We start from the raw sequence: 72,089 nt of genomic DNA, 5'->3' as shown, positions 1-72,089 counted from the left end.
AGAGTGGAGAAAGCTGGTGCAAATTACTATCCATAATAGAAACAGTAGGATGAGAAGGGAGCACTACCAAATGCGCCCAAGACTCACCCTTTTTTAGCTGCATGGGCAAATGGCTCCAAAGTTGAACCATGATTGTGCCCACATAGTCAGGATCTAGGACTCCCGGAATAACCATGATTCCTTCTTTGGCCACAGAAAATTTGGGTAAAATTAAACCTGCGACCTTAGGTGGTAAGGGGCCCGCCAATTGGGTGGGCATGAACACAATTTCACCAGGTAAAACAGCGTCTTTGGTTTCCTGATTAATTAAATCAATGGTGAAATCAGAGGGTGTATCCTTAGAAGAATTAGCAATGGTGGAGACTGGCGGCGGAGGACTCCCTATTTGTCCTGGCCCGAGAGTGGGGCCTTCATGGAGTTTCCCGAACTCCTGCACTGATTTGCCCAATGATAGCCTTTTCCACACTTTGGGCATTTTTTGGAAGGCTTAGCCTTATTGGCATCACCATTCCTGTTTGCTCCCCCGCCAGGGGCTCTGCATTCTTTTGCAAAATGACCTGGGCGCTTGCAGTTGAAGCAATTGCCAGTTGGCTTATTGCCAGCCTGGATGGCACCGGCAAGCAAAGACATTGCGTGGCTCTGGCTTCCAATTTCAGCACAGGTTTGAATCATATCGGCCAGGTCGTATTTAGGGCGGTTTATGATTGACTGCAAAGCCTTCTTACAATCAGTGTTTGCATTTTCAAAAGCTAACTTTTTCATCAATTCATTCTGGGCTGTAATGTTATCAACTTGCCTAGTGACTGATTCTTTCAATCTATCTATAAATTGATGGTAGGGCTCTGAATGCTGTTGCTTAATATTAACAAAGGAGCTCAATGGTTGCCCTGAGACAGGGACCTTCCGAAAGGCGCGCTGTACACAGGTCGCAGTGCGACTGAAATGCAAAGGTGTCAACGTTGCCTGGGCTGGTATGTTATCATACGGACCAGCACCAAAGAGTTGGTTGGCTGAATGCTGTGGATCAGCCAGGGCTACTGCGCTATGCTTAAATTCACTTTCAAAAACTACATATTGAGCAGGAGATAAAAGCATATGCATCAAATCTTTCCAATCTTGGGGTAGCATCGTATAACCGCTTGCTATCCCCTCCAGCATCCCTATCACATAGGAGGATTTTAAGCCAGAATCAGTAATGGCTCTCCTTAGTTCCCTCATAACAGGATAAGGAAGCGTCTCGTAAAACACCTGTTGTTGAGCAGTTCCTGGGTTTGCATAGGTGATAGGGAAAGCAGATGGCATCTCACCAGCCCATTCAGACTCCTCCTCTAAGGACAGGAGCCCTTTTTGCCTAGCTAGAGAAAGCGTGGCGCGCACAGCTCCTGTAGCAGAGCACGCAGGGGCTGGGGCAGGCAGAGGAGGGATGGGCGGGGTGGATGGGGATGTGGGCTGAGGTGTAGGGAGGGGCTGGCAAGGCTGCGATGGAGGCAAAAGCTTTGGATAAGGAGGGAGATTGTCTGCTGCGGCTAGAAGAATGGGCGCCGGGGGGGATTGTCTGCTGTTGGGAGATTGTCTGTTGCAGCTGGGAAATTGGGCACCGTTGAGGATGCCTGAGGTCCTAATCTAGCGATGGCATCGGCACACTTCTGCCAAGTGAGCAGACAATGAATCGGTGCCCTCGGTTCTGCAAAGAGGGTTTTACCGATCTTTTGCCAAGTCTCTGACCCTAAAGACCCTGTTTCCGGGTACCAGGGGCACTGGCAAGAAATCTCACATAACAATTGTTCAATTTCTTTCAAAGAGATATGAGCACCCACCACCCGCTGTCTAACGAGATGGAGCAATTCTTTAGCATGCTCCTGCTGGAATGTTGGGTTGGAATAAACAACAGACGAGGGGTGGTGTCATCTGGGAGGCATCCTCTCGAGCATGTCTCGGAGTCCCTTTTATTGAATAATACAGCATTGCCACCTATGTGCTTGCTGTTGATTGGTTAACACAAATACAAGGCAAAGGATACATGCCACATATGTGCTTGGTACTGATTGGTTAATACAGGTACAAAGCAAAGGATACATATAGGTATTAATCACTAATAGATTAAAGGCTGAGAAAGGGAACACAGAACTAGACAAGCATGAAAACCTCCTAATTAAATTATAACTGGTGATTAATAGAACAAGACCTAAAACAATTACTTAATGATTGATAATGTAAAACTTAAAAGGACATATCAATCATGTTCCATAGATGTGATCAACTATGCATTAAGAACAGGTCAAAATGCCATGTTTGTATGAACTAAGTGTGAACCTGAACATTCTGGGGTGATGAGAAAATGTCTCAACCTAGAACGGTTTGTACAGAAGCAGAAACATTCCTACAATGATCCTTTGGACTGGACCGCCCAGTGAATGTGACACCAACACCACCAACAGAAGAAGAGCAAGCATTGGGTGCAGTTGGAGGAAAATCAGAGTAATTACATCATGGCACTGCAAGTATTAAGCTGGAATGTTAATGGACTGAACTCCCCGGAAAAAAGGCGGAAAGACTTTCATTTATTGAAAAAAGAACAATTCAATTTGATTTGTTTACAAGAAACACGTGATAAGGCTACACAGGAAGATATTGAGTAATAAAAGATTGGGCCAAGAATTTATTTCATCAGATAAAGTTAAAAAAAGAGGAGTAGTCCTTTATGCAAAGGAGAGCCTATCACCGAAATTTATATTTAAAGATGACCAAGGAAGACTTGTTGCAATCGAAATTCAATCACAAGGAGAGAAATTTCTGATAGTAGGCATTTATGCACCAAATGAAGGAAAATCAGAATTTTTAAAGAAGCTACACGAGACTCTGATGGACTATATGGATTACAATATGATTTTGATGGGAGACATGAATGGAGTGGTGTCTACAAACATGGACAAGGCACAGAGACAGGTAGTCACCAAAGATGGTAGACTACCAAAAACCTTTTTTGATATGACGGAAAATATGGATCTAGCTGACATCTGGAGAATGAAGAACCCTCTGGGAAGAGAGGGAACTTTCTTCTCTGAGGCCAAAATGACATGGACAAGAATTGACCAAATTTGGGCAACTAGAGGACTGGTTCCGAAGATCAGTAAAGTCAAAATCTGTCCCAAAACTTGCTCCGACCACAATGCTGTGAAGATGGAAATGAAATTGACGCCAATTGGTTCCTTTAGATGGAGGATGAATGATACTTTGTTTAGGAACGAAGAAGTGACTAAGAAGGCCCAAAAAACTTTGAGAGACTATTTTGAGATAAATATGAATACTACTGTGGAAAAAAGAGTAATCTGGGATGCAAGTAAAGCGGTTATGAGAGGATTTCTGATACAACAGAATGCAAGCAAGAAGAGAGCTTAAAATGAAAAAAAAGATAAAATCCTGGAGAAAATAAAGGAAGGAGAGAAGAAATTGAGAGCGAAACCAAAGTCGCAGGAGATCCTGAAAGAGATAAAGTTATATCAAGTACAATATATGAAAATGATGAATCAGGAAATAGAATGGAAGATTAAACAGATGAGACAAAAGACATTTGAATCGGCAAATAAGTGCGGGAAACTGTTGGCTTGGCAAATGAAAAAAAGACAAAAACTTAACACTATTACGAATTTGGAAGTGGAAGGAAAGAACATACAGAATCCAGTGGAGATCAGGAAGTGCTTCCAGAGGTACTTTAAACAACTATATACACAGGAGACGCAGAAAGAAATGGACATTGATCGATTTTTGAAAACAAATGGACTACAAAAAATCTCTCAGGAAAATAAGCTAAAGCTGAACTATAAAATAACAGAGCAGGAAATAGAAGGGGCCATTCAGAACATGCAATTGGGTAAATCTCCAGGACCGGATGGTTTGACTTCAAGATATTACAGATCTCTGAAAGAATGGTTAATACAACCTTTAAAGGAAGTCTGTAATGAAATATTGGAAGGGAATAGGGCACCAGAGTCATGGAAGGAAGCTTATATTACACTTATACCGAAAATAGAAACTGAAAAGACACAGCTTAAGAACTACCGCCCCATATCGTTGCTTAATGTGGATTATAAAATTTTTGCAGATATTTTGGCTAAAAGATTAAAAAAGGTGTTAGCAGAAGAAATTCATAAAGACCAAGCGGGCTTTCTCCCGGGCAGACATTTGTCTGACAATAGGAGGAACATAATTAATATCTTAGAAAAACTACAAGTGAATATTAATACTAAAGCAGTTCTGATATTTGTGGACGCGGAGAAAGCCTTTGACAATATTTCTTGGAGTTTTATGAAGAAGAATTTACAGGGGATGGGGGTAGGTCAAGGTTTTGGAAATGGTATAGGTGCAATTTACTCAGAACAAAAAGCTAAATTAATTGTGAATAATGTAGTGACAGAAGAATTTAAGATTGAGAAAGGAACACGACAAGGTTGCCCAATCTCTCCATTGCTTTTTATATCGGTCCTGGAGGTTTTGCTAAATATGATTAGAAGGGACCAATTGGTTAAAGGTATACAAGTGGGAGCTAAACAGTAGAAAAAAAGCATTTGCTGATGATTTGGTATTGACTTTACAGGAGCCAGAATCTAGTACTAAAAGAGTACTGGAACTGATTCAAGAATTTGGTCAGGTAGCAGGCTTTAAGTTGAATAAGATGAAAACTAAGGTTTTAGAGAAAAATCTAACTGTGATTGAGAGAGATAAGTTTCAGAAGGAGACAGGATTGATACTGGTTAAGAAAGTGAAATATTTAGGGGTTAACATGACTGCTAAGAATGTGAATTTATTTAAGGATAACTATGAAAAATGTAGGAGTGAAGTGAAAAAGGACTTAGAAATATGGTCAAATCTGAAATTATCACTGTTAGGCCGAATTGCTGTGATAAAAATGAACGTATTGCCAAGGATGTTGTTTTTGTTTCAAACATTGCAAATCTTGGACAAAATGGACTGTTTCAAGAAGTGGCAGAGAGATATCTCCAGATTTGTCTGGCAGGGCAAGAAGCCTTGAATAAAATTTAAGATATTAACTGATGCTAAAGAAAGAGGTGGATTTGCCCTGCCAGACCTTAAACTTTATTATGAATCAGCCGCTTTCTGCTGGCTGAGAGAATGGCTGCTTCTTGAAAATACTGATGTGTTGGACTTAGAAGGTTTCAACAATGTATTTGGTTGGCATGCATATCTGTGGTATGATAAGGTTAAAGCACATAAAGCGTTTAAAAACCATATTGTCAGAAAAGCACTGTTTAATGTCTGGATAAGATATAAGGACTTGCTAGAAAATAAAACCCCAAGATGGTTGTCACCAATGGAAGCGAAGGCACAGAAAAAACTCGATATGGAGGCCAAATGGCCGAAATATTGGGAAATTCTGGAACAAGAGGGAGACAGATTAAAACTGCAGAGTTTTGAAAAATTAAAAAATACAGTGCGAGACTGGCTCCATTATTACCAAATAATGGAGGCATATAATTTGGACAAAAAACTTGGCTTCCAGGTGGAAAAATCAAAATTGGAAACAGAATTGTTAGACCCCAAAGTTAAAAATTTGTCTAGAATGTATAACTTGCTGTTGAAATGGAACACTCAGTATGAAACGGTGAAATCTGCTATGATTAAATGGGCACAAGATGTTGGACACAACATTATGATGGCTGACTGGGAACAGTTATGGACCACAGGTATGAAGTTTACGGCATGTAATGCCTTAAGAGAGAATCTAATGAAAATGATCTACAGGTGGTACATGACACCAGTCAAGCTTGCAAAAATTTACCATTTGCCTGATAATAAATGTTGGAAATGTAATGAGATTGAAGGTACATTCTTTCACCTTTGGTGGACATGCCCAAGGATTAAGACATTCTGGGAGATGATTTATAATGAAATGAAAAAGGTATTTAAATATACCTTCCTGAAGAAACCAGAGGCCTTTCTCCTGGGCATGGTCGGCCAATTGGTGCCAAAGAAGGATAGAACTTTCTTTATGTATACTACAACAGCAGCAAGAATACTTAGAATCATAGAATAGAATCATAGAATCATAGTGTTGGAATAGACCACAAGGGCCATCGAGTCCAACCCCCTGCCAAGCAGGAAACACCATCAGAGCACTCCTGACATATGGTTGTCAAGCCTCTGCTTAAAGACCTCCAAAGAAGGAGACTCCACCACACTCCTTGGCAGCAAATTCCACTGTCGAACAGCTCTTACTGTCAGGAAGTTCTTCCTAATGTTTAGGTGGAATCTTTTTTCTTGTAGTTTGGATCCATTGCTCCGTGTCCGCTTCTCTGGAGCAGCAGAAAACAACCTTTCTCCCTCCTCTATGTGACATCCTTTTATATATTTGAACATGGCTATCATATCACCCTTTAACCTCCTCTTCTCCAGGCTAAACATGCCCAGCTCCCTTGGCCGTTCCTCATAAGGCATCGTTTCCAGGCCTTTGACCATTTTGGTTGCCCTCCTCTGGACACGTTCCAGTTTGTCAGTGTCCTTCTTGAACTGTGGTGCCCAGAACTGGACACAGTACTCCAGGTGAGGTCTGACTAGAACAGAATACAGTGGCACTATTACTTCCCTTGATCTAGATGCTATACGCCTATTGAAGCAGCCCAGAATTGCATTGGCTTTTTTAGCTGCCGCGTCACACTGTTGGCTCATGTCAAGTTTGTGGTCAACCAAGACTCCTAGATCCTTTTCACATGTACTGCACTCCAGCCAGGTGTCACCCATCTTGTATTTGTGCCTCTCATTTTTTTTGCCCAAGTGCAATACTTGACATTTCTCCCTGTTAAAATTCATCTTGTTTGTTTTGGCCCAGTTCTCTAATCTGTCAAGGTCGTTTTGAAGTGTGATCCTGTCCTCTGGGGTGTTAGCCACCCCTCCCAGTTTGGTGTCATCTGCAAATTTGATCAGGATGCCCTTGAGTCCATCATCCAAGTCGTTGATAAAGATGTTGAATAAGACTGGGCCCAAGACAGAACCCTGTGGCACCCCACTGGTCACTCTTCTCCAGGATGAAGAGGAACCATTGATGAGCACCCTTTGGGTTCGGTCAGTCAGCCAGTTACAAATCCACTGAGTGGTAGCATAGTCAAGTCCGCATTTAGCATAGTCAAGTCCGCACTTATAGCAAAGCATTGGAAGACACAAGATTTACCCACTCGGGAAGAATGGCAGATGAAGTTGATGGACTACATGGAATTGGCGGAAATGACCAGCAGAATCCGAGACCAGGGAGAAGAGTCGGTGGAAGAAGACTGGAAAAAATTTAAAGACTATTTACAGCAATACTGTAAAATTAATGAATGTTAGAAAAATGCTGGAATGAAGTTATTCAGCTTTAGCAGAAATGTTATAAGGAATTAGGTACGGATAGATTGTTAATGTATTAAAGGGGAAAAAAGGAAAAAAGGTTAGAATATGTTAAGAATTACAGGACAGAAAACAGGAAGATGGAAAGGATTTGCTGAAACAGTTAAATTGAAGTGGAATACAAAAATGGAGGTGTGAGGAAGTCCATGAAACAAGCGAATGAAAGATAAGATATGGAAATTACTGGATGTGTTTTTAATTGTTTTTGTTTTGATTTGTTAATTCAATGTTTTATGTAGTGTTTTTGTTTTTGTATTGTTTTGTTTAATTCTTTTTGTAATTTTTAAACAGCTAATAAATATTATTTAAAAAAAAGGATACTGTATGCCCCTTTCAGCAATTTTACTTTCCTTTCTACCACTTCTTTTTGAAATCTGGATGTCGTATAGCTAAACCCTTTCTTATTGTCTTCTTTATATGTTTCATATAATTGTCGGTAATGTAACCAACTCTGAAAATGGTCCTTTATTTCTTCATAATCTCTTAATTTCCATTTCCCATCTTGATCCATAACAAATCAGTAAATGTGAGCTACTTTCCTTTCTTTCCGAGTGGTTTGAGCAGCAAAGCTTCATGTGGTGAAAGCCACCAAGGGGTCTTTTGTTCCAATAAATCTTTATATCTCTCCCATATTCTCATTAATGATTTCCTAATTATATGATTGTAAAAGCCTCTGTGTATCTTCGCTTTCCCATACCATAAATATGCGTGCCAACCAAATCTATTATCGTGTCCTTCCAATTACAATGCTTCCTGTTTCTCTAACTTCATCCAATCTCTGATCCATACAAGAGAAGCAGCTTCATAATATAATTTAAGGTCTGGGAGCGCAAACCCACCCCTGTCCCTTACATCTGTCATTATCTTATATTTTATTCTTGGCCTCCCTCCCCCCCCCCCGATAAATTTAGAGATCTCCTTCTGCCATTTTTTGAAGCATTCATCTTTTAGAATTATTGGAATTGACTGGAATAGAAATAACATTTTTGGTAGCACATTCATTTTTATCGCTGCTATTTTCCCTAACAATGAGAGATTCATTCTGCTCCATATATCCATATATCTAAATTTCCTGGCCTATAGAGTGAGATGAGCGCACAACCCTAGAGTCTGGCAAGACTGGCCCGTACGGGCAGGGGTACCTTTACCTTTACCTTTAATCTCTTTGTCTACTCTTATGTTTTTGGCAAGCACTTCTAATACAAGAATGAACAGCAATGGTCATAATGGACAGCCTTGTCTAGGTCCTTTTCGGATCTTGCATTCATCCGTTATTGCCTGATTTATTATTAATTTTGCTTTTTGCTCTGAGTAAATTGCTGATATTCCTTTTAAAAATTTAGGCCCACATTTAATTTCCTCTAATAACTTTGTCATGAATTTCCAAAAAACATTGTCAAAAGCTTTTTCAGCGTCAATGAACATCATTGCAGCTTTCTTTTCATTTTTAACCTTCAGGTACTCTATTATATTCAAAATGTTCCTTATATTTTCCTTCATTTGCCTACCTGGGAGGAATCCTGTCTGATCTTGATGTATATACTCATTCAGTATATTGTTAGCTAATATATTTGCAAACAATTTGTAATCATTGTTTAGAAGAGAGATAGGCCTATAATTTTTAATTTGCAGCAAATCTGTATCTTGTTTTGGGATTACTGTAATATAAGCCAATTTCCATGTTTCTGGAATTTCGCCTGTGTTCAATATTTCATTCATGAACTCTTTCAGAGGGTTAATTAATTGTTCATTCAATTTTTTATAATATTTTGCCATGAGTCCATCCGGACCTGGTGACTTGCCATTCGTAGAGCTTTTTATTGCCTCTAAGAGTTCTTGACCTGTTATCTGGGTGTTAAGAATCATCCTTTGTTCATCTCCTATATGTGATATATTACTACTTCTAATATATTCTTCCATTTTAGAGAGATTTTCTTTCCCTTTCCTATATAAATCTAAAAAATATTTTATGAATCCTACCCTTATTTCTTTCGACTTATCTGTGATCTTTCCATTTAGATTAATTTTATTTATGGAGTTCCTTGTTTTTTTTAACTGCCAAGCTAGCAATTTTCCTGGTTTGTTTGCGTGCTCAAAATATTTTTGTTTCACTCTTTTTATTTTCCAACTAATTTCCTCATTAACTATCATTGAGTATTGAGTTTGTAAGGTTTTAATTGCCTGTTTCACTGCCTCTTTGTTTGCTTTTTTTTGACAGCTGCTTCTCCTTTTCTGTAATTTCTGCTAATATCTCTTTTTACTTTTTCTCTCTTAATTTCCTTTTATATGAATTTTGTTGTATAAAGAGTCCTCTTATAACTGCCTTACATGCGTCCCAGACCATTTGTAATTTTGTCTGTCCTTGACTGTTTATTTCAAAATAATCAGTCAGGGCCTTTTTTGTTTTCTCCAAAAAAAATTGATCATCTAGTAAATCATCATTTAATCTCCATCTAAAAGAAATTTGGCTTTCCTTTTGTAATTCCATAATCAAGGAATTATGATCTGAAAAGGTTCTGGGATTAATTTCAATTTTTTTGACTCTTGTCTCCAATTCTTTGGAAATCCATAAAGAGTCTATTCTCGAACTGCTGTCATGTACATGACTGTAATAAGTGAACTCTTTCTCAAACAGATGTTTTGTACTCCATATATCTATCAAATTTAAATTTTGTGGGGTTTTTTAAAAGATTTTTATTAAAATTTTAAAGGATACATAAGTAATAAAAAAATAACAACAGAAAAACACCCAATTAAACCAAAAAAGAAAGCAATACATAAAAACAAGTCACATCAAAGAATAAAGATAAAAAATGGAAAACAGACAAAAAAAAAAAAGATGCATAGAATCAAGAGGGGAAAAAAGAACAAATCAAACCTTTACATGACTTTCCTTCTTTAAACTTATTTCCTTGACCTCCTCACACCTCCCCTCTTTGTATTCTGGTTCAGTTAGATATTTCAGCAAATCCTTCATCTTTGTTTTTATCCTAATAATTTATCTTAATATACTGTAATTTAACATTCTCTTCTTTCACCAATTAATCATCCATTTTTACCTTATTTAATCTTGTTTCTCATTAAAACTAATATATTGAACTTAATCTCTTAAGACATTTCCCCTAGGGTCATAAAAATTTCATTCCATGATTTTTCCATTTCTCATTAATTTTTTTTTTTAAAAAAATCTCCTTATATACACTTTAAATTCCCAATTTTTTCCCTCCATCTCCCCTCCCCGGTCCCGGCCCCTGCTGTCAGTTCCATCAACCTCCCAGCGTCCATCAACCTGGAGATCTGATATCCGAGGCTCTTAACTCTTCTTCATTTCCCTTCTGCCGATCTTCTTGATAATCTTTGGTGCTAAAAAGCACATCTCGGGGTAGCCATGTCAAAAAAAGTTTTGGGTAGCTTACCTTCTTTTGTCTCTTTTTTCCTTGCAGCTCTATCTTTCTCTAACGAACGAACTCCATTTAAGTCTCCCATTAAGATCATTTTTTGGTCTGCAAATTCAAGTAATTCTGTTTCTAATTTTTTTTAAAAAATTGCTTTTTTATCATTGGGTGCATAAATGCCAACCAGTATCACTTTCTCTCCTTGAATTTTAGTTTGTATTATTAAGATTCTACCTTTCTCATCCTTTTGAATCAGTTTGGGTTCAAGTGCAGGATTAATGTAGAAAACTACTGTTGAATAACTGCCTGGGTCCGGCATGTTTCCCCTGTGCCAGAATTCCCAGGGTCAGCAGCAGAGCGGCAGCGTGTGCTTGATGTGTGAGTGAAGAGAAAAGTCCATACACTGTTTCTTGCTAACTAAACAGCTTTTATTTACATCGGACAGAAAAAACAAACAATTCCGTCAGAGACCGGTGCCATAGCGTGCATCTCTGACTCTTCTCCGGTCAGAAGTGAAAGTATCACACAGACAAAGAACTCAGCTCCCGGATGTGGGAAGCTCCTCCCCAGATGCAGGACACATAGAGGTTAACCCTATAACCACCAAACCTCACACCCCCTCTTGCCCTGTCTCTGGGGGAATGTATGCATAACCACTTACCCCAAAAACAGACCTTCACAGAACTCCCCATGATGCTGGAAGGTCAACGGTTTCGTGAAACCATCAGCGAGGTTCTTTGCACTGGGACAGTATTTCAGTTGTACTAATCCCGACCGAACACTCTGGCACCCACTCTGGAACCGAATGTCTAGGTGTTTGGTCCTGGCCTTAAACTGCCCAGACTCTGCCAACTTCAGACAGGGTTGGTTGTCTTCCCAAACAGTGACGGGCAAACAACCCTCTCTGCAGATCTCTTGAACCAAGCACACACAGAACTCCAATTCCCTACAAATCTCAGACAGGGCACTGAACTCAGCCTCAGTAGAGGACAGCGCTATGAGACTTTGCTTCTGGGACTGCCACTCAACCAAAGTGTGATGGCCTGGGAATCTGATTCAGAGGCTGAACCGGAGGAATCCCAGACTGCACAGGAGTCCCCGCCTCCAGGGCCAGCTGAGCCGGGGCAGGGGCTTGAATCTGAAGGGCCTGCATCTGTGCCGGATCCTCAGGAGCAGACACCAGATGAATCCACTCTGGCTCCGGGGGTGATTGAGGACCCATTGCCTGCAGGTGCACCTCTCCCAGCTCTGTCAGGAGAAGGTGAGGCTGCCTCTGGGTCCAGTAACCCTCCAGCCTCTCCTGAGCTGCAGAGGCTCAGGGCAGAGAGGCAGAGAGAACTAGGTTCTCTCAGGAGGAGTGCTCGCCTTAAGGCCAGGAGAGGCAGGTCACCTGTGGTCCGGGACCACCCTAGGCCCCAGAGGAGATAAAGGCCAGTCAGCCCAGTCCCAGGTTGCGGGAGCAACGACGTTGGAAACCTGTTTCTGCCAGCACCCAGACCTGTTTTTCCGGAGTTCCCGACCACGCCTGGCTTCTTGCTTTGGACCCCGCTTCCCCCTTGGTGGACAGTCTCCAGACCCTCTGCCCAGGACCAGACTCTGACCACGCCTCACGGTAACCCCCCCCCCGGGACCAGCACACAGAGTCCCCAAACTTCACCACTAGGCCGGATACAGACTTCCGATCTCCAAGATTGGCACGGGCTTCCTGTCTGCCAGATTCGCCCAATCGCTGTCTACCCAGCACGTCAACTTGACGTCGCCCTTGGCTGACAGCTTGAGGCAAAAATCTTTGGTATCTTGCAGGTAACACAGCATACGTTTGAGACCATTCCAGGCTTGTATGCTAGGGTTTGCAGCTTCCCAGCTGAGCAGATTGGTAGCAAACACTATGTCAGGTCTGCTCCACTGGGATAGATACAACAGATTACCCAGAGCTGACTGAAAGAGCTCAGCATTTTCGAACACTGCGCGTTCTACTTGCTGACTGTCTTTCACGTAGCTGGTCTCCATGGGTGTCCTGACCCCTGCACATTCAGACATTCTGAACTTCTCAAGCAGTTGCTCAAGCTTGCCTTTCTGACTGAGCAAGAAACTACCATCCTCAGTTCTAGCTATCTCCACGCCCAGGTATATCTTTACTGCACCCAGGTTCTTGAGCTTGAACTGTTTACCAAGCTCTTTGGCAAACTTCTCCACCTGTGTACATGTCTTTGAGACAAGGACTATATCATCAACAAAGATCAAAAGCATCTCCTGTGACTCACCTGACCCTTTAAGGTACAGGCAGCTATCAGCAAGACTTCTCTTGAAACCTAGCTTCTCTAAGGCTTCATTCAGACACATGTTCCAATTTCTGGCTGATTGCTTCAACCCATAGATCGATTTATGCAATTGTCAAACGATGCCTTGCCCCTTGACCTCAAACCCTGGAGGAGGAAGCATGTATAACTCTTCCTGGAGGTCCGAGTTCAAGTAGGCTACATCCACATCAAAGTGATGCACCTTCCAACCCCTTTGTGCAGCAATGGCTAAGAGCATGCGCAGAGTTTCACTTCTGGAAGTAGGAGCATACACCTCTGTGTAATGCAGCCCCTTCCGCTGTGTGAACCCTCTGGCTACTAACCTAGCCTTGTATTGTGGTTCTCCAGATTCTGTGGGTTTAAGGCGATAAACCCACCTGCTGCTCACAGCCTGTTTGCCAGCCGGCAACGTTGTGAGGGAGAACACACCTAGAGACTCCATTGAGCTCATCTCCTTCTGCATTGCCTCTTGCAATTTGCTGGCTTCTTCTTGAGGCAATTTCTGAACATCCTCAAAACTTTCAGGTTCACACTGAGCCACCCCAAAACACACACCTGTGGCCTCAAACCTGTCAGGCGGTTTACCCTGTTTCTGTTTTGCCACTGAGCAGCTGCTTAGAGGCACAGGACTCTGTTTACGGCAGAAGTTCAGCATAATGCAGAGACCTCAAGAAGGGTGCTTTTGGAACGCAGCTGCCTGTAAACAGACAGAGTCTGTTTTAAAGACACAAGATACCTAGTGCAAGAGTAACAGAACGTCTTTGTGATGGCCTGGGATTCCGATTCAGAGGCTGAACCAGAGGAATCCCAGCCTGCACAGGAGTCCCCGCCTCCAGGGCCGGCTGAACTGGGGCAAGGCCTAGATTCTGAGGAGCCTGCACCTGTGTCAGATCCTCAGGAGCAGGCACCAGGTGAAACCCTTCTGGCCCCAGAGGTGCTTGAGGACTCAGTGGCTACAGGTGAGCCTCCTCCGGGGCCCAGTAACCCTTCGGCCTCTCCTGAACTACAGAGGCTTAGGGCAGAGAGGCGAAGGGAACTGGTTGCTCCCAGGAGGAGTGCTCACTTTAAGGCCAGAGGAGGCGGGGCTCCTGGGGACCGGGACCGCCCCTGGCCTTAGAAGAAGATAAAGGTCAGTCAGCCCGGTCCCAGGTTGCGGTAGCAAAGTTGTTGTTGGCTTCAGATCTTCCAGTGTTCCTGTTCCCTGCCCGGCCTCCTGCTCCTGACCTTCCAGCATTCCTGTTCCCTGCCCGGCCTCCTGCTTCTGACCTTCCAGCGTTCCTGTTCCCGCCCGGCTCCCAGTTTCGGACCTCGCCTCTCATCTTGTGAACTCTGACTACGATCATGGTACCTTCCCGCCGGGGCCAGCACAGTTTGCTCCCGCCACACCCGCACTCCCCCTTCGTTGGGGTGCGTTCGGGAAGAGCCAGAGGCCATGGCTGACCAGGCAGCTGCGCTGGTGGCATTGGCCCAGGAAAACCAGGCCTTGACCCACACTGTTCAGCAGCTAAGCGATGTGGTTGCGGCGCTTCAGCAGCGGTTGGAAGCCTTTCCAGATCCTGGGGCCGACGCCCTAGCTCCAGGCAAGTACCCAGTGGCCTTGCCAGAGAAATTTGATGGGACCCAGGCCAGTTTTCCCATGTTCCTCGCCCAGGCCAAGTTGTACATTCAGGGGCGAGCCCGGAACTTCCCTGACGACCGCACCAAGGTGCATTTTTTAATCAGTTTGTTAAAGGACCAGGCGGCCAAGTGGGCTTTGCCACTGCTCCGGCAAGACTCTCCTTTGCTAACGGACTATGTGGGGTTTTGTAACCACTTAGAGACTGTGTTTGGTAACCCTCTGAAGGAGAGCCAAGCCAATTGGGCGATTCGTCGGTTGAGACAGGACAAGTCCACAGCCGCCGCCTACGCCACAGAATTTCGGCTGTTGGCACAAGACTTGTCTTGGAATGACTCTGCACTACGGGACCAGTATCTTGAGGGACTGTCGGACGAGATACTGGACCAGTTGGCCATGATGGATCATCCCACCACACTGGATACCCTCATTCAGCGGAGCCTGCAGATAGACGATCGGTTGGAGGACCATCGCCAGGCCCGGGACCGCCAGCACTCCCGGCTCCTAGCGCCAGTCCTTCCCAGCAGGTCCACGCCCACAGCCGAGTTGCCAGTCGAGCCAACGCCGCTCGGGGCTGCGCGACCTCGGCTCTTCCCCTCGGAGAAGTCGCGGCGTCAGGAGGGGAACCTGTGTCTTTACTGCGGTGGGGGTGGACATTACGCCCGTTCCTGTCCCGTGAAGCTACCAGTCGCAGGGAGACCGCCAACCTCGGTAGCCGAAGGCCCTAGCAACGTGGGGTCCCAAACCATGCAAGAAGGGCCCTCACCAGTGGAATTGCGACATCTCATGGTACCGGTGCGTCTCTACCCTCCAGGTGGGCTCTGGATTCTTACCCACGCTTTGGTAGATTCGGGGGCAACCCGCTCCTATATGGACGCTGCCTTTGCCGCTCATCATCAGGTGCCACTTCAGAACAAGCCAGAACCGGTACAGGTGGAGGCAATTGATGGACGGCTCCTGCGTTCGGGTGCCGTCACTCGGGAGACCCAGCCCTTGGTCCTGTGTCTCCAGCAGCACCGGGAGGTGCGAACCTTGGACATTGCCTTCATGCCCCGGTTCCCCCTGGTGCTCGGAATGGACTGGCTGGAGGCTCACAACGTTCAGATTGACTGGGTCAAACGGACCGTGCACTTCCCAGACCCATGTTCCCATGCTCAGTCCGAGATGCTAGCGGCCGCACCCACGGAGGAGGCAGCACCCACGCTCCCAGCCGTGTACCGGGACTACCAAGACGTGTTCGAGGAACGGGGGGGCAGACCAGCTGCCACCGCATCGGTCTTTTGACTGCGGCATAGACCTCCAGCCCGGAGCGCCCCTACCGGTGAGTCGCTTATACTCTCTAACAGAGCCAGAGCGCGAGGCTTTGCAGGACTTCTTGCGTAAGAACCTGGAGCGTGGTTTCATTAGACCTTCTACCTCGCCCACCGCTGCACCAGTGCTCTTTGTTAAGAAGAAATGTGGGGAGCTCCGCCTTTGCCATGATTACCGGGCCCTGAACAAAATTACCATCCCAGACCGGTACCCCTTGCCCCTTATCTCGGAGTTGTTGGAGCGGGTGCAAGGGGCACAGGTGTTCACCAAGCTAGACCTCCGGGGGGCCTACAACTTGATTCGGATCCGAGCCGGGGATGAGTGGAAGACAGCATTCGGGACCCGGTACGGGCAGTTCGAATACCTGGTTATGCCTTTCGGTTTGTGCAACGCGCCTGCTGTGTTCCAACGGTACATCAACCACGTGTTCCAGGACTTGCTAGACAAGTACGTAGTGGTGTACTTGGATGACATTCTGGTTTACTCCCGTGACCCGGCTCGCCATGAGGGACATGTCCGGACCATGCTGCAGCGCTTGCGCGAGCACCGTTTGTATGCAAAGCTCAGCAAGTGCGAGTTCCATCAGTGGTCTGTGGACTTCCTTGGTCACCGGCTCTCTCCAGATGGGGTCAGATGGATCCTGGGAAGGTGGCAGCGGTTCGAGAATGGGCGGCACCTCGGAACCGCAAGGACCTACAGCGTTTCCTGGGGTTCGCCAACTATTACCGGACCTTCATTGCAGATTATGCTCATCGCACCACCCCGTTGACCCGGCTACTGCGCCCGAAGACGCCGTTTTCCTGGGACAAGGAGGCAGAGGAGGCGTTTCAGGGGTTGAAGGCCTGTTTCCAGAGAGCGCCGATCTTGCAACATCCTGACCCCTCTCGACCCTTTGTGGTGGAGACCGACGCCTCCAGTATGGCTCTCGGTGCCGTTTTGTCTCAGCAGTATGGGCCTGAAGCGCCACTCCTACCCTGTGCCTTCTATTCCCGCCAGCTCCTTCCAGCGGAGCGTAACTATACCGTGTGGGAGCGGGAACTACTGGCCATCAAGGTGGCCTTTGAGGTCTGGCGCCACCATCTTGAGGGGGCACGACATCCGGTGGAGGTGAGAACCGACCACCGGAACCTGGAGTACCTCCAGACCACCCGCAAGCTGAACCAAAGGCAGATCCGGTGGGCGTTGTTCTTTTCCCGGTTCCAGTTCCGGATCCGCTACATCCCTAGCTCCCAAAACCAGAAGGCGGATGCCCTGTCCCGGAAACCTGAAGACAACGCAGACACGGTACAGCAAGCAGTACCCACCACGATTCTACCACCAGCTGCATTCCTGGCCACCCAGGAGGCGGAGCCACTGCAGGCTCGGGTGCGGGAACAGCAGCGGGTCGACGCTTGGGCCCAGGAACGACTCCGGGAGCTGGCTGAAGGGTCCAGCCCTCAGTATCCGGGGCTGGTCCTGCATCAGGGCCTTCTGCTGCACCACGGTCGCCTGTACATCCCGCCAGGGCCACTGCGGCTGGAGGTTCTCCGGATGACCCATGATGCCCCAGCAGCGGGGCACTTTGTTTTGTTTTTTTTAATAATTTTTATTCATTTTCCAAACGCATAATAAAGACAAACGAAAAACAAAACAAAAACATACAAAACATTTAAACATGTATAACTTCATAATCTTATTTTCATGCACCTTCTTTCCTTCGACTTCCCCATACCTCCCCATCACTGCATCCTTGTTTTACGATTCTTTAGCAACCCTTTAGTCAATTTATCTATAATTCCCTTTCGTTAAGTTTTCTTTAATTTGTTAATTACAGCTGTAATTCTCTGCTTCTTACCCCTTGACATCTTAACACTCCTCAATTTTACAACAGTTTTTAAGATATATTTTAAATTTCTTCCAGTCCTCTTCCACTGTCTCCTTCCCCTGGTCGCGGATTCTGCCAGTCATCTCAGCCAGTCCCATAAAGTCCGTCACCTTTGTTTGCCATTCTTCCAGAGTAGGTAGTTCTTGCATCTTCCAATACTTTGCCAAAAGAATTCTTGCTGCTGTGGTAGCATACATAAAAAAATTCCTGTCCCTCTTTAACACCAATTGGCCAACCATGCCCAAGAGAAAAGCCTCAGGTTTCTTAGGAAAGGTCCACTTAAGGACTTTCTTAATTTCATTATAGATCATTTCCCAAAAAGCTTTAATCTTCGGGCAGGTCCACCAAAGGTGGTAAAAGGTACCTTCAGTCTCATTACATTTCCAACATTTATTATTGGGCAAATGATAGATTTTTGCAAGCTTGACTGGGGTCATGTACCACCTATAGATCATTTTCATTATATTTTCTTTCAAGGCATTACATGCAGTAAATCTAACACCAGTGGTCCATAACTGTTCCCAGTCAGCAAACATAATGTCATGACCGATGTCTTGTGCCCATTTAATCATAGCTGATTTCACCGTTTCATCCTGTGTATTCCATTTCAACAGCAAATTATACATTCTTGACAAGTTCTTAGTATTGGGTTCTAGCAGTTCTGTTTCTAATTTTGACCTCTCTTTCTGAAATCCTATTTTCCTGTCCTGTTTAAATGTCTCATTTATCTGATGATAGTGCAACCAATCTCGAACTTTGGACTTTAGTTTCTCATAACTCTGAAGTTTAACTCTTTCACCATCATGTTCTAAGATTTCACAATATTTTGGCCATTTAGAATCCATATTGAGTTTTTTCACCTCCTTGGCTTCCATTGGTGACAGCCACCTGGGAGTTTTACTTTCCAACAGATCTTTATATCGGATCCAAACATTATATAATGCTTTCCTAACAATATGATTTTTGAAACCTTTATACACCTTTGCCTTATCATACCATAAGTATGCATGCCAGCCAAAGTTATTATCGTACCCTTCCAGGTCCAAAATGTCTGTGTTCTCAAGAAGCAGCCAGTGTTTCAACCAGCAGAAAGCTGCCGATTCATAATAAAGTCTTAAGTCCGGCAGGGCAAACCCCCCTCTATCTTTTGCATCAGTTAAGATCTTAAATTTTATTCTGGGCTTTTTGCCCTGCCAGACAAATTTTGATATATCTTTCTGCCACTTCTTGAAACAGTCCATCTTGTCCAAGATCTGCAACGTCTGAAATAAAAATAACATTCTAGGCAATACATTCATCTTAATAGTAGCAATTCGGCCTAACAAGGAAAGTCTCAACCTTGACCATATTTCTAGGTCTTTCTTTACTTCTAACCAACATTTTTCATAATTGTCCTTAAATAAGTTCACATTCTTAGATGTTAAGTTTATCCCCAGGTATTTCACTTTTTTCGTTATTTCCAAACCTGTTTCATTCTGAAATCTCTCTCTTTCCTCCATTGTTAAATTTTTTTCCAGCACTTTCGTTTTTTGTTTGTTCAATTTAAATCCTGCTACTTGACCAAATATCTCAATTAATTCTAATACTCTTTTGGTACTAGTGTCTGGCTGTTGCAGGGTCAATACTAGGTCATCTGCAAATGCTCTTAGTTTGTAATGTCTAACTCCGACCTGAACTCCTTTAACCAACTGGTCCTTTCTAATCATGTTTAACAAAACCTCCAGGACTGATATGAAAAGCAAAGGGGATATTGGGCATCCCTGCCGTGTACCTTTTTCTATGGATATTTCTTCCGTTACCACATTATTTACAATTAGCTTTGCTTTTTGCTTAGAGTATATTGCACCTATACCGTTTTCAAAACCTTGGCCTACCCCCATCCCTTGGAGATTCTTCTTCATAAAACTCCAACAAATATTGTCAAAGGCTTTCTCTTCGTCCACAAAGATCAAAACAGCCTTCCTGTTAATGTCGACTTCTAACAACTCCAAAATGTCTATAATATTCCTCACATTGTCTGACATATGTCTCCCTGGGAGAAAGCCAGTTTGGTCCTTATGAATCTCCCCTAACAACACTCTCTTCAGTCTTTTTGCCAAAATGTCTGCAAAAATTTTGTAATCCACATTAAGTAAAGATATAGGGCGGTAGTTTCTGACCTGGTTCTTTTCAGTCTCTGTTTTCGGTATAAGTGAGATAAAAGCCTCTTTCCACGATTCAGGTGCCTTTTTCCCCTCCAAAATTTCATTACAGACTTCCTTCAGTGGGGCACTTTGGACGGTATCGGACCACCCATCTGGTAAGCCGTGAGTTTTGGTGGCCCCGCCAGAAGGCTGACGTGGCTCGCTACGTTGCTGGTTGTGATGTCTGCCGGCGGGCCAAGGGCCCTACCAGGCGACCCCCCGGCCTACTTCAGCCATTGCCAGTTCCACCACGTCCTTGGCACACGGTTTCGCTGGACTTTGTAGTGGACTTACCCCCGTCTTGTGGCTGTACCTGCCTTCTAGTTTTCTCCGACCATTTCACTAACATGGTGCACTGTGCCCCCTGCCCATCTGTGCCCACAGCCAAGGAAACCGCTCAGCTGTACCTTCAGCATGTCTTCCGCCTGCATGGCCTACCTGAGCGTGTGGTGTCCGACCGGGGCGTTCAGTTCACATCCCGGTTCTGGCGAGCATTGCACCAGACCCTCGGGACAGAGGTCTGTCTCTCGTCAGCCTACCACCCACAGACCAATGGCCAGACGGAACGGGCGAACGCGGTGCTGGAGCAGTATCTCCGGTGTTACTGCAGCTACCAGCAGGATGACTGGGTCGACCACCTAGCATTGGCGGAGTTCGCCTACAACAACGCGGTGAATACGTCCACCCAGCAGACCCCGTTCCAGGCCAGTTACGGTTATCATCCACGGCTGTTTCCAGATGTGCTGCCGGCATCCACTGTCCCTGCGGTGACGGAGTGGCTTCAAGAGCTCCAGTCCCAGCAACAGCTTTTGGTGGAGCAACTGCACCAGGCCAAGGAGGCGTACAAGGCCCAGGCCGACCGTCACCGCCAGGTGGGGCTGGAACTTCGCGTCGGTGACCTGGTATGGCTCTGCACTCGCCACCTCCACCCCTCTCGACCTTCGCAGAAGTTGGACGCCCATTTCACCGGCCCGTTTCCTATTGTGGACCAAGTCTCACCTGTGGCATTCCGTCTCCGGTTGCCCGCAACCCTGAAGGTTCACCCGGTCTTCCACAGGTCCCTTCTGAGTCCGGTGGCCCCACCCGACGAGTTCCACCCGAACCGTCCCCGACCGCAGCCAGTTTTGGTTCAGGGAGAGCCTGAGTACGAGGTGGAACGCATTCTGGACTCCCGATACCGCAGGGGAAAGCTGCAGTATCTCATTGACTGGAAGGTGTATGGACCGGAAGACCGTTCCTGGGAACCAGCGGCCAACGTCCACGCGCCTGCCTGCCTCCGAGAGTTCCATGCGGCGTACCCCGGCAAGCCGGGTCCGGACCCTCGATTGAGGGGGGGGCCTGGGAGGGGGGATGGTGTGATGGCCTGGGATTCCGATTCAGAGGCTGAACCAGAGGAATCCCAGCCTGCACAGGAGTCCCCGCCTCCAGGGCCGGCTGAACTGGGGCAAGGCCTAGATTCTGAGGAGCCTGCACCTGTGTCAGATCCTCAGGAGCAGGCACCAGGTGAAACCCTTCTGGCCCCAGAGGTGCTTGAGGACTCAGTGGCTACAGGTGAGCCTCCTCCGGGGCCCAGTAACCCTTCGGCCTCTCCTGAACTACAGAGGCTTAGGGCAGAGAGGCGAAGGGAACTGGTTGCTCCCAGGAGGAGTGCTCGCTTTAAGGCCAGAGGAGGCGGGGCTCCTGGGGACTGGGACCGCCCCTGGCCTTAGAAGAAGATAAAGGTCAGTCAGCCTGGTCCCAGGTTGCGGGAGCAACGTCGTTGTTGGCTTCAGATCTTCCAGTGTTCCTGTTCCCTGCCCGGCCTCCTGCTCCTGACCTTCCAGCGTTCCTGTTCCCTGCCCGGCCTCCTGCTCCTGACCTTCCAGCATTCCTGTTCCTGCCTGGCTCCCAGTTTCGGACCTCGCCTCTCATCTTGTGAACTCTGACTACGATCACGGTACCTTCCCCCCGGGGCCAGCACACTCTTGAATTCGCAATGGGAATTCCAAAGCTCACAAAAGGGAAGTATTTGGACTGGGTGCAGTATGCAGAAGCTGTGCTAAGAAAAGAGGGTCTGTTTAATGTGATATCAGACGCGCGCCCCCAGCTCCAGTTACCCAAGAATGGGAGGCTAAGGATTCCAAAGCAAGGGGAACCCTGATGCTTATTGTGTCCCCTGAAGAGTTATGTCTTTTGCGTGACAAGGCCTCAGCCAGACAGATGTGGGACAGTCTCCAACAGTCACATTTAAGAACGGAGGCAGGTGCTTCTTTGCTCTTTTAAGCCAAGTTGCATGATATGGCACTTGTTGATGGAGCAGATGTATGTGCTCACCTCATGGAAACGCAGAATCTCAGGCATGAGTTGCAACAGCGTGGAATCACCTTTCCAGAGGCTGTGTATTCCTTCATGATTCTACATTCTTTGGGTTCAAGTTGGAAAGCGATTGCCAGCCAGCTTGCTGTTACGCTTACTGCTCAGCTAACAGTAGTGCATGTTACTGCTGTGGTGTTAAATGAAGTGGATCGGTGTAATGCCAACTGCATCACTAAGTGGGAATCCTCACATACGTCATCCCAGAATGCAGTGCAACCACTAGATGGCGCCAAAGCTTTGAAGACAGTGAAACACTACTCGTGTGGACGTCTAGGCCACGTAAAGAGGGATTGCAAACATGCCAAAGCAGCAGAGCAGTGCAGCGCAAGCTCAAAGCATGGAAAAGGCAAAGGCAAAGGTCAGAAGTCCAGGACAACGCAATACAAGGCAATGGTCTCACGCTACACTCCAAAGGTCCAGAAGACGTCTAGATCTTTCTTCATTGTCAACTCGGGAGCGACCCGGCACATCTGCCGAGACAAACACCTGTTCGTGTCCTTTAATCCGCAGGAAGGTGCAATTCACCAAGCGGATGACCACACAATCTCCAGTCAAGGCTATGGAACGGTTGTTCTTCACAGCTTGGATGCATCGATACGTAATGTTCTTTTTGTTCCAGATGATGCACACAACCTACTGAGCGTCTCGCAGCTGACTAACAGGACATAGACGTTTCCTTCAAGAAGAGGAAGTGCACCATCACCAAGAAATATGACTATGTATTGCACACTGATTATGTTGATCGTTTGTTTGTATTGCATTATGATGATTCTGTTGATGTTGTGCAGGATGAAACTTGTTGTATTGCAGATACTAACAAGGTTTTGCATGCAGGATGTATTCATGATTATCAAAGGAACCTGGTCACTTAAACTTCGATGCAGTTTCCAAAATGCCTGCCTTAGTTGAAGGTATGACTATTAAATCCTGCAGGTACCACATGAAGTGTAAGGCATGCGCAGCAAACAAGGTCAAAATGGCTGCAAAAGGTAAGGTGTCTAGTAGACAAGCTACAGAACCATACCAGGTAGTGCATGCTGATCTTGTTGGTCCTCTAACACCTTCTTTGGGTGGAGCCAAATACTTCATGGTTCTCATTGATTCATTTTCCAGGTATATTCATGTGTTCAATCTCAAGCAGAAATCAGAAGCATTTCCTAGGTTCAAGGAATTCTGTGCTTGGTTGAAAAATGTGCATGGTAAGCAAGTGAAATATTTGTTTACAGATCGAGGGGGAGACTTCACTTCTCAGCAGTTTGAAGCTTTTCTGACTGAGACAAGAATTCAACATGACCTTTCAAGTCCACAGTCTCCTTGGATGAATGGACTTTGTGAAAGGGCAAGCCAAACATTGCTTCAAGGCTTGAAAACCTTGCTGCATGATGCTAATCTTCCAGAGAGTTATTGGGCAGAAGCGCTCGGCTGTTTTGTTTATACTTATAATCGCAGATTATCATCACCTATTGGTTGTACCCTCTAGGAAAAGATGTTTGGCAAGAAACCATTCATCAAGCACATGAGAATTTTTGGTTCTGACATGTGGGTTCACACACGACAAAGCTCCAAGTTAGGCAAACGTAGTTTGTATGGTATCTTTCTAGGATATCAGAAAGGTTCTTACAGAGTAATGATGACTGACACTAACACAGTTAGACTCACTAGAAGTGTTGAGTACAATGCCAAGTGGGGGGAGAATGTGGGAATTTTCCAATGTTATCCTGATGACAGTGAAGAGTCTGAGGATAAACAGCAACAAAACCCCACACCCACTGATGAAGGTTCTGATTCTGAATCTGAATCTGAATCAGATGGTTCAGAGGATTTCAAGAGTGCTAAGGCCTCTCTCTGACCCTCTGAAGGCTCTGACAGAGAATTGGAGGAACCACTGTTCATTGTAGGTCACCTTTCTCCTAAGAAAGAAGAGGAGAGCGTTGAAGACTTACGTCTAATTCACAGGTCTGAAAGCGCCACGAAAGGTAGACCTCCAAAGAGATTTGCTGATGAATTTGCTAAAGCAGCTAAAACTGTAACTGCTGTTAATAGCGCCAAGAAGGTATTTGAACCTTCAAACTTCCAAGAGATCCAGGCTTTGGACTCAAAGGATGTTGAGCCATGGTTAACTGCCATGAAGGCTGAGCTTGATTCCTTAGAGAGGAACAAAACATGGGAGCTAGTTCCAACAGTTCCAGGGATGAAACTGCTTGACAGCAAATGGGTATTCAAAGCAAAGACAGATCAAAATGGCAGGGTAGTCAGACACAAAGCCAGATTGGTAGCCAGAGGTTTTTCACAGGTACCAGGAGACGACTATCACGAGACCTACTCACCCACCGTGAGATATGAGAGCATTAGGCTTATGCTCAAATTTGCTGCAGAAGAGAATCTACATGTCTCTCATCACGATGTGAATACAGCATTTTTGTACGGAACCTTAGGTGAATCACTTTATATGCTTCCACCTGATGGCGTACAGGTAAAACAGGGATTTGTTTGTTCTCTGAAGAAGTCCCTATATGGTCTCAAGCAAAGTGCATGATGCTGGCACTCTAAACTCACTAAAGTGTTGTTTTCTCTAGGTTTTCAGCAATGTAAAACTGATCCATGTTTATTTGTCAAAGAGGAAGGGCAAAAGAAGCTGTATTGCTTATTTTATGTTGATGATATTCTTTTCTTTTGGAAGGATGTCAAGATGTACAATAGCGCCCTAGCTCAACTGAAGGAGCACTTTCGTATGAGAGATCTTGGTGAGGTAACCAACTACCTATCTCTGGAAATAGAGAGAGACCAAGATGGTAATATTTTAGTACACCAGTCACAGAAAATTGCTGATGTCTTAACCAAACTAAACCTGATGGATGCTAACCCTGTAGACACACCGATGACAACAGGTTATCAGGTAGATGACACTGAAGGAGCATTTTCTGACACTACACTGTACAGAAGTGTGCTAGGCAAACTAAACTTCATTGTCAGATGTTCAAGACCTGACATTGCAGTTAGCCGTAACTTGCTAAGCAGACAAGTCAACAATCCTACTGTTAAGGATTGGAAAGCTCTGAAACACATAGCATGCTATTTGAAAGACACTATGCATTACAGACTGAAATTTATCAATCAGAAGTCTGGTGGCCTTGAGATATTTGCTGATGCGAGTTTTGGAAGTGACACTACAGACAGGAAAAGCACGTCTGGAGTTTGCTATATGTACAACCAGGGTCTATTTGGTTATGCAAGAAGCAAACAACAGTAAGCTTAAGTTCTTGTGAAGCTGAACTGAATGCACTGTCTTATTCACTTGTGGATTGTGAATGGTTGTTACAATTGTGTAAAGACATGAGAATTCCTGTAAAGTGTCCAATCCAGGTTTATCAGGACAACAAAGCATGTTTGGTTTTGCTGACTTCTGAAGGTTGTAAGCAAAGCACGAAACACTTGCAATTGAAGCTGCAACATGCTAGAGAATGTGTTCAGAAATTCCTGCTGATTTATTGTCCAAGGTTGTTCCAAAGGATCAACACTGTACCTATGCACAGAAATTGGGTTTGTACTGAGATTGTACTGACACACTGCCCAGTGGTGTTCACAGAAATGGGGAGAATGTTAGTTTCTGTTTTGCCACTGAGCAGCTGCTTAGAGTCACAGGACTCTGTTTACATTCCAGAGACAGTCCAGGCTATTGGAAGTCTCACGGGAGACGGGATGTGACGTTAATGGTTTCCTGTTCCTTTGTTCCAGTTGCTCTCTGCTTTCATAGAGAGAGGGTGTATATTTCTTTGCTGTCTATGTAGCTTAGAAATAAAGCATAGCAATGTAGCCATAAATCTCATCACTTCTGCTGCTTTGATTCTCTGCTGAACGGGAATGTGCCTGAGGCCTCATCAAAGGCTCAGGTCGTTAATTATTCATTGGGAGGCGATTCTGAAGGCTCGGCCAGAGGAAGATGAGCTTTATCAGCCTGGCCAAGTGGAGATCCCGACATACCCTTCATGGTTCGGGTTGATCTCCTCAGTGTGAGCTCCGGTACCCCCTCTGACCCACTAGGGCCAGCTAGACCATCCCCAGCATCAGAGAGCTCCCCCTCTGACCTGTTGCGCCTTTTGAACCTTACAGCTGGACCTGTGGGTGAGGATGGTTTGCTCTTTGGCTCTGTCTTGACAGCCTTTGGAGAGGTTCTGGGCTGCTCCTGCTCTGGACTCTGTTCCTCAGCAGCAGATTCAGTCTCCACCTCCTCCTCATCATCTGAGTCAAGAAACCTCTCTGAAAGAACATCTGGGTTACCATGTATGCGTGTCCACCCACTTTGCTCACAGAACTCACCACTGCTGCGTATAAGCAGCCGGGACTGGTTGCCATCAGGATAGGCAAATCTCCACCCCTTGGTCCCTGGTTCATACCCAATGAAGATCATCTTCCTGGACCTTGGGCCACCCTTTCTGCGTTTGGCCTTTGGTATAAGAACCCAAGCCTCACAGCCAAAAACATGGAAGAAATGCACTTTGGGCTTCTTACCGTGAAGCAGAAAATAGGGTGTGTCCCCTACAACAGAATTGTACACACGATTCTGCACAAATGAAGCTGAGCACCAGGCTTCAGCCCCAAAGCGTTGTGGGAGCCCAGAATCAAACAGCATAGCAGCCACAGCCTCTTGCAGTGTTCTGTTCTTGCATTCAGCAACACCATTCTGCTGAGGACTGTGTGGTGCTGTCAGCCTGTGACTTATCCCCTTCTGGCGGAAGAAATTCTGCAGCACAGACCCAGTAAACTCCACCCCTCTATCACTCTGAAAGTTTCTGACTTTTGCAAAGACTTTCAATTCTACAGCTGTGATCCAGTCTTTTATCAATGCAGCAGCTTCCCCTTTGTGTTTAATCGAGAAGACCCAAGAGTTCTTAGAAAAATCATCCAAAAGAAGCAAAATATATTTAGCCCCACCCAGACTGGCTACTGGCATAGAGCCACACAAGTCTGCATGCACCAGCTCAAAGGGCCTGGTTGTTTCTCTGCTAGACTTGGGGTATGTGCACGTTTTCACCTTGGATTGCTTACAGGCTCTGCAATCTAAAAACTTATCACATCCCTTCATTTTACACCCCTCTGTGCACCCCGGGACCTTCTTGACATAATTCCAATTCAGATGTGCCAATCGTCTGTGCCATAAGTGGGCACACCCATCATGTGGTGGGACATTTGCTTCAAATATACTTCCTGCAGCAAGCTCTGCTTTCACCAGCGAAATCATGACTGCCTCTGCCCCTTCACAACAGCAGGCAGGATCTCAGAGCTGGACTCTTCTTTGTTCCCTTCTCACACTCAGCACCAACGTGGCCTGGGCCTTCCATAACCTGTTGAATAACTGCCCAGGTCCTGCACGTTTCCCCTGCACCAAAATTCCCAGGGTCAGCAGCAGAGCGGCCCCGTGTGCTTGATGTGCAAGTGAAGAGAAAAGTCCATATGCTGTTTCTTGCTAACTAAACAGCCTTTATTTACATCAGACAGATAAAACAAGCAATTCCGTCAGAGACTGGTACCATAGTGTGCATCTCTGACTCTTCTCTGGTCAGAAGTGAAAGTATCACACAGACAAAGAACTCAGCTCCCGGATGTGGGAAGCTCCTCTCCAGATGCAGGACACATAGAGGTTAACCCTATAACCACCAAACCTCACAACTATTCCTCTCTTTTTTGTTTTATCTGATGAGATGAAGTCCATACCTAGTTTTTTGTTAATTAAGACCCTCTTGTGTTTTTTTGCAATGTGTGTCTCTTGAAGACAAACTTTTGTTTGGCTATTACGTGTCCAATTCGATTGCATTTACCTTTCAAACCATTCATGTTCCAGCTCAAAATTTTAAGATTGGCCATTGTCAGAGTCAGTTACAATATCTGTTTTGGGTGTTGCCCCTTCCAGTGACAGCCGCTCCAAAGCAGCTCTCTGTTCTGCTACTGGGTCTGCTCTGTCCTGTTTTGGGTCTAATTCTCTTCTGTGTTTCTGAAAGAACTCTCTTGCTTGGAATTCTGATGTTAATCTATATCTCTTTTTCATGAATGTGAAGGATATACCTTCTGGGAATTCCCATTTATATCTGATGTCTACTCTCCTAAGTGTTGTTGTTAAAAACCTGTATCTGGTCCTTCTAAGCCTCAATTTTAGTGGATTTTCTCGAAAAATGTCCACCTTCTGTCCGGCAACCAAGAGATTGTCTTCAAAGCTCTTTTGAAGAATTGCATCTGTCAGAGCCGCCCCTAGGTCCCAGCTCACAAAGGACCAACGCCCGGCTGTGGTTAAGTACAAAAGTCTTTATTGACGTTCCATTGCCATTTCAAAGCTGCAGCGTGCAACTCTACGTCTTAGAGCCTAGACCGGCGAAGTCCCGTCTGAGTCTCCACCCCTTCCACACCAGTTTAAGACTCTAGCCTTGCTCCACCTCTTCCTTAGCTCCTTCCTCCTCTGGGCCCTCCTGCCCGCTGGGGTTTCATCCTTTCTGGACTCTTCTGACGCTGACCCCCCTGATTCTTGCCCCTCCTTCCGGCGGGCTTTAGGACCTGGTTCCCTATCCGGGCTACCTGCTGTGCCGCTCGCCTGTACATTTGAACTTGGCGCGCGCGCCCAGCCGGCAACCTTCCTCTTGACCGTTCCCTCGCTCTCCGATGGAGGCGTGGCCAACCCTGACTCATCTTCTCTCGCTGGTGGTGAATACGTTGGCCCTGATACCTGGGACTCCTCCCCCCACTACGCTCTGGTGGGGAAGCTGGTCCTGATTTCCAACTGCTGCTCTGGGAGTCCCCGCTGGCCCCTTGCTTCTGGGGTGTCCCCCTTGGGGCCCCCCTTGCCCTGGCCATCGGCGCCCCCTTCTGTGAATCTTCCGATTCGCTGGAGAGGCTCATGGAATCTCTCGGGCTGCTGTCATCTTCTCCTACGCTGCCCTCGGATTGCTCCCCCTCGCTCTCCATCTCCTCCCCTCCCTGCGCTCCCGCTGCGTCCCTGACAGCATCCTTCATTTTTTTTGATACTAATGTTAGTAAGACATCTCCTGGCCGCCCTTTCTCTTTACCTTTGTGTGTCCAAAGTCTGAAACAGCTCTCTGAAAGTCCCTCCAACCAATCTTTCCTTTCCCCCATCCACTCCGAAATTGTCTCTAAAATGTATGTTTCCAAGTTAGCCTGTGTGTCGGATTCTGGCAATCCCCTTATGCGTAATGTCCTGTCTTTTTCTTTTAGCTGCAAAAGGAGGATCTGGTCCTCCAGTTCTTCCTGTTTCCCTTGAACCCCTTCCACAATTCCCTTCATCCCTTTTTGTTCCTCTCTCATTTCAACCACCTCCTCTTTGACCTTTTCCAGTTTGTCCACCTTGGTTTTCAATTTATTAACTTTGTCTCCCAGCATCCCAAATTGCTCTTTCAGAACTCTGTTTGAATTTTCTATATCCTTACGTACTTGTTCAATCAGTGTTTGGTTAGATTTATTAAAATCCTGCATTGACTGAACCATTTCTCTCCTAAATTCAGAAGGTTGCAGTGCCAGAAGATCTGTCTGCTCTTTCTCCCCTTTGTCTCCTATCTCTGCTTGTCCTAGTGGACTAGTGGCCTTCTAACAGCTGCTGCGGCTGTGGCTACTCCCCTCCTTGTTGTTACTGTTCCCTCCTTGCCCGCCATGTCTTATCAGTTGGTTCCCAGTATTATTTGAAGTGTTCAAGGTCACTCCTGTGAATCCAATTCTCTCCAAGCATAAGAGTCCCCCCCCCCCAGAGTTCCTACTGTTTCACTTTCCCTCTTGTCTGCTTCCTCCCTCCCAACAACAACAAATCATACACTCATATTACAGAAAGAAAGGCAGAAATAAAAAAGGAAAAATAAAAGAATAATAATACAAAATAAAAAAATTAAAAATTCCAGTAAGAGAGGGGACATAAAATATACAGTTAAAAGGGCAAAAAGTAAAGGGGGGCAGAAGAAGGTAAAAAATAATTTAAAATATACAGTTTGAGGATTGGGAGAAACTTTGGAAGGAGGGGGTAAACTTTACGGCGTGTACTTCGATAAGGGAAAACGTTATGAAGATGTTTTATAGGTGGTACTTGACACCCATGAAATTATCAAAAATGTATAAGGTGGATAATAAGTGCTGGAGATGTAAAGACATAGAGGGCTCCTTCTACCATATGTGGTGGGAGTGCAGAAGGGTGAAACAATTTTGGGAGAAAGTACACACTGAATTGAAGAAGATATTAAAGTACACGTTCATAAAGAAACCAGAAATCTTTCTTCTAGGGATATTAGGACAAGAGATAAAAAAGGAAGATCGCAGATTGGTATACTATGCGGTTACGGCAGCAAGGGTAGTATTAGCCCAGAAGTGGAAACTACGGGAAACCCCAACGGTGGAGGAGTGGAGATCTAAGTTGTCGGATTACGCAGAGTTGGATAGATTAACAGGAAAAGTTAGATACATAAGAGACCAAGTGTTCACCAAAGATTGGGAAAAGTATGTAGATTATCTGGAATGTATTAGTGAAGGGCAAATAACGCTAAAGGGATTTAGAGACGCACTGTGAAAGACTAAGAGTTATTGTGCAAAGCAAACAGGAATTAGGAATCGGTATAATGACAATATAAGTAATGAAACGTGTAATTTTATTTATTGCTTCGAATGATTTACGGACAGGCTGAAGGAAGTCCCGTAAGAGACGACTATGTTATATGGATGATATGGAAATGATAATTGCTGTTTATTATTTTTAATTTTTCTTTTCTGTGTATTTTCTTTGTATTTGTGTGTTACCTTGTGTGTTTTTTTGGAAATAACTAATAAAAAAGAATAAGAGGAAAAAAATAAAAATAAAAAATAATTTAAAAATCCAGGATGCAGAAGAAAGGAAAAGTTAGGTCCGTTTGGCTCCAAATTGATGTCTTTAAGAGGCTAAGATGCTCTTCAGTTTGTACTTACCTGCTTGGTTTTTTTGCCTTTGTGGATGTCACAAAAAGTATTGGCTTGCAGTAGTTCTAAAGTTTATATCTCCATGTTATTCCCTGTTTGTAATTCCATGGCAAGTTATCTTATTGTTTAATTCCCCAAAGTGCTGGAGTTTCAACCAACAATTCTTTCTAGGCAGGCTCTTTCAGTCACTGGGGTCTTGAAATCAATTTGGAAGCTGTTCCAGGCTCTTTCCCACTTTTTTGGGGGGGGGTTCCCCAGATGTGCTAAGAGTTCCCTGCTAGCTTCCTTTGTTTCCTTTGTTTCCCCTTTTCCTTTTCAGCTCTGCCTCTTTTTAAATGTCTGCTCCAGTGTTAGTGGTTTCAGAACTCATAGTGTTAAGGAGTTCTGGATGACGTCTGTCCTTCCTGAGGCGTGACTTGAGGGAGTGGTCTGTTTCTCACTGTCTCTTTGTCTCTGAAGGAGACGGCAGCCATGAATGCTAGCAGCCCAGGGAGAATCTGAGAAATGTTGTTTTATTGTTTTATAGCTTGAATAAACACTGTTAAACAAACACACTAATGCCTGGGTGTGTTTGAATCTACTACACCAGGAAGCAATAGCTCCGCTGTGTTTTCTCTGCACTTCGTGGCGAACGAGGGATCGGAACAGCAGGAGGCACAGCTAGTGGAAACGTGCCGGGCTGAGATCGCTTAAAGCTGCTGCTAATTGGGGTCGTAAACCAATTAGCCACGCCACGCCCACAGGTTATGGGGTCGCTATTTGCTGCTTAGAAGCTGTTGCGATGTGTGCCGGTGTGTGATTGAAGCCAGGAGGCCAAGACGCTACCGAAAGCGGAGGTCTGCGTTCTGAGGCAGAGCAGGCTGGAAGGAGCTGAACAGGAGCTGAGAGCTGAGAGCAGCTGAACACCGGGTGCTGGAGAGCTGACTGGTTACGTGAGTACAGCTGGGGCCCCGGGAAGAAAATGGCAGACAGCCACGAGTCATACTCCGTCCCATTTTAAAAACTGGACGGAAAAAATTGGGCAGAATGGAGCAGAAAGCTGAAGGCATGGCTGGTAGCCAAGGGGCTGTGGGAGGCTGTTCAGGGACCTCTACTACCCCCACCGGCGGCAGGTGCTTCAGCGGCGGACATTGCAAATGCCCACGCTTCACAGAGGAAAATCACAAAGCTCTAGGAGCTATTGTGCTTAGCTTGGATGGATCACAGCTGCCTTTGGTAGAGGGGCTGGAGACTGCTTTTGAGGCCTATCAAGCGTTGGAAAAGGTGCACCACAGAACCACGGCTGGGGCAAAGATCCACACCACCAGACGCTTGTTTGAGATGAAGTTACGTCCTGGGGATAGCATCAGGAAGCATGTAACTGAGATGCTGTCTGTGTTTAACCAGCTGAGGCTGTTACAAGTGAACTTTACTGAGGAGCTGAAAGTGTACATTTTGCTCAGCTCTCTGGACAAAAGTTATGACAATTTGTGTCTAACTTTGGAATCTATGGACCCCCAAGCGTTGACGCTTGCTTACGTCACGGGACGCTTATCTGATGAAGAGGAACGGCGTATCAGAGAGGGCAGAGCTGGCACCGGGAGCTCTGGTTGTAAGGGCAGAGCCAAGCCAGCGGAATGCACGGTTCAGGCTTTTTCCACTATTCGTCGTTGTTTTATTTGCAATTCAACTGAACATCTGCGTCGCTCCTGCCCCCACCGAAGCAGGGAGATGAGGCAGGATGTTGTCAAGGTCGCTTCTCATGGGAGCCAGCCAGGTTTCCGTGGCAACCAGCCCGGCAAGGGAGCCAGGCGTGGGAACGCGCAAGGCGGACGTGCTGGAGACAGTGAGGATGCTTATCAACTGACAGCCAGTCTTGCAATGTTTGAGAACAGCTCTAAGAGAGACAATGAACTGTGTTTTGTAATTGACTCTGGAGCAAACAGAAATCTGATTCCAGAGACCCCTGCTGTCGAGATGTGGAATTGCAAGGCAGTTCCAGCTGGAAAAACTGTTCAGTTTGCAAATGGGGAAAAGAAAACTGTATCTAATGTTGCAAATGTTTATTGTTCTGTTTTGCAGGAGCAGATGGAAGTTTGCATTGTACCTGGGATGAAACACTGTCTTTTATCTGTCCCTTATTTGTTGCAGAAGGGGTTTAAGGTTTGCTTCGAACATGATATATGTACAATCTTCAAAGGAGGGAAGCAACTGGTCAGAGTTGAAAAGGGGCAGAATGATCTCTTCATTCTTAAAACGCCTCTGAGGGGTGAGGGGAAGGCTGAGAGGGCACAAGCTATGCGTGCTACAGTTCCCACTCATGTTTCATGTGCGTGTGCATGGCACAAGAAGACAGCCCATAGTTCTCTTGAAGAAATTCAGATGTTACAGGAGTGCACCAAAGGTTGTAAAATTCAAGAATGTGGAAAAACCCTAGATTGTAAGGCTTGCAGAAGGGCAAAGGTAAAAGGGTGCAGTTACCCCAGGGTGGACAGGGTAACCACAAAACCTTTTGAGCTTGTGCACATAGATCTGTTTGGCCCCATGGCAAAGCCAAGTCTGGGAGGGGCCAGGTTTCTGCTGACGATTCAGGATGATTTTAGCCAGGTTTCCTGGTGTTATGCTCTCAAATTGAAAGAAGATGCAGCACAACTGATTAAAAATTGGGTTGAGGAGGTGGAACTAAGGTTCTCCACCAAGGTACAGGGAGTCCGTAGTGACCGTTGTGCAGAGTTTACTGGGTCTGCTCTGCAGAAGTTCTTTCACCGGAAAGGGATACATCACAAGGTGACTTCTCCTCAAGAGAGGGGGGTGGCAGAGCTCAGAAGTGAAGCTCTGGTTAAGGCTACACAGGTCTTGCTGTCAGACTCTGGTTTGCCTTCAAGCTTTTGGGGGGAGGCTGTTCGGACCGTGGCCTTTACGGCTAATAGGTCCTACAATGCAGTGGTAGGTGACACCCCGTTCTTCATGCTTCAGGGAAGGAAACCTCAGATTCATTTCCTCCGTTCGTTTGGGTCGCCGGCCTCAGTGCCAGTGCCAAAGGCTTTGCAGAAGCCAGGTGGACCCAAGTTCCAGAAAATGATCTTCTGTGGGTATGAGCCAGCCACTAAAGGTTGGAGGTTTGCATGTCCAGCAGGTGATCAGACCAAGCTTCTGGTCAGTAAACATGCTGAGTTCTATGAGCAGGATGGTTGGTCAAAGACTCCTGCAAGGCGTGACGTTCTCTCATAATGCCTGTCTGATTCAGAGCAGGAAGATTCAGAGGAGGAAGGAGAGCCAGAGGCTGTACCTGTTGATGAAGTCCAGGTCACTGACCAGGGTCAAGAACAGGATGGGGCATCTCCACAGGTTGTTAAAAGAGAGCCCAAGAGTGAGCCTGCGTCTCCTGTTAGCGTGATGCAGAGAATTCGAAGACGCTTCAAGTCAGAGGGGGAATCCCGTGAGGCAGAGGACACACCTGCTGACCACAGTGAGTCAGAGGAAGTACCTGAGTTTGGGCTTCCGGTTTCCGTCGCGAACAGAAAGGGAGCGCGGAAAAACTCCGGAGAGTTTTTCCGAGTAATACAGCGATCAGGGGGGGTTGCAAAGGCACTGCACCCCTCCAGAAATCTCAAGGGGGGAATCCCTTGAGGGAGAGAGCCCCAGCCGTGTGGACGTGGCTCGCCGTTTTTCGGGATTTTTTTTTTAAAAGCCTGAAGTGGCGGACCGCTAGCACCAAAGGGGAAACAACGATCCTGTGTTACGATGCCTCTGGCTCCCACTGAAGAAGGCGACGGACCTCCAAATTTATAAGTGCGGGACCCTTAGTGTGAGTAGATGTTTTTTATACCAAAAGATTTGAATTTACACTAAGAGAACGTCGGATGTTGGAAGATTTAACTTAAAGGGTTTATCCCGATTGAGGCTTAAAATGGCGCTGGCTACAAAGTAGCAAGGAGATAACAGGAAGTCTCTTCGCCGCTTGACTGTGTGAGTTACAAAGTAATTTATCTTGGGCTTTTGGAGTCACAAAGTAAAGATTATGGACTTTTAAAGTAGCAACTTAAAAAAACAAAAAAAACGAAACATTCCACTACCACGAACCACGGATTGTTAGCGTCTATATAGACTTTGGACTGCAGACTCTGAAGTGCTTTGAACTGCCTTGAACTGCCTCCTCAATGGTCCTCCTCAAGCCTCCCCAAGTTAGGATCTTTGCGGGTTTGACTGTTTCTACAAACTGCCTGTAAAGGTTCCCGGGGGAGAAAAGTAAAAGTATCCGGGGAAAAGATTTGCAAGACACGGGAGAGAAGCGCCTTTAAGACTCTTATTGCTAAGATAAAACTTTACGAAACAAAAGCATAACTACCCGCTTTATACACATTATCTAGTGTTTTCTTCCCTCCCCCTTTGTGTTCCCCAGTTGCCCCCCCTTACTTCCTCCTCCCTCTGCTTCCCCCCTTTCTCCCCCCCGTTCTTTCTCCTGAACACTTATCCCCCTTATCTTCTTTCCTTCTCTCCCCCCTCTAATGCAATAATTTAACCCAACTAAAAACTTATTTAACTCATTCTTAACCTCATTTTTTACATTTTTGGCTACGGAAAGATTCTGAACTTTTTGAACCACCTGAAAAACATTTGAATTGGATGCTTGGTTAGTTGTTAGATAAATCCCACCACGTTAGAGGATAAGAAACTGTGGATAGAAAGTCATTGGAATTTGGACCCAGAGTCACCAGAGTGTAAAACCCAACACAGCCTCTGAAAAGTGGATTAAGCCAATCAAGTGGCTGAAATCTCTGGAGCACAGAAAAACTACTCAATCCCCCTGGATTACAAAAGAAGGACATTATATTTGACTTTTGCCTACACCCTTCTAATTTGGTTAACCCTCTCTGTCTCTAAAACAATTATACTAACATACTAACTTAATTTTGAGTATCTAACAACAAAAGGTTCTTGAAAACGTAATTGAAGTGAATAGGGGAAATAGGTAGATTGAATTAAGAAAACGAAAGGTATTGAAAGGGGGGAATTGAAAGAGGTTCAAAGACAAAAAACAAAAAACAAAAAATAAAAAACAAAAAACAAACAAACAAACAACAAGATAAATAAGACTGTGAGCCCCTTTGGGGAGAGAGAAATAACCCATAGGATGTCGGGGAAAGATGCAAAAAACCCCGGAGGGACCCCGGGGGAAAGGAAGGTATCCAGGCAGGAGGAGGTCAAAGATCTAGACATTCTATGGTTAAAAATCAAAGAAGAATTCAAGCAAAGGGAAATACATATGGAAAGTAAATTAGGAGAACTACAGGAGCAAATAGATAACAAAATAGAAAGTGCTGTAGGGGAACTTACTAAAAAGATACAAGACTTGACAGTCAAATCAAAAATATTTGAAGAATCAAATAAAAGAACACAGAAAGACTTGAGGGACCAAAAGAAAGAAACTGAAAGGTTAAAGGATGAAATAAAAAAATTAAATAAAACACAAGATCAACTGTGGGACAACTTAGCTATGACAGAACTGCGCCAAAAAAAATCTTAATTTAAAATTCAGAGGGATAGTAGAAGAAGCAAATGAGAATATAAGGGAAAGAATAGTCAAAGAACTTGCAAAATGGTTACAGATGGGAGAAGAACAAGTAGCATATACTATAGAGAATGCGTTTAGAATAAGAGGGAAACCACAACAAAACAAATTAAAAAAAAACCCTGGAGATTGCTTAGTAATTTTCAATACTATGGAAATGAAGAATACAATACTAAGAACGAGCTTTAAAAGAAAGTTAGTGATTGGAGACCGCCCAATCATTATTTTCAAAGAAATTCCAGTTAGGATTCTCCGCAAAAGGGAAGGATATACTCAGTTGACAAGAGTGTTGAAAAGAAACGCAATCCAATACAGATGGGAATTTCCAGAAGGGGTTTCTTTCTATTACAAGAACAAAAAATTCAAGTTGACAGATACACTTGAAGCAGAAAAGTTCCTGAGAAGATACGAAAAAGATTTAGGTAGAGAGGAGGCAGGACAGCGAGCAGGTGACTTGGTTGCGGGGGGGGGCGGGGGGACACGGGGCCGGGGGTGAGGGGTCGGGGGGGGAGACGGAGGACTCAGGGTCGGAGGAAGAAGAAGAAGGAGAAAGCAGAGAATCCAAAAGAAAGAATAATACCAGATTATAAAGCAGAAATAAGGATAAAGTGAATTCAGTAATAACCCAAAATGTCTCTTAAGTTTTTTTCGTGGAATGTGAACGGCTTTAACGACAAGTCCAAGAGAAATAAATTTGAAAAGATTATAAAGAAAAAAAACATTGATGTCATTTGTTGCCAAGAAACCCATGTTGCTAAAAAACACAAGCATATTTTAATAAATAAAAGGTTGGGAATAGAATTCATCAATTCAGACTCTAAGAAAAAGAGAGGAGTAGTAATCTATGCGAAAGAGAAATTGGAACCCAAACAAATATGCAAGGATGAGGAAGGAAGAATCCTAGGTATCCAAATTAATTACCAGGGAGAGAGAATAAATGTGGTAAAAGTTTACGCCCCAAACTCAAATAGAATGGAGTTTTTTAAAAAATTGGAACAACTTCTATTAGATCTAGATAACAATAAACTAGTCCTACTTGGAGATTTAAACGCGGTACCGACACCAGAACTAGATAGAAACACAAGGGAAAAAAATCTAAACCAAGGGAAATTACCAAAATCGTTCAATGATCTGGAAGAAAACCTGGACTTAATAGATATATGGAGATACAGAAACCCCACAACGAAACAATTTACTCATTTCTCTGAACCACACCAGAGTTGGAGCAGACTGGATCAAATATGGATCTCGAGAGAATTAATAATAAGAACGGAGAGATGTGAAATTTTACCCAGAACCTTATCGGATCACAGCCCAATAACATTACAATTAAAATGGAAGACCCAAGGTCTATACAGATGGAGAATGAATGATTACTTATTTGAAAAAGAAGAAGTGATCGAAAAAGCAAAAACCACTATAAAAGATTATTTTGCCTTAAATATCACTAAAGAGATTGGAATAGATACAGTATGGGATGCTAGTAAGGCTGTGTTAAGAGGTCTCCTGATACAACAAAACTCTCAAAGAAAGAAGGCTAAGGAAAGGAAGAAAGAAGAATTAATCCTTCAACTGAAAGAATGTGAAAAAAATATGATAAAAAATCCAAAAGATGACGGCCATAAGCAACAATATAAAATGCTCCAAACACAATATTCAACATTAATAAGCCAAGAGGTTGAATGGGGAATAAAGTTAATGAAACAAAAGTTTTTCGAATCGGCAAATAAAATTGGAAAACTTTTGGCGTGGCAACTGAGAAAAAGAAGAAAAAGTAGCATCATAAACAAAATAAAAGTAGAAGAGCAAGTTCTGGAAGATCCTATTGTAATAAAAAAGAACTTCCTTAAATTTTATGAGAACCTATACAAAAGAGAAGAAGAAGATTTAACGAACATTATAAAATACCTAGAAGAAAATAGTCCCAAAAAAATAACAGAAGAAGAAAGAACCGCCTTAAACAGACCCATAAAAATAGAGGAAATTCGAGAAGCGATCAAGAGAATGAAACTAGGAAAAGCCCCAGGACCAGATGGGTTATCAGCTAAATATTACAAGGTCCTAGAGGAATATATAACACCAGTGCTATGTGATGTTATGAATGAGATATTAAGAGGAGGAAAAATGCCAACATCTTGGAAAGAAGCCTACATCACGCTGATCCCGAAACCAGATTCAGATAAACTTAACATTAAGAATTACAGACCGATTTCTCTACTGAATAATGATTATAAAATTTTTGCAGACATAATGGCCCATAGACTTAAAAAGTGTTTAATTAACCTTATTCATAGTGATCAGGCCGGCTTTCTTCCTAATAGACAAATAAAAGACAACATCAGACACACAATAGACATTATTGAATATCTAGAATGTCATAATGAAATTCCTGCCGCTTTACTGTTCGTTGATGCCGAGAAGGCTTTCGATAATGTTTCTTGGGGTTTCCTAATAAAATGCCTGGAAAAAACAGGGATAGAGGGCACATTCCTAGAAGGAGTTAGAGCAATATACACACAACAAAGAGCCAGATTAATAATAAACAATAACCTGACAGAACAGTTTGAAATAGCAAAAGGTACCCGACAGGGGTGCCCTCTATCACCGCTGTTGTTTATCACGGTTTTAGAGACAATTACAAATAAGATAAGGAAAACCCCAGAGATCCGTGGCATAAAAATCGGCGTGCAAGAATACAAATTGAAAACATATGCAGACGATCTTATGCTGTCATTGGAAGAACCAAAGGAGAGCATCGGCAAAGCTATAAAATTACTGGAAGAATTTGGAAAACTATCGGGATTTAAATTGAACAAAGAAAAAACAAAAATAATGACTAAAAATATGAAAGAAGATACCAAAAATGAGCTTGAAAGACAAACTGGAATTAAAATAGCTAAAAAAGTTAAATACCTTGGAATTTGGATAACTATGAAAAATATAAATTTGATGGAAAATAATTATAAGAAAACATGGAAAGAAATAATGAAGGACTTAGATACATGGAACAGATTACATCTTTCGTGGATGGGTAGAATGGCGGCGATTAAAATGAGTTTATTACCCAAATTACTCTTCTTATTCCAGAACATTCCAATAATTAGGGGAATTGCAATATTTAAAGAATGGCAGAGATTACTTTCCAAATTTATTTGGCGGGGGAAAAGACCCAGAATCAAATTTAAATTGCTTACAGATCAAAGAGATAGGGGGGGTTTTGCGGTTCCAAATCTGAGGCTATATTATGAGGCCGCATGCCTTTGTTGGGTAAAAGATTGGATCATTATCAAAAATAAAGAGATGTTAGACCTAGAGGGGTTTAATTTAAGATTTGGTTGGCACGCCTATCTATGGCGAGACAAGGGAAGGGTCCATAAAGGTTTTTCTAACCATATCTTCAGAGGGCCACTACTGGAAGTCTGGGAAAGGAATAAAAAATTGCTGGAGCAGAAAACACCCTGGTGGCTATCACCAATTGATATTTTAACAATTAAAAAATCAAACCTTGAGGGGGAACGATGGACATATGAGGACCTACTAACCAAAACAGAATCCGGGTGGAGGATTAGACCATATGAAGAAATAAAAAATAAGTTGACTGGTTGGATTCAATATCATCAAATAAATTCAATGTGGACGGAAGATAAAAAGATTGGAATAAGTGAGAAAAAATCCAGATTCCAGATTGAAATAATAGAAAGTAAAACAAAATTACTATCAAAAATGTACAACCAGTTGCTTGAGTGGGACACCAAGGACGAGGAAGTAAAGGAGGTGATGGTGAAGTGGGCGGTAGATCTAGGGTACAATATAGAATTTGATAAATGGAAGGCTTTATGGCGTAAAGATATGAATTATTCAGCATGCACGACACTCAAGGAAAATATGTACAAGATGATGTACAGATGGTACATAACGCCGATAAAATTGCATAAAATTTATAGAACAGGTGATAAATTGTGTTGGAAATGTAAGAACAAGGAGGGCGAATTCTTCCACATGTGGTGGACGTGCGAGATTCTCAAGAAATTCTGGGAATCTATTTATAATGAATTAAAAAAAATTCTTAAATATACGTTCGTCAAAAAGCCTGAAGCCTTCCTGCTGGGGATAATTGGCAAGGATATTAAAGAAGAAGATAGGACCTTTCTTCAATATGCAACAGCGGCCGCTAGAACCCTCATAGCACAGTACTGGAAAACACCAAAAATCCCAACATTAAAGGAGTGGCAATTTAAATTATTGGACTATTTAGAATTGGCAAAATTGACACAGAAAATAAGAAATCAAAAACGTACAAAATTTAGTAATGAATGGGATAAATTTAGAACATATATGGAAATAGAGACAAGGGGAAAATCAAAATGTTAATCAGAAATATATATGTATCAAAAAAAAAAAAATCACAGTAGGCATGAGATAACGCTTACTACGTTATAAATTTCATTTTGGAATAGATACAGCAGATAGATAACTAAGATAACATTATCCGAAATTGAGATAAAGGGAAGTCGATCAATGTTGTTGTAAAATTAATGTTAAGTTGTGTTGTTTATGTAGTATGTATTGTATGTTTTTCTTTTTCTTTTTTTTTCTTTTTTATGTTTGTTTTATTTATTTTTGTCTTTTGTATGTCTGCGAAATATATTTATGCAAAACTTAATAAAAATATATTTAAAAAAAAAAAAAGGAAGTACCTGAGTTTGTGCCCAGGCGGTCCAGTCGCACAACGAAGGGAATTCCACCTGAGAGGTATCAGGCCACAGGTGTGTGGGTTGGTTTCGCACAGTGTGAACCTGGGAGTTGTGAGGAGGTTCCACTGGTGCCTGACAAGGATGCCAGGAAGGGGCACAAGAGGTCTGTAAAGGTAAACACCCAAGTCACCTCAGGACTGGACAGAAGAGGGGGTGTTAGTGGTTTCAGAACTCATAGGGTTAAGGAGTTCTGGATGACGTCTGTCCTTCCTGAGGCGTGACTTGAGGGAGTGGTCTGTTTCTCACTGTCTCTTTGTCTCTGAAGGAGACGGCAGCCATGAATGCTAGCAGCCCAGGGAGAATCTGAGAAATGTTGTTTTATTGTTTTATAGCTTGAATAAACACTGTTAAACAAACACACTAATGCCTGGGTGTGTTTGAATCTACTACACCAGGAAGCAATAGCTCCGCTGTGTTTTCTCTGCACTTCGTGGCGAACGAGGGATCGGAACAGCAGGAGGCACAGCTAGTGGAAACGTGCCGGGCTGAGATCGCTTAAACCTGCTGCTAATTGGGGTCGTAAACCAATTAGCCACGCCACGCCCACATCCAGTCCCTCCAGCTTGTCAGTAGGATTTTCTACTTTGTAATCCAGCAGATAACTTGATGTGGTTACTGTATATTTCCCTCTGAATATAACCATTCAGCTAGTGAAAGTTAAATGTATCAATTCTCCATTGCTGTAGTCAGTCTCTGTATCCCATTCACAAAAACATTCCTTTGCAGAGCTCACCTGCAGAAATCGGAAACTGACTTCCTGTTTTGCTTCTGTTTCACCAAATTGAGATTTTAGACTCTAATTTAAAGTTCAAAATGTTTTATTTGACTTTTACCTCTGATTGGAAGATCTACTGCTTCAGGAGGCAGTTCGTGGCTTCGGCAATAGGGTACGGTGAAGCCGAGAGTGAACTCAAGCCTCTTCCTCTTCCCCTCCCCCCCCCCCTGCGCACATCAGCAGCTGGGAAAAGTGGAGGGGGGAGTTTTCTCTGCTCTGCTGGAGCCTTAGGGTCCCCACTCTTCCATGGGGGGGGGGGTTCAGAGGGCGCCGAGCCCTGGCTGCATCCTCAACCCCTAAATTGCCGGACTTGTGTCGTCCTTTATTCCGACGACACAAAGCTCTCCACCATTGCCTCCGCAGTAAACTGGAAGTCCTTCTCCTCTCAGTCTCTTCCAGGCTAAATGTACCCAGCTCCCTCAACCATACCTCATTCAGGACTTCCGGGTTGGCGCCTCCGGTAATGGCGGAATTCCTCTGATCGGGAGGAATTTGCTTCGTGGAAATCCGGGTCTGGCCGCCACGGCGAAGGCGGAGACCCACTAAAAATCACAGGCGGGTGAAGCCTGTGAACGTGGGATTCGGTTGGCACCTTTTGTGCCTCCCCTACTCGCGGGGAAACCTGGTTTCGGGGATCCGGAGCGACGTGGGGTGAGCAGTGCGGTGCTTCGAATTGATTGCTTTTTCCACGGAGCAAAGCCGCATAGCTGTTGCCGGAGAGCGCTGACTTTTTCCTGTGGACAATTTGATCTTAAAGCAACTACCCGTGAGTAGAGTGAAGAATTGGATTTTTAAACGTCTTAATTTGGCACCGAAACGGGGAGGTTCAAAACAGGAAGTCCACCTTCCCCTTTTGTAAATAGACTGAAGCAAAGAGGCTGCAAGCTAAAGTCTTGGAAAGCCTACTGTAAAGGACTAAATTTCCATCAGTAAAAAATATTAAATCCCCCTTGGAAGCAGGAGAAGAGGAGGGAAGTTTTGGATTGTATATGCTTGCAGGAGAGAGTGAAGGAAGTTAAAATACCACCACTCCGAACCTGGAAACGGGCTGCTAGTAAGACTGACGTCTTTTGGAATGCTCATTGACCGTGACTAGAACGTTCACTGACAGTTAGTTAAATAAGAGAAATACATTGTTTCCAATGTCTCCGTCCAAGTTTAAAAAGGAGTAAAAGTAACTGAAAATTGAAACTAACTTTATTGTTTGAACTGTGTCTAAAAGGACTAATACAAATAGAAACTGTTTCCCTCTAGAGGAAGCTTTTGAAACTGTTACCAGAGCTGATCTGGGGGAATTTCCAGCTGCAAGATAAAAAGCTGTGAGACTCTGGGACTGACCTTGAATCGGTTAAGAATGTCGATAGAAGAGGCCTTAGCGGTCGCATTAAGTAAGATAAGTAACTCACTAGAAAAGCTTAACAAGAAGGTGGATGTGGTAACTACCAAAATTGATAATTTGGGACAAAAAGTGAACATCAATACAGAAACTATTCAGAAATTGATACAGGAATCTACTTTGACATGGCAAACTGCGGAGAAGGCTAGGGAGAAAGTAGTTGCTGTTGAACCTAAAGTAACACAGTTGGAGAGAGAGAGAGTCCCAGCCTTACAGATGCAATTTGATGACCATAAGTCGATGCCTTCTACGACTGAATTTAAAGAAAATCAGATTTTGAGGATTAGATCCCTACTTGAACTGGAGAAGGAGAGTTTGATGGATTTCATCACGCAGGAATTTACTGGTTTTTGGGACCTGGACTTGGGTCAAGAAGAGATTAAAATTGTGAGGGCCTTCAGACTTGGAAGAGGAGGGAAAAAAGAGAAGAAAAAAATAAGAGACTGTTGGAACTACCAGAAGAACCTAGAAGAACAACAGTCAATAGTGGAAATTTTGAAAGATGTCCCGAAATATCTTTTGGATTTTGGGTTTAACTACGGAGATTTGGTTGCCCTGTTGAGAAGGAAGAAAATCATCTCTAGGTGGGAGTTTCACCGAGATCTACTCTTCAGCCTCAAAGGAAGGAAAATAAAAATAAGATCAGTAGAAGACAAAGTAAAGTGCATGTATAAATACGAAGAAGACTTGCAGAAGGGACTTGGAAAAGAGTTAAGAGCATCGGACAGAAGATTACAAGGTTGATGAACTATATGGAATTGGCGGAAATGACTGGCAGAATCCGAGACCAGGGAGAAGAGATGGTGGAAGAAGATTGGAAAAAGACTTCCGGAGGCGGCGCCATCGGCAATGGCGGATTCCCTCTAGCTTAGAGGGAGAAAGCCCCGCAGAAATCGGGTCCTGCCGCTACAGCAAAGCGGGGACCCTTTCGAAAACCACAGGCAGGTGAAGCCTGTGACTGTGGGACTCGGTGGGCACCTTTAGCGGCCCCCCCCCCGATTTGCAAAGGAACCCCGCAAAGGGCTCCGGAGCGGGACGGGGAGTTTGGCACGGTGCTGAGAGTCAATCGCTACTTCTGCGGAGCGAAGCTGCACAGCTGCTGTCGGAGAGCGCTGTCCTCTTTCCTGTGACAATTCGACTTTTAAACAACAACCCGTGAGTAGGTCAAGTGAAAGATCGGGGGATCAAAGGAACCGCTCCTTTGATCAAAGGAACAAACTTGAATTTGGCACTGAAGCGGGAAGGTGTAAACAGGAAGTCCGCCTTCCGCTTTTTGTAAATAGACTAAAGCAAAGACTTTCTAAGCTAAGAACTGGAAAATCGTGTTAAAAGGATCTAATTCCTAACGTCAAAATAAAAGGACTCCCTCCCTGAGCTGCAGGAGAGGGGAAGGAGGGAAGCAAAGAAACTTCTTTTTTTCGCCTGCAAAAAAAAAGGAAAAGGAGAGGAAAGGGAACAAAGACCACCACTTAATCCTTGGTATCGGACTGCCAAGGAATAATAGAACTGCCGTGTTGAGAGTCGCACTACTTATGGACAATGTAACTTTGTGATAGATACTCTGCAAGTATTTTGAAGGTTTTGAAGGTTCCCCCTAAACTTGAAACTGTTGCTTACTATTGAAAGGGGACTTGAAAAGTTGGGAAAGATACTCTATTGAAACAAATATTGTTGCCATTGTGTCCCCCTAGAGGAACTCTGAAATTGTTACAACTGGGAATTTTCCATTCCAGCTGGCCAGGGAAATTTCCACTGTAAAAACAAGTCTGGGCCGTGGGAGTGACCTTGATCTTCAGACACAAGGCGATGGCAAATTTGCCTCAGGAAAAAACGACAAGATCGGCTAAAACTAGGCTGCAGCAACGTAGACAATCAGCATCTGGCCCTTCTGTTCCAGAAGGGGAAGATCCTGTGCAGGTTGGGCCAAAAGGAATGGCATCTGAAGAGGGACTATCTTCAGCATTAAATAGAATATTTGAATCCTTGGAAAAATTATCAACTAAAATTGATCAAAATACCACAAGTATTAACAACCTGGGGCAGAAGGTGAATTCCAATACAGAGGCTATTGACAGGCTGCTGCAAGAATCCACATTAAATAGAAAAATAGCAGAAGAAGCAAAAGAGAAGGTACTGGCTGTAGAGGAAAAGATACCGCCGATAAGTAAACAGTTAGAGGATCACAGGTCGCTATTGTCTATGATTGAACTGAAGGAAAAACAGACTAATCTGAGGATCAGGGCTGTACCAGAACTTGAGAAAGACAACCTAAGTGGTTATCTTACACAGAAATTTGAAGATTTTTGGAACCTTGACTCAGATAAACAAGACTTTAAGATAGTAAGCGCCTTCAGACTTGGAAAAGGGGGAAGAAAGAACAGGGTGAGAGACTGTTTGATTACTCTTCGAACAAAAGAGAGAGATAAAATACTGAGTCTCCACTACCAGAAATCCTTGGAAATAGAAGATTCAAGAATAGAAATTTTTAAGGACATTCCAAAACATCTATTGGATCTTAGGGTCAACTACGGAGACTTAGTGGCCCTGTTAAGAAGCAACAGAATTGCATTCAGGTGGGAGTTTCCCCAAGGTCTTTCTTTTACCTACAAAGGGAAAAAAGTCAAAATAAGATCAGTGGAGGACAAAGAGAGATTCTTGAGAGATCACGGAGAAAACCTACAAAAAGAAGCTGAGGAAGAAGAAGAGCCAAAAGCATTAAAACCAGGAATACTAGACCCAGCAAGGCCTCCTTTGGGATTGGACAAACCAGAGAAAGTAACACCACCGACAGAACAAGAACAACTATTAGGAGCAGTCGGAAGAAAAGCAAAATAACTACACCATGTCTCTGCAGATATTAAGTTGGAATATTCGTGGCCTAAATTCCCCAGATAAGAGGGAAAAAGTTTTTCACCTGTTGAAAAAGGAACAATTGGACTTGATTTGTTTACAAGAAACCCATGTGACTAGGCTACACAGGAAAGTATTGATCAATAAAAGATTAGGCCAAGAGTTTATTTCATCAGATAAGGTCAAAAAGAGAGGAGTTGTGATTTATGCAAAAGAGAGTTTATTACCAAAATTTATATTCAAAGATGACCAAGGAAGATTTGTGGCAATTGAAATTCAATTTCAAGGAGAGAAACTCTTGATAGTAGGAGTTTATGCACCAAATGAGGGGAAATCTGAATTCTTCAAGAAACTGCATGAGACATTGTTGGACTACATGGACTGCAATATCATTATGATGGGAGATATGAACGGAGTGGTGTCTACAAATATGGATAAGTCACAAAGACAGGTAGTTACCAAAGATGGAAGATTACCAAAAACTTATTTTGAGATGACAGACAATATGGACCTAATTGATACTTGGAGAACTAAAAACCCCCTGGGTAGAGAGGGGACTTTCTTTTCTGAAGCCAAAATGACATGTACAAGAATTGACCAAATCTGGATAACCAGAGGAATGGCTCCCAAGATTCGAAAAGTGGAAATTTGCCCTAAAACTTGCTCCGACCATAACCCTGTGAGAATGGAGATGAAACTAACACTGATGGGTTCCTTTTGATGGAGGATGAATGACACCCTGTTTAGAGATTCAGAGATTACCAAGAAGGCCCAAAAAAACTTGAGAGATTACTTCAAGATAAATATGAAAACCACTGTCGAAAATAGAGTAATCTGGGACACAAGTAAAGCGGTTATGAGAGGGTTTCTGATTCAACAGAATGCAATAAAGAAGAGAACTCAAAATGAGAAAAAAGACAAAATTTTGGAGAAAATAAAAGAAGGCGAGAAGAAACTAAGAGTGAAACCAAAGTCGCAAGAGATTCTGAGAGAAATAAAGTTATATCAAGTACAATATATGAAAATGATAAATCAGGAAATAGAATGGAAAATTAAGCAGATGAGACAAAAGACATTTGAATCGGCTAATAAATGCGGGAAATTGTTAGCGTGGCAGATGAAAAAAAGACAAAAGTTAAATACTGTTACAAATTTGGAAGTGGAAGGAAAGAATATACAGAATCCACAGGAGATTAGAAATTGCTTCCAGAGATATTTTAAACAACTTTATACACAAGGGCCACAGAAAGATATTGACATAGACCAATTTTTGAAAACTAATGGATTACAAAAAAATTCTCAAGAAAACAAGCTACTGCTGAATCACAAAATAACTGTACAGGAGGTGGAAGGTGCCATTCAGAACATGCAGTTGGGTAAATCTCCAGGACCGGACGGATTAACCTCTAAATATTATAGAATTTTGAAAGATTGGTTAATTCAACCACTAAAGGAGGTTTGCAATGAAATTCTGGAGGGGGGGAAAGCGCCAGAGTCGTGGAAAGAAGCCTATATTACACTTATATCAAAAACCGAGTCTGAAAAGACACAACTTAAGAACTACCGCCCCATATCTCTGCTTAATGTTGATTATAAATTTTTTGCAGACATCTTGGCTAAAAGACTGAAAAAAGTATTAGTGGAGGAGATACATAAAGATCAAGCCGGCTTTCTCCCTGGGAGACATCTGTCTGATAACACAAGGAATATAATTGACATCCTAGAAAAACTACAAGTGAATATCAATACTAAAGCAGTCTTGATATTTGTAGACGCGGAGAAAGCTTTCGACAATATTTCTTGGAGTTTTATGAAGAAAAATCTTCAGGGGATGGGGGTTGGTCAAGGCTTTGAAAATGGTATAGGTGCAATTTACTTAGAACAAAAGGCTAAACTGATAGTCAACAACGTGGTGACAAAAGAATTTAAGATAGAGAAAGGGACACGACAAGGCTGCCCAATATCCCCATTGCTTTTTATTTCGGTCCTGGAGGTCCTCTTAAATATGATTAGAAGGGACCATCTGATTAAAGGTATTCAGGTCGGAGTTAAACAGTACAAACTTAAAGCCTTTGCAGATGACCTAGTATTGACACTACAGGAGCCAGAATCTAGTACTAAAAGGGTATTGGAATTAATCCAGGAATTTGGTCAGGTGGCAGGATTTAAATTGAATAAGTTAAAAACTAAGGTTCTTGAGAAAAATTTAACACCGATTGAGAAAGAGAGGTTTCAGAAGGAGACAGGTTTAACATTGGTAAAGAAAGTAAAATATCTGGGGGTGAACATGACTGCTAAGAATGTGAATTTGTTTAAAGACAATTATGAGAAATGTTGGTCAGAAGTGAAAAAAGATCTTGAAATATGGTCAAGCCTGAAGCTTTCCTTGCTTGGACGAATTGCTGTTATAAAAATGAATGTATTGCCAAGAATGCTGTTTTTGTTCCAATCTTTGCAAATTATGGATAAGACGGACTGTTTCAAGAAGTGGCAGAAAGATATTTCTAGATTTGTCTGGCAGGGCAAGAAGCTTTAGATTTTAGATTTTAAATTTAAGATACTTACTGATGCAAAGGATAGAGGTGGTTTTGCCCTGCCGGACCTTAAATTGTACTATGAATCAGCAGCATTCTGCTGGTTGAAAGAATGGCTGCTTCTTGAGAACACAGATATTCTGGACTTAGAAGGTTTTGATAATGTTTTTGGGTGGCATGCATATCTGTGGTATGACAAGGTTAAAGCACATAAGGCATTTAAAAATCATATTATCAGAAGAGCATTGTTTAATGTTTGGATAAAATATGAAGACTTACTTGAAAGTAAAACCCCAAGGTGGCTATCACCTATGGAAGCGAAGGCTCTGAAAAGAATCAATATGGAGGCCAATTGGCCAAAATATTGGGAAATTCTGGAACAGGAGGGTGACAAACTGAAATTGCAGAGTTATGAGAAGCTTAAAGATAAAGTGTGAGATTGGCTTCATTATTTTCAAATAAGGGAGGCTTATAATTTGGATAAAAAAACTGGCTTCCAGGTGGAAAAATCAAAATTGGAAACAGAACTATTAGAACCCAAAGCTAAGATACTATCAAGAATGTATAACCTGCTGTTGAAATGGAATACTGAGGATGAAACGGTAAAATCTGTTATGATAAAATGGGCACAAGATGTTGGACATAACATTATGTTTGCTGACTGGGAACAGTTGTGGACCACAGGTATGAAATTTACGGCATGCAATGCCCTAAGAGAGAATATTATGAAAATGATATACAGGTGGTACATGACCCCAGTCAAGCTTGCAAAAATCTATCACTTGCCCGATAATAAATGTTGGAAATGCAAAGAGATTGAAGGTACATTCTTTCACCTTTGGTGGACGTACCCAAGGATTAAGGCTTTCTGGGAGATGATCTATAACGAAATGAAAAAGGTATTTAAATATACTTTCCTGAAGAAACCAGAGGCCTTTCTCCTGGGCATGGTCGGCCAATCGGTGCCAAAGAAGGATAGAATTTTCTTTTTGTACGCTACAGCAGCAGCAAGAATACTTATCGCAAAGCATTGGAAGACACAAGATTTGCCCACCTTGGAAGAATGGCAGATGCAAGTAATGGACTACATGGAATTGGCGGAAATGACTGGCAGAATCCGAGACCAGGGAGAAGAGTCGGTGGAAGAAGATTGGAAGAAATTTAAAATCTATCTACAGAAATATTGTAAAATTAATGCATGTTAATGATGTTGGAATGAAACGAAGTGGTTCTAGCAATAAGGCAAAATAAGAATATGTAAGAATCGATTGATTAGATGAGAATTTGAAATTATAATATGTGAGGATAAACAATTAAGGGTAAAATAAGAGGGTACAGATTTGCTGAACAATTTTTTAAATGGAATACAAAAAAGGGAGGTGTGAGGAAGTCATGAAAATAAGTAAATGAGTAGTAAGATATCAGAAAGAGGGATTTTTCTTTTTTCTTTTTTCTTTTTATGTCTACTTTTGGTTTTTTGTACTTTTTGTGTTTGTCTTGTATTGTCTTGTAACCTTTTTCTTGTTGAAAACTTAATAAATATTATTTATTTTTTTAAAAAAGGAAGAAGATTGGAAAAAGTTTAAAGACTATAGAAATATTGTAAAATTGACGAATGTTGGAAAAATGTTGGAATGAAGTTATATGGCTTTAGTAGAAATGTTATAAGGAATTAAGTATAGATAGATTATTAGAGTATTAGGGAAAAATAAGGTTAGAATATGTTAAGATAAATATAGGACAGAAAACAGAGAAAGATGGAAAGGAATTGCTGAAACAATTAACAGAAGTGGAATACAAAAGGGGAGGTGTGAGGAGGTCATTGAAACAAGTAAAGGAAAGATATGACATTGAAATTGTATGATGTGTGTTAAATTGTTTTTGTTTTGTTTTGTTTAGCTTATTGTGTTAGTGTTGTGTAATGTTTTTATATTGTATTGTATTGTCTTTTTTTCTTTTTTTCTTTTGTCTTTTTTCTTTTCTTTTTTGTAGTGTTTAAAAGTAATAAATATTATTATTTTTTTAAAAAAAACCATACCTCATTCAGCAGTATATGGAGGGCCAAAAGTTCCCCACCACCAGGTTTCCCAACTCTAGTTTGATGTTCATGGGCTGCAGCATGGGATTGTGCTGGCTTCACCCGTCTCTCACTTGCTGCTGTGCTCCCATTGCCACCACATCCTCCGAAGAACTCCGCTGGGAAATCAGGGGCAAGGCCAGACAGACCTGTGTGGCACTTGGTGTGCAGTGTGGGCAGCACAGATTAGATGGGGGTCTGGGCCCTCCCAAAGCAGTGGAGGGGAGATGGGTCACTGCCTGGGCATTTGCTGTGGGGTGAGGAGCACAGCAAGGCCTCCAGGGAGGGTTTCTCAGTCTTGTGCCTTGGGGTCTAGTTTTGTGGGATTGCAAGTGGTAGGCCATGGGGTGTGAGGAGCCTGTGGTCCCTTAAGCTGTTTCTGGACTCCTACCCTCATCAGCCCTAGCCAGCAGAGCCAACAGCAAGGGATGATGGGAATTATAGTGCAATGCACTCTAGAGGGCCAAAGGTTCCCCAGCTCCATGTTAGGTGAGCCAGTCAATGGGTCGGTGCTTCAAAATCACCTTCCCTTCCCAGCAGGAACCGACCCTGAGGCCTGAGTTCGAATCCCTCTACTCACAAGTTCAGGTTGCCTATGCTGGGACCTTCACTTTCTCCCAAAGAATCTTGCACACTGTTGCCCCTTTCTGTGGGTGCAAAGAGGCTCTCCTTCACCCTCCACCCACTCACAGAGCCAAAATTTGCAGAGGTGCCCTAGGGGAAGAAGACACCATTACAGTGGTACCTCGGTTTACGAACTTAATCTGTTATGGAAGTCCATTATTAAACCGAAACCGTTCTTAAACCGAGGCACACTTTCCCTAATGAGGCTTCCTGCCGCCGATGCCCTTCCACCGTTCGGATTCAGTTCTTAGACCGAGTTAAAGTTCTCAAACCAAGACACTATTTCCGGTTTTGCAGAGTTTGTAAACCAGACTGTTCTTAAACTGAGGTACCACTGTACACGTAAATCAGATATAGGCCTATGGCCCACTTTTGCTTTGCCCTTGGTAGAAAGGATCATTGGCCTCTGCCAGGGACTCAGGCAGCGGCTTAGCTGGAACAAAGACCCCTTTGCCATCATTGCACGTCTTGTACGAATCTCTGTTTCCCCCAGTGTTGGTCTGTTTTTATGTGATTGTCTCACATGTATCCAGCAGAGAAATAAAAACTGGGTATTAAACTCAAACTGCATTGTCTCTTCCTGTTCCCTTAGGGTAGACAGATGGGCAGGTAACCAGTGGTTGGCAGAACCCCAGAACAGATTTAGGGGACACACTGGGCAAGGGGAGGGGGAGAAGTTCTTGAACATGCATGAAACCTTGTGCTAGCTGAACCTAGTGCTACACTGGATGCAACTGCAGAAAGAGGTGTGTTTGAAGTGGTTCCCAAACTTTCCCCCTGTGGACCACTTGAAAAGTGCTGACAGTCTCAGTGGACCACTTAATGGTCTTCCTGCCTGCTGTAGCAGCTGTAATGCACGGTGCTGTACATTTTTTGTTGCATTTTTTTGTTGTATTTATATTGCTCCTTTTGTTTTTTGCATTGTATTTTATTGCATTTCAATTCGAATTCATCCTGTGTTTTCTGTCTATTCCCCTTTTTTCTTCTAATAAAGAGTTAACTTCACTTACTCCATATGATTTCTTGCTGGCTGGCTCCCTGAGAACAAACTACCACAGAAGGAGCATGGTGTGTCCTCCACCAAAGGTACTACTGAGGCATCTAATCATAAGCCTGCATTTTTTATCAAAGCTTATATGTTTGATCAGGGCTTGTATTTTAAAATGAGCTTAAAGATTTTCAAATGTTTCATGCCAGGCAGAAGACTAAAGAACCTTGGCAAGATGTTTTTCCTCCTAGACAAGGGGGCCCCCTGATTTATAGCAGAAAACAATTCTCAAAGTCGTAAAAAGGGAATTACAGGCTGAGAGCCAAGGTTACACTGACCCTACAAATTAAGGGTTGGTAAATAGTAAAATGAGCCATATCTTCTTCCTAAGGTTAAAAAGGCCAAGAGCAAATGGAAAAGAAAGCAACTGGCTGGAAGGGGAGTGTAAACAGAAGAAGAGGCTTTTTTTTCCTCTTTTATTTTGAGGCTGTAAACTGTTCCTTTTCACTTTGAGGAGGTTTATTCTTTTAAAAGGCTACCTATGATAATGTATGAAATATATTAGCTTAAATGTAATTATGCAAAGGATCTAGAAAGAAAGAAATGTTAGATTCTTATTTCATAGAGTCATATTGCAATAGGAGACCAGAGGGGCAAATGAGCCCAGCCTCCTGCCAGACAGGAGACGCCATCGAGCACTCCTGATATATGGTTGTCAGGCCTTTTGTTTAGAGACCTCCAAATGAAGGAGATCTTTCAATGATGATGTGAACTCAAGATCCTTGAAGATAAAAAGTTAAGATTAACCATCTGTTTTGGAAGGCAATAGGGCAAGGAGGGCAAGAGGTGAGCTGGTAATTAAGATTCCTTGTTGAGACACATGTAAGATATATTACTACTTATTTGTCATTTATAGATATAAGAATATATAGCTCTTTGTGTCCCATAAAAGGGCAAAAGGAAATGGGTGTATCTTTTGTGATTGGTTCTAGCAAACAGCCAATAGGAATTTCAACCAGGCTGATTGGACAGAGGCAGCCACAGGAGGAGCAAGGGGGCTGGATTAAGGAAATATAAGTGCTGGCCAGAATAGCAGGAGGCCAGGCCAGAGCTTGGTAACCATATACCACTGTGCCTCTCATTTATTTGTCTGACAAATAAATTACTATTTTAATTTCTCTATTGCTGCGTTGAATATTTCATTCCAGCTAAGCGTTAACCACAAGCAGGGTGCTACACTACCTCTCCCCTAACACCTCATACACTAATAACACACACACAGGCACTGTCCAGGATTCAAAATGGCACCCAGCATCCAAACATCAATGAAGACCCCCCACACCTTGAGCACTCTTGAGCTGAATCTAGCGATCATATCTCTACTTGAGGCTGAACATATGCCACAAAATGGGCAAAGTCGTGCCAAACTGAGATTTCAGTCTGCCATCTTGAATCAAAATGGCACCCAACATACAAACAGCAATAAGGTCTGCCGCCCCACCCTGGGAACCCTCATGCCAAGTTTGGTATTATAGATGGAGAGTTGTCCAATTGTATAGAGGGCAAATGGGCAAACCATTTCCCAAAATATCAGTCAAGTCAAAATATTCCTCCAGCATGACGTCTGAAAAAGTGTGGGGTGGGTGGGTGGGAGGGAGGGAGGGAGGGAGAGTTGGACTCCCCAGAGTTGGAATTAATAGATGGCAGAAAAAGCCTGTGTCTTGTCAATACATAATTCCATTTAAAAGCTGTTAAATCATGAGTCCCAGCTCTTGGGAGCAGGAAAGAAGGGGTTGGGAAGCTGCTTCAAAGTTGCTTGACCGCATTCTCCCAGTTTTTCACGCTTGGTTGGGAAGCTGGACTGTCCTTTTTTCAGGTGCCATGCACCACCAACTGCCCTTTGCCTCAGGTCCTCACTGCTGCTTACATGAAGATGCTAAAGTTGTCCTCCAGCCAAGCTGTGGGAGTCATAAAGCCATGGCAAAGGCTTGTAATACTGCAGGGTGCCTCCTGATCTCGGTGACCAGCACTCTGTGCCTGGCAGTGTATAGAATGTATTGACCTTATATGGAGTTGTGTTTCCTTTGGGCAGTGATTACCTTATATGGTGATGGGTGTAGTAAAAGCCATGACCGGATGATGTAACGTGAGACATTAGCAGAGGGCCATGCTGGCTGTGAGACAAAGGATAATAAAAAGTTACCGGACAAGAGGGAAGCAGAATGAGCTGCTCTCCATCCTGAAAATACTTGCTGTCTCTCTGTGTCCTTTTTCTATGCTATGCTAAGCACCATTTAATGATGGCTGGTCTTCCGTCAAGTGGTGCCCTCTCTGAGGCTACTAAAAGAAAACCGTGTGAGGCTTTTCGATCCACGCAACGGTATCATCGACTCACCACGCCCAGCAAGTGTTACAAAGCGCTAATCATCTTCGGATCCCGGTGAGTCAATCCCTTTTCATTTTGATTTTAGAAAAATGGGCAGCTCTCTGTCTATTCCCCAACAGAAATTTTTTTAAGACTTAAAATTTCTCCTCTCCTCCAACAAATTGGAAGTTCCTGAGGGTGATTTGATACAGCTTATTCTGGCCATCGATGAACATTGCCCTGGTACCCCCAGGATGGAACTTGGGAATTAAGAGACTGGGATAAGATTGGAGCACATTTTCATGGACACCCTAGCATTGGCGTTCGCATTCTGAATGCATGGTGCAAGGTTCGTTACGCCATGGGCTCTTTATCACCAAAAAATATCTCCATGGCAGTATTGCCAACATCACCTCCGGCTTCTTTAATCCAGCTTGCCGTGTTGCCATCAGTTCCGGCACTTGCCTTGCCAGCACCACCAGACCCCAAGCCTCCGGACTATAGTTCCTCGCCAGAGGATCCAATCCTGCAAAAGTACCATGGTCTGGTTGGCAATGATCCTACTCTCTCACCAACAGAACCAGCCACCCCTTTTCAACGTGCAGTCCTTGCCTGCTCCTTAATTCAGGATACTGTGGCATTTCCCATTATAGTGCCCCCTGCTGGTACCCCAGCAGGAACTCAAGCCCAACATCAACCTTTTGACTTTAAGATCTTGAAAGAGCTGCAGCAGTCAGTAAAGACCAATGGACTCCAAGCCCCATATACGCAAGCGCTTTTGGAAGCCACATTAGCCCAGCTTTTGGTTCCAGATGACATAAAGCTTCTGGCCCGTACAGTGTTACCTCCATCAGCAGGCGTATTGTTTGCCCACGAATGGGAAACTGCCTGCCATGCATATGCTCCAGCCTTATTACAACAAGTCAGAGGGAATAATCCTAACATTACCCTCGCAGATGTCATAGATGCCATGATGGGGCGTGGTCCCTTTGTTCAGGCTTCAGTGCAAGCCACACTGCTGCAAATCTTATTGAGGGATACCGCTCTTGCTGCTAAAGCAGCAATGAGAAAAATTCCAGAACCCTCCAGTATTCAGTCTCGGTGGGGTTCAATCAGGCAAGAGCCAAGAGAATCATATTCTTCCTTTATGGACAGGCTGCTTACAGCAGTGAGTCGCCAAATTGATAATCCTGAAGCCAAACAAATAATTATCAAACAATTGGCCTTTGAAAATGCCAATGAGGATTGTAAAGTTGCATTACGACCAATAATACACAATCCTACCACAGACACAGCAGCTATGCTTCGCATTTGTCAGTCTGTAGGTACAGCCACCCATAAGGCTCACTTGTTAGCGGCAGCGCTAAATAAAAACCAGCCTGTAGCCACCGATAAAACATGTTTCCAGTGTGGCAAACCAGGATCACCGATACCCCAGTGTGGGTAGAACAGTGGCCCCTACCAAAAGAAAAATCCGCAGCTTATTTCTGAACAATTGACTTTCGGCCACATTGAACCGTCCTCATCCCCCTGGAACACTCAAATTTTCGTCATTAAAAAGAAATCAGGGAAATGCCACCTCCTGCAGGATATGAGAAAAATCAATGAGCAAATACAGCCAATGGGAACTTTACAACCTGGCATGCCAAATCCAAATATGCTCCCATGAGAATATCAGTTGGCGGTGATTGATTTAAAGGACTGTTTCTTTTCTTTTTTCTTTTTTATAAATATTTATTAAGATTTTAAATACAAATGCAAAAATAATAAACAATGTAACATATATCATAACATAGTTTCATAGCTTCTTTGGACTCCCTCACGTCTCCCGTTCCCACTTACATCATTATAGATTTTTACCAGCAATTTATCATCTTGTTTGCGTTCTTATGTCCCGCTCATTTAAATATAATCTAATAATTCTCCAAAAAAATTATATTTTCCTCAATCTCACTTGTCATCCTAATTCCATTTAATTTAGTGGTGCTCAATTATTTATGATCTGGCATCCTTCTTAACATTCAACCAAGTTACAGTATTTTTGTAAATAAATCTTGAATTTCTTCTAGTCTTCTTCAACCTTCTCCTCTCCCAGGTCTCGGATTCTGCCGGTCATCTCAGCCAGTTCCATATAGTCTATCAGTTGCATCTGCCATTCTTCCAGTGTGGGTAGATCTTGAGTTTTCCAATGCTTGGCGATGAGTATCCTTGCTGCCGTTGTTGCATACAGGAAAAGAGTTCTGTCCTTCTTTATCACCCTCTGGTCGACAATACCCAGGAGGAAGGCCTCTGGTTTCTTAGGGAAGGTATACTTAAATACCTTTTTCAACTCATTATATATCATTTCCCAGAAGGCCTTCACTCTAGGGCACGTCCACCAGAGGTGAAAGAATGTTCCTTCATTTCCTTTACATTTCCAGCATTTGTTGTCAGACAAATGGTATATTTTAGCAAGTTTAACTGGGGTCATGTACCATCTATATATCATTTTCATTACATTTTCCTTCAAAGCATTACATGCAGTGAAGTTCAACCCAATGGTCCACAACCTTTCCCAGTCCTCAAACATGATATTATACCCAATATCCTGTGCCCACTTTATCATAGCCGATTTAACCATTTCATCTTGTGTATTCCATTTTAACAGCAAGTTATACATTCTTGAAAGTACCTTAGTCTTAGGTTCTAACAGTTCTGTTTCCAATTTCGATTTCTCCACCTGGAACCCTAACTTTCTATCATTTTTAAAAACTTCTTTAATCTGAGCGTAGTGTAACCAGTCTCGCACTTTATCCTTCATTTTCTCCAAACTCTGCAATTTCCAATTGTCTCCATCTTTTTCTAGTATTTCCCAATATTTTGGCCATTTGGCCTCCATACTGGGTCTTTTTCGGGCCTTAGCTTCCAGAGGTGAAAGCCACCTTGGAGTTTTGTTTTCCAATAAGTCTTTATATTTTGTCCAGACATTAAACACTGCTTTTCTGACAATATGGTTCTTAAAGGCCTTATTGATCTTAACCTTGTCATACCATAAGTATGCATGCCAACCAAAAGCATTGTTAAAGCCTTCCAGATCCAGTACATCAGTGTCTTCGAGAAGTAGCCAATCTTTTAGCCAGCAGAAAGCTGCGGCCTCATAGTACAACTTTAGGTCTGGCAGGGCAAAGCCCCCTCTTTCTTTCGCATCAGTTAATATCTTAAATTTAATTCTGGGCTTTTTGCCCTGCCAGACAAATTTAGAGATGTCTCTCTGCCACTTCCGGAAGCACTCCGTCTTGTCCACAATCTGTAGTGTTTGAAACAAAAACAACATTTTTGGCAATACATTCATCTTGATAGCAGCAATTCGGCCTAACAAAGAAAGTTTCAATTTTGTCCAACTATCTAAGTCTCTCTTGATTTCTGACCAACATTTTTCATAGTTATCCTTAAATAGACTCAGATTTTTTGCTGTTATGTTTACCCCTAGGTACTTTACTTTTTTAACCACATTTAATTCTGTCTCTCTCTGAAACCGTCCTGACTCTGTATCTGTCAAATTTTTTTCCAATACCTTGGTTTTCTGTTTGTTTAATTTAAATCCCGCCACCCGACCAAAGTCATGAATCAATTGTAATACTCTTTTCGTACTAGATTCTAGCTCCTGCAGGGTCAAAACTAGGTCATCTGCAAAAGCTTTAAGTTTATATTGTTTCGCTCCAACCTGAATTCCTTCCACCAACCGGTCCCCTCTAATCATATTCAAGAGCACCTCCAGAACTGAAATAAATAGCAGAGGGGAAATAGGGCAGCCTTGTCGTGTTCCTTTTTCGATTTTAAACTCTTCTGTAACCACATTGTTGACTATCAATTTAGCCTTTTGTTCTGAGTATATTGCATCAATCCCATTCTCAAAACCCTGTCCCACTCCCATTTCTTTTAAATTTCCCTTCATAAATTTCCAGGAGATATTATCAAAGGCCTTCTCCGCATCTATAAAAATTAACACTGTTTTTGTATTTATATCTGTTTGCAAAAGTTCCAAAATGTCAATAATGTTCCTTGTATTAGCAAACAAGTGTCTACCTGGGAGAAAGCCTGCCTGGTCCTTGTGGATTACTTCATTTAAAACTTTTTTAAATCTACTTGCCAAAATGTCTGCAAATATTTTGTAATCCACATTTAAGAGAGAGATGGGACGATAGTTCTTAAGTTGTGTCTTTTCAGCTTCCGATTTTGGTATCAATGTGATAAAGGCTTCCTTCCACGATTCCGGCGCCCTCTTCCCCTCCATAATTTCATTGCTAACCTCCATCAGTGGTTGTATCAAATAGTCTTTTAATGTCTTATAATACTTGGAGGTCAGCCCATCTGGCCCTGGAGATTTGCCCAATTGCATGTTCTGAATGGCTTGTTCAATCTCTTGTCGTGTTATTTTGCAATTCAGGATTGATCTATTTTCTTGTAACAATTTTGGTAGTCCATTTTCCCCCAGAAATTGTTTAATCTCAACCTCGTCTTGCGGCCCTTGAGTGTATAATTTTTTGAAATATCTCTGGAAGCACTTTCTAATATCCACAGGGTTCTGAATGTTTCTTCCTTCAATCTCTAAATTTGTAACTGTATTTAGTTTTTGTCTCCTCTTCAACTGCCATGCTAGCAGTTTTCCACATTTATTCGCCGATTCAAAAGTTTTTTGTTTCATTAATTTAATCTTCCACTCTATTTCCTGGTTTATCAATTTAGAGTATTGTGCTTGATGAAGTTTAATTTCTCTCAGAGTCGGCTGTGACTTCGGATTTGATCTTAACTTCTTCTCTAGTTCTTTAATTTTCTCCAAGATTTTGTCTTTCCTCTCATTTTGCGTCCTTTTCTTTACAGCATTCTGTTGTATCAAGAACCCCCTCATCACAGCCTTGCTTGCGTCCCAGATGATTCTTTTTTCCACCGTAGTGTTCAAATTTATCTCAAAATAGTCTTTCAAAACTTTTTGGGCCTTCTTAGTGATCTCCTGATCTCTAAACAAATTGTCATTCATCTTCCATCTAAAGGAGCCGGTTAGTAGTAGTGTCATGTCCATCTTTACTGCATTATGGTCGGAGCAGGTCTTTGGGCAGATTTCCACCTTTCTGGCCTTAGGTGCCAGACCTCTAGATATCCATATTTGGTCGATTCTTGTCCAGGTCAGTTGGGCTTCAGAGAAAAATGTTCCCTCTCTTCCCAAGGGGTTCTTTGTCCTCCAAATGTCAATCAGGTCCATATTGTCTGTCATTTCAAAAAAAGTCTTTGGTAGTCTGCCGTCTTTTGTGACATTTTGGCTTTGTGACTTATCCATGTTAGTTGATACGACCCCGTTCATATCTCCCATCATGATGATGTTGTTGTAGTCCAGATAGTCCAGCATGGTCTCGTGCAACTTCTTGTAAAATTCCGATTTCCCCTCATTTGGTGCATAGATTCCTAATATCAAAAGCTTCTCTCCTTGATGTTGTATGTTGGATGTGAGGGCGATCTGGCTGCGACATCTGTCACCCCATTGATCGCCAGGGTTGATTCGGCTGATCTGGCTGGCTAGGCGGGTGTCCCCTTCCTCCCTCACCGCTCCATGTGCGTCCCTCCCAAAGCTGCGCGCTCGGTGGAAGAGGACGACCATCCCAGATAGAAGGAGTGTACCGTTCTTCGGTCAAGGGTATACGATAGCTGCGCTCCCCTGCTAGAACCTCCAAACAAGCTAAAGGACTGTTTCTTTTCTATCCCACTGGCCCCAGCAGACAGGGAACGGTTTGCTTTTACATTGCCAGTATATAACAATTCGCAGCCCACCCAGTGATATCAGTGGGTTGTCCTGCCTCAGGGCATGCGGAACTCCCCTACACTTTGTCAACATTTTGTGGGTTCCAGCTCGATGTGTACGGCCATGGCGAGTCCCTTCAATTGTGGAAGCACCTTCCTCATCATCTGCCTCGCCATCCTTTGTTGCACCGTTATACAAGGAAGAGAAGCAGACGACCCAGTCCAGTTGAAACCACCATATTTCACCTTATCAGCTGGCAAGCCGCAGCCATCAGAATCCTACTCTGGCTGGCAGTATCCACGGCTCAGCCACTCTCGAACTAGAAGAACTGCGTTGTTGAATAAGACTTTTAGGGGAGAAAATTATCATAAGATATGGAGGGATAATATTTTTGTACAAGATATGATTATGTTTACCAGTTTATTGCATGCTTCTAGATGCTGGTTGTGTATGCACATGCCCCCTTTTGCCCGTCATTCAGGCTTAATGTTTCATGGTGTGCCTGTTAATGGATCTTTTCAATTTACAAATGTTATATCCCCTAAGCAAACTTTTTGGCCTCCAGTACAATTGACCCTCCATGAGCCTGCCCCCATTTGTTTTCAAATCAAACAGGGAAAAGAATCATGGGGCATATATCCAAACTGTCAATATACATTGAATTTCACCTTTAATAGCTCTTGTTCTCTTACAGGAGCATACAGTGACCAATCTCAGTGCTATAGGAGTGATACCAGTGCATGGCTAAAAATTAGAAAAGAAACCTACCATGCAAATTGGAATCTGAATTCTTCTATCCCTGGCTTAGCAAATGCCACAGATGAGCAATTTCATATCAGTTCTTTATTTACTGCAGCCTTTAATTGGTCCCAACAGAATAGTAATATCAGCTATTTACTCCAAAGAGAGTTATGGTTGCTTTGTGGCAAAAAAGCATACAAAGCCATTCCTCGAAACCTCACAGGCACATGTACCTTGGGTATCGTGGTTCCGTTGTTGTATAAGGTTGATAAGTTACCATCTTCTCTTAGACTACGAAATCGTCAGGAGGTTAATTCACCCATAAATCAATATACCCAGATTTCTCGGGCCTTGCTGCCCTCAGTGGGTGCAGCAATGAACTATAGGGACCTCCATCGGCTAGCAAATTGGACTGAAGGATTATTCAATGATACCATAAAAGCTTTGAAGAGTCTCAACCAGGAGGTGTCTGAAATGAGAGAGGTGGTCTTCCAAAATCGTTATGTTTTGGATGTCATTTTGGCCTCAAAAGGAGGGGTATGTGCACTTGTTCATTCTCATTGTTGTATGTTTATTCCTGATAATAATGTCAGCAATGTTGAATGGTTTCTTTAAATGTAAAGGTTCATCATTGTTCCACCTAATGTGTATGTCTTTAAGGGGCCAGAGCAAGGGCCAGAGCAAGATAACGAGACCCAGCTTTACAGCTGTGAAACATAGCAGGTGCTGCTGAGTTGCATTGATTAAGGTGTGTCAGCATTTGCATGTAGTATATAAGGAGCAGCACCTAGCTCTCCCATTTCCCTGGGGGTTGGGTTGGTGGTTGGGTCTAGTTTGTTGTTAATGTATTTAGTGTATAAGGAGTTTTTGTTTTTTTTTGTAATTAAAACCTTGCTTAAGTTATTTTTGAGTCCCTTTCTTTTTAATGCATGGTCTCCCCAGCAAGCTCTCTGCAGCGCTACCATACCGCAAAAAGCCAACATCTTTGGTTATGGGCCCAGCTGCTGAGTGGATGACTGCATATTTTTGGACTCTGAGAAAGGTTTGAAAACTCCTTCTCCTGTTAGTGTAGTTTTTGTGGGTCTGGAAGATTTCCAGAATGGTTGACCGGGTTCCTGAAGCTGAGAAGGCTCTGGTCTTCCCACAGCTAACAGATGAGAACTATAGTTTATGGTCTTTTCGGGTGGAGGCGCTTTTGACCTCTAGGGAAGTATGGACCTATGTAACTGAAGACCCTCCTGACCCTGTAACTAATGCTTGGTCGAAAGGAGATGCAAAAGCCAGGGCGATAATTAATTTGGCAGTCAGCGACCAGCAAGTAGTCTATATAAGGAATAAGAAAACTGCCAAAGAAATGTGGGACAGTCTTGCAGCAGTGCATGTTAGAAAAGAGTCAGCGTCTGCATTGACGTTTTTCAAGCAGCTGTACCAGACGAAGTTGCAGCCTGGTGGTGATTTGGCAGCACACTTGAGACGTCTGGAGGCAATACGCGGCGAATTAATTCGAAGGGACATGGACATACCTGATATTCAGTATGTTTTTATCATTCTTTGTTCCCTTAACGAGGACTTTGATGGTATAGCTAGCCAGATATCTGCCGTTCCACCAGCACAATTAACTGTGGAAGGGGTAACGGCAAGATTAATGGGCGAGTTGGATAGAAGGGAGGCTTGTGCCATAAGCACTCCTATTTCCAGAAGTAATGAGGAACGCCATATGCAAACTTGTGGTGATGCGACTGCATTTAAAGCTGCAAAGCGTTGTTGGTTCTGCAATAAGCAAGGACATTTTGCAAAGGACTGCAGAGCCAAAAGAAAGCAAAGTACTCCCAAGCCTGTTTCTGCTCGTCAGTCACGGGTGTCATCTCAGCAGCCAACATCGCACCGTAAAGACAAAAATGAGCCGCGAGCTTTTCATGCTCGGACAACAGATCGTAAAAGAATTAAAGGTGCCAAGTGGAATTCTTTTATTGTTGACTCAGGAGCTTCTCACCACGTTTGCAACAATCGAAGCTTGTTTATTTCTTTCGAAGAGGAAATTGGTAATGTACATTTAGCCAATTCACAAGTCTTGCAGTCACTTGGCAGAGGTACTGTTAAACTTGACTCTTTAAACATTACAATAGCGAACTGCATTTACTGCCCATCAGTGGACAACTTATTATCAGTAAGGTGTTTTGCTCGTCAAGGCATAAGTGTGCGTTTCTTAAATTCAATGTGTGAGTTTTTTGAGGGGAACAAACGTCTATTGTATGCCCGGGACTCTGATGGTTTATATAGACTGTATTTTCGCACCTACTCCCAATTGCCTATAAATTGCAGAGCAGCACAGTCAAGCCAGGGGTTGAGGAATGCAAGGCCTCATTCCGGGTGTCTCCACGAGGCGCACAGAATTCTGGGACACTTGAATTTTGCTGATGTAATTAGGACGAAGAATATTGTTAATGGCCTCAACTTAAAGCCATGTAAATTCTTCATGCAATGTTTATCCTGTTGCAAGAATAAGATTAAGGTTGCACGCAAGGGTAGGTGCTCAGATAGGAAAGTAACTGAGCCATTTGAGCGTGTACATTGTGATTTAGTTGGGCCACTCCCACCATCATTAGGAGGTTCTAAGTACTGGCTTACCCTCATAGACCAGTATAGTAGATATTGTTGGACTTATGCAATAGCTGACAAGTCCCAAGCATTTGAGAAGTACAAAGTTTTTTGCAACTGGGTAAAAACGCACTTTAACAAACCAATTAAGAACCTGTTCTCTGACCGGGGCGGGGAATTTGTTTCTGAGGATTTTGAGAAATTCCTGGAAGCGCAGGGGACTACTCATGAGTTATCTTGCCCCCGAAGTCCCTGGCAAAATGGGCTTGTTGAAGTTGTGCAGCGTGACCTGCAGGCAGGGGTTAAAACGTATCTGCACGATGCTAATCTGCCCAAAGACTTTTGGGCTGAAGCGCTTAATGCATTTTGTTATGTCAGAAATCGCAGTTATCATTCTGGTTTAGATGTCACCCCCTATGAGAAGCTGTTTAAAAAACGCCCTAATCTGAAATACCTACGCATTTGGGGTTCAGATGTAATTATGCATTATCCCGCTAAGCAGAAATTGGGTGAGCGTAGTGTCCAGGGTAAATTAATGGGCTACCAGCAGGGGGCGTACAGAATTTACATACCAGCTACTGGCAAATTTCATATTACCAGAAGCATGATACAAACTGTAAATTGGAATGGAGTTGCTGTTTTCCAAGATACTGATGGTATAGATAATACTGAGGAAGAAGAGGAAGAAGCAGCAGCAGCAGCAGGGAATAATGGTGCTTCTGAATTAATGGAAAAAGACAAAAAGCCTGTTGAATCTGATAATTTGTTTGATGATTTAAAGTCACAGGCACCCAAGGATAGGTTAGATTCTCTTGAGTTTTCTGATCGTGAGCTTAGCCTACAGGGACCTCTTCAGTCCGACAATGATGATTTACAACCTGAAACTAGTAGTTCACTTAGTCCCATTAAGTCTGAGGAGTCTGACTCCCCTTCTGGACTAAGACGTTCAGATAGAAAGAGGCAGAAGCCACAACGATTTGCAGATGAACATTTTAATACTGTGTATGCCAATAAGGTGGTTTTTGAGCCAAAAAGCTACAGTGACGTTCAGAATTTACCTAAGCACCAAGCTGCAAATTGGTATAAAGCTATGAACTCTGAGATAGCTTCTTTAAAAGAGCATAACACTTGGTCTCTTGTACCACAAACCCCAGATATGAGACTTATTGATTCAAAATGGGTTTATAGAGTTAAAATGAATGACAAAAATGAAGTTGTAAGGTACAAAGCAAGATTAGTTGCTAGGGGTTTTCAACAAATTCCAGGCGAAGATTATGATTTGTGTTATTCACCAAGTGTAAAATATGAAACAGTTAAACTTTTGTTAAAAGATGCATCACAACGTGGACATTCTGTTTATCACCTAGATATAAAAACTGCATATTTGTTTGCCGATTTAAAAGAACAAATTTTTATGCGTGTTCCTGAAGGCATAGATGCTGCTGAAGGTTTGGTATGCAAATTAAATAAATCCCTTTATGGTCTGCACCAAAGTGGAAGGAATTGGCACCAAACTTTAGCAAAAGAATTGCTGGCTATTGGTTTTTCACAAGGAAAGGCAGACAATTGTGTATTTATAAAGGAAAGGGCAAACTCTGTGACAAAAATATGTGTGTATGTAGATGATGTGTTAATTTCTACAAAAACTAAACAGGAATATGAAGAGGTAGTTTCACAGTTACAGAAGAAATTTGATGTGGTGGAATTAGGCATAGCTAAAAATTACTTATCCATGCAAATTGAGAAAGGCAAAAATGGATCTTTTCTGGTTCATCAAACTGCAAAAATTGATGACCTTGTTGAAATGCTACGTTTAGAAAATGCAAATGGGAAGGAAACGCCTATGGTGTGTGGTTTCACCTTTACAGGTAAAGATAAGCCATTTCCTAACAAAACTTTGTATCGTTCTGCTATAGGCAAGCTAAATTTAATTCAAAGAATCTCAAGACCAGATATAACTTATGCTTTTCACTTTCTGGCAAAATTTGTGGAAAAACCTACTACACAATGTTTCTCTGCTCTTAAGAGAGTGGTAATGTACCTTAAACATACCAAACATTATAGGTTGCAGTTTACATCAAGTATTGACAAAGGTTTTGAAATTTTCTGCGATGCATCTCATGCAGTGGAACAAAATAATTGCAGGGGTGTGTCTGGTATGGTGTTTTGTTATAATGGTTGTCCGTTTGAATGGAAGTCCCAGACACAAACCATTATTTGTCTCTCCACAACAGAGAGTGAATTATGTGCATGCGTTCAGGCCACTCGTGATGTAGAATGGTATCTGCAAGTATTCGCAGACCTACAGATGCAAGTAACACTACCAGTTAAAGTTTACCTTGATTCCCAGAGTGGACTTGCTATCCTATGTTCAGAAAACAATACGCAGCGCACCAGAGTCTTAAGATTACGTTTGGAGTTTGTAAAGAAATTAATTGCTGACGAAATGATTGTATTTGAATATGTCCCAGGTGATAATCAAATTGCGGACATTTTTACAAAAGCACTTCCAAAGGTTACACATGAAAAACATGTACAAAGTATGCTTTATGTTTTTGTTCCACAATGATGAACCGCAGGGGAAATGTTGAATGGTTTCTTTAAATGTAAAGGTTCATCATTGTTCCACCTAATGTGTATGTCTTTAAGGGGCCAGAGCAAGGGCCAGAGCAAGATAACGAGACCCAGCTTTACAGCTGTGAAACATAGCAGGTGCTGCTGAGTTGCATTGATTAAGGTGTGTCAGCATTTGCATGTAGTATATAAGGAGCAGCACCTAGCTCTCCCATTTCCCTGGGGGTTGGGTTGGTGGTTGGGTCTAGTTTGTTGTTAATGTATTTAGTGTATAAGGAGTTTTTGTTTTTTTTGTAATTAAAACCTTGCTTAAGTTATTTTTGAGTCCCTTTCTTTTTAATGCATGGTCTCCCCAGCAAGCTCTCTGCAGCGCTACCATACCGCAAAAAGCCAACAAGCATATCTGCGACGATCGATCATATGGAAACCATGGTAGCCCACAATCCGTTTGCCCCCCCTCCTTCCGTTGATCCATGGGCATGGTTATATTCTTGGCTTCCGGATGGGAGTTGGCTTCGACATTTATTGATTTTAGTGATCCTTATAGTAGTTATTTGCATTATTTTGTGTTGCTGTATACAATGTATTCCTTCTTTAATCTCTGTATGTACTGCATGGTTCTCCCGTCAGCGGCCTGCTTCCGGCCTCACAAGAGTTGCTTATCGTGCTCGGTATAACTGTATTGGTAATGAAATATATGACTCTGATTAATAAAATAAAGAAAGAGGGCATGTGGGAGTCATAAAGCCATGGCAAAGGCTTGTAATACTGCAGGGTGCCTCCTGACCTCGGTGACCAGCACTCTGTGCCTGGCAGTGTATAGAATGTATTGACCTTATATGGAGTTGTGTTTCCTTTGGGCAGTGATTACCTTATATGGTAATGGGTGTAGTAAAAGCCATGACCGGATGATGTAACGTGAGACATTAGCAGAGGGCCATGCTGGCTGTGAGACAAAGGATAATAAAAAGTTACCGGACAAGAGGGAAGCAGAATGAGCTGCTCTCCATCCTGAAAATACTTGCTGTCTCTCTGTGTCCTTTTTCTATGCTATGCTAAGCACCATTTAATGACGGCTGGTCTTCCGTCACCAAGCCACTGAGTTTTAGGGGGTGCAGCAGTTGCAGCTGGGAAAGGTCCTCCCCTCCATGCTGTCAGTCACAAAAGAATAATGCTGACTTTAAGGGGTGTGTCTTATTTTGCCTGGAATCCTCCTCGTTGCTTGTGCCCAATTGATGTGATTTAACTTTCCAGCAGTTGAAACTGGTTCATCAGGCCGAATGGCACACTGCCCCACCAACCTCAGCCTGCTCTCAGTCTGTCCCTACCTGCCTTCCTCTGCTCTCCTCCCTCAATTGGCCTCCATCTCCAGGGCACACCTCAAGACATCACCAGGGACTGTCTTTGCATCTCAGGTTCGGGCCCTGTGTTACTGGGAAATTGGAAGGGGGGTGAAATACCTCCCACCCTTCACAAGCCTTGCCTTGCCACACTGTGAGACAAAGATAAAGAATCTCCGCTGCACACCAGCAAACAATTCACTCACACACATACCACACAAGAGGTATTTCTCTGTCTTTTCACCTGTCAAACCAAATCCTCTAGTGTCAAGTGTTGTAAACAAAAATTGCCCTTTCCCCTTATGGGGTATCCAAGAGCCCATATAGAGTCCTTACGTAGGTTCCCTATTGGCAGGAGAAAATAACAGAGGCCACCCAGAGAATATTGAGAAGCAAAGCAGCTAGTAAGCTTGATCTTTATTGATCTGTTGCAACAGGGTGCTCCCCTCACCCGCAGGAAAGGAGGAGGAACCCAGAAAAATGGCGTGCAAGGCTTTATAAAGACTTTTAAAATTGCCACCCTGTAGATCAAGACCACCCCCAGAAACAGCATACATACATCACAGAAGGGGGGTAGCTCAAGACCACCACCCCAGATACATCATACCTACATCACAGAAAAGGCGGTCTAAAACAGAAATTTGAATGTTGTTTTTCCTGTTTGCCAGGTTATCTGATTGCCTTTCCTGATAGTCTGTCACCCATTAAAATGTTGATTACTCAATTCCTGAGACAATGGGAAGGCTCCCTGACCCCCCCCCCCTTGCAGGGAAAACATTTGGTCAGTTTGGGAATCAAAATGGTTTCAGGTAGGTCTTCCTGTGCTGATCTATGTATGTGCTTGGTTGGTACACTTATGAACCATATATCTTAGACCTCAAAATTCCTATCACACAAGAAAAAACAACAGCAACATATCTGCAAAGGCATTGCATCTGTAAGGGAAGCTCAGCTCTGGCATCTGTGACTCCCTGCTGAGCCCCAGGTCTCCAACAAAGGAAAACAGGAAAAGTATCAATACCAAATGTAGCGATTCAATGATAAATGTATTTATGCACTGGCTCATTGGGAAAACTTTTGAAATTCATACTAAATCACTCATTGTATCAATCTTCTCAGTTCCAATGGCATTTAGGACCCAGGGAAGTGAGGTATAAGGGGAGGGGTGAGTGAGCCCACCATAATCCCTGATATGTACAGTCACATCTGCAGGGCCTTCTCAAGGAGTCATGACCAGTGATATCCTGCCCCAAGAGTGTCAGACAGATAACCACCTCAATCACAATGCCTATCCACCCCATAGTGGGAAGAAGCCAGACAAGACAGAGGGGTGTATTTGATTTGACTCAGGGACCAAGGAACTGTAAATACTTTCCTTTGTACTGGGATGGGAGTAAGTGTGAAAGACTATATTTGCGTGACAGGGGTATGCCTGGATCTCAGGTTCTACCTGAGACCACACTGTGACATATCTATGATGTCTTGATGATGCACTCTGAGATGTATTATGGGAAACTTTAAAATACAGATGTAACCATTGATCGGGGCTTCTGGCTGCTTTGTCTTTGTGGCAGTGGGAAGTCTTGTTGCAACATGAAAGATCAGGTCTACTGGCTGCTGTTTTGTTTCTATTTCCTGGCTAAAGTCTCTTTCTTGTGACGCTTGACCTGAACCTATGGGAGTCATGGTTAGGTGATTGTGGGGTGCTCCAAGGACTCCCTGTTACACCTGAAATGGAAGGGTCTGAACTGGCAACCCTGGTGAATAGCCTTTGCTAATATGTAAGTTTGGGGTGTGTGACAGGTGGGGTGTGTGAAAGAGAGAGAGAGAGAAGCTTTGAAGCTCTTTGGTACAATAATTATAATGTTGGAAGCAGGGCTTTTTTCAGCTGGAACTTTCTGGAACTCAGTTCTGGCATGCCTCAGGTGGGCGCCATCACTGGTGGAGGAAGGGGGGGCGGCTTGCCCCGGGTGTCATCCCTGAGGGGGGGTGACATTGCTGCGCCGCCTCCCTGGGACGCTCGCCCCATCGCTGTGGGCAGCTAGCCCTGCCCCAGGGTGCGCAGCAAGTGCATTGCTCCGGGTGCCAGAGCAGCTAGCTCTGCCTCTGGGCACCATTGCCATTCTAAGTTCCTGGTGTTCCTGGTGAGTTCTGGCACATCTTTTTCTAGAAAAATAGCACTGGTTGCAGAACCTCCAAGTGTCCATATTTACCAGGAATGTGTGGGAATGTTCAGGGAAGTAGGAGAGGATATATTGTTTAATGATATCCTTCCTAACTTGCGTTAGCAAGTTCTATATTTTAGCAGAGTTTAAACATTCCACTTTAAACGCACAGCAGTTTGCTTACTGCAGGCTCGTCTGAGCCTCTCTATTTAAGATTCCTGGTAAGATCCTGGTAAGACACAACAATATTATTAAAGTCAATATAAAAGTAGTTTATTCACTTCATTCAGTTCACAGTTGGATCCCTGAAGGCAGACTTAGGTTACAAAAGTATATATATGTATGTGTGCGCGCGCGCGTGCGTGTGTGTGTGGAACTATCCCATAAGGGAGTTAGTCCCAAGTGACTGCGAACACGCAGTTTAAACATTCCACTTTAAACGCACAGCAGTTTGCTTACTGCAGGCTCATCTGAGCCTCTCTATTTAAGATTCCTGGTAAGATCCCTTATTGACCCTCTTAAAAAGTTTGCTTACTGCGAACACGCAGTCACTTTTGCTCGCACGTAAAGAAACAAAAATGGAGAAGAAGCAACAGAAGGAGGTGTGCTCCTCTGTCCAGGTTAGGCCACGCTGACCTCTAGTCACATGCAGAAGAAGTTTGTCCCAGCTCAGGAGGAAACAGGAAGTTTTCTCCTGACTGGTACAAATCATCCCCTAGCATGTCCATTCTAGGAATGTTGTACTTGACTGCTATGTGTTTCACATCCCATAGAATGTTCCTGGTTTAGAGAAGCCATCCTGGTTTCTGATTTGATCTTGGAGTGTCACACTTTTCCTTAGGACGCCTTTATTTTCATTGGAGAAATGTTGGAGGGGATGGAGTTATCCGACCCCTGAGCCATCTGAAGGCAATCCTGTATAGGGAAGTTTGTTTAATGTTTTATGATGTTTTTATGTATGTTGGAAGCTGCCCAGAGTGGCTGGGGCAACCCAGTAAGATGTGTGGGGTATGAATAGTACAACTATCATTATGGAATGGGAAGTCCCTATTTTCATCGAAGAAATGTTGGAGAGCATGTGGTTGTAAGCATTAGCATGCTCTTGTTTGGTTTTTTAATCTGTGAAGCAATGAATGATATTCCTAGGCTGGCATGCCTCACAGCCAATTCCCAGCACTGACCCCACCCCAGCCCCATGGAAACAAACAAAACAAGCCGGCTTCTGTTAACAAGTCATCAATTAAGGATTAAAGTTCAGCTTTGGTGTGGCTTTGGAATACAAAGATCCCACCCTTATCTGCCAGCCAGCAGCCCTCAATTAGCACACTGGGGCGCTGCTCTTGGTATTTAGCTGGGTCAGAAGTCTTTGAAAGCCACCTGGAAGGAGTCTGTCCCTAGGTTCCGAACTATTTGAGCTGATAGACAGGCAGAGGGCTTCTCAGTATAAGGGGTCTCTGGTTTTGTGGTCTGGGGGTTCTCAGTCAGAATCCCAAAGCAGGGGAGCTGCCAAAGAAACCATCTCAAAGGCAGTAGAAAAGAGAGGAGAGGTGCTTTTGCTTCCCGCCATTGATTTGCGGCCAGATGGCCGCATGGCAGAATGTGGGATTTGCTACGAGGCCTACAAGGAGG

The sequence above is a fragment of the Podarcis erhardii genome, assembly GCF_964252035.2.
Source record: "Podarcis erhardii genome assembly, chromosome: W".
In the NCBI taxonomy this organism is placed as follows: domain Eukaryota; kingdom Metazoa; phylum Chordata; class Lepidosauria; order Squamata; family Lacertidae; genus Podarcis; species Podarcis erhardii.
The sequence above is the reverse complement of the archived record's forward strand: the minus strand, read 5'-3'. Positions refer to the sequence as shown.